General features: G+C 48.8%; 1 protein-coding gene and 2 long non-coding RNA genes across 4 annotated transcripts; 2 read left to right on the forward strand and 1 right to left on the reverse strand.

Moving 5' to 3' along the window:
* Positions 1-9,642: 9,642 nt before the first annotated feature.
* Positions 9,643-27,482, reverse strand: LOC135365413 (uncharacterized). Of its 2 annotated transcripts, none has more exons than XR_010413218.1 (3): positions 27,244-27,482; positions 17,642-17,739; positions 9,643-10,617 (listed from the first exon to the last, which is right to left on the reverse strand). It is a non-coding gene; the product is annotated as an uncharacterized LOC135365413 (long non-coding RNA). The 2 variants fall into 2 exon arrangements; XR_010413217.1 differs by lacking the exon at positions 27,244-27,482 and adding an exon at positions 20,796-23,124.
* A 442-nt stretch (positions 27,483-27,924) lies between these two features.
* Positions 27,925-30,967, forward strand: DUSP1 (dual specificity phosphatase 1). Its single transcript, XM_045901206.2, has 4 exons — positions 27,925-28,554; positions 28,828-28,973; positions 29,327-29,546; positions 29,927-30,967. Exons 1-4 carry the CDS (start codon positions 28,188-28,190, stop codon positions 30,295-30,297), a joined length of 1,104 nt encoding a protein of 367 aa, XP_045757162.1. The 5' UTR covers positions 27,925-28,187; the 3' UTR covers positions 30,298-30,967.
* A 16,677-nt stretch (positions 30,968-47,644) lies between these two features.
* Positions 47,645-60,601, forward strand: LOC123852942 (uncharacterized). The gene is made up of 3 exons (XR_006793031.2): positions 47,645-47,820; positions 47,906-47,959; positions 59,885-60,601. It is a non-coding gene; the product is annotated as an uncharacterized LOC123852942 (long non-coding RNA).
* Positions 60,602-60,948: the final 347 nt, after the last annotated feature.

Here is a 60,948-nt window from a genome sequence, read left to right on the forward strand (position 1 = left end):
GAGAAAGCTTGGGTGTCCCTGCAGAATGAGAGCTTGGGGAAAGTGAGGAGGGATACAGAACCGTGGGGGAGGGGCGCCTGGGTGGCTCAGATGGTTAAGCGTCTGCCTTCGGCTCAGGTCATGATCCCAGGGTCCTGGGATCGAGTCCCACATCGGGCTCCCGGCTCGGTGGGGAGCCTGCTTCTCGCTCTGACCCTCTCCCCTCTCATGCTGTTTCTCTCTTGCTCGCTCTCTAAAAAATAAATAAAATCTTAAAAAAAAAAAAAAAGAACCGTGGGGGAGAAGAAATGGGATGTCTACCCCGTGGATCAGACTCAGATCCCTGGGCATGCACTGTTCCTGCCTTCCAGATGTCGCATGTCCTATTTCCTTGGGACAGATATTTGCTGGCCTACAGACCCAACCCAGACTCTTCTGATACATTTAACCACTTTTAAGCTTCACTTTTAAGTAGCGTCTTTCTTTTTTCTAATATCAGTCTCCTCCTGGACACTTCCCTCTCAGTCCTGGACCAGGGTTTGGGTAACCATGACCCCACAAGATTGTGCAACACCCACCGAAGCCTCCAGAAACCCGCAACTTCTCAATAATGCTGAACTGGGTGAAATTTCCGAGTAACCACCTCCTCTCCCTGACTAACGCTTTCTTAGCTTGGCAATGCAATAGCCTATTTTTAAGGAGCCCAGTCATTTGGTTTAGATTCTTTATTTGTTTTATTTTAATGACCTTCTGAATCATACATTTTTCTACTTCTGAACAGATTCACTTTTGGCCACTTCCTTGTATAGAAATCCAAACTTTCCTTTAAAAGTCAGCACCAACAACTCCCACCTCCCGAAAATTCTCATCCATACCATCCCCTCTTCAGGAAGAAGTATTCCCCTCCCCACTTTCTATACCATTCATCTGGTATTTGTGATATTGTCACCATCATTATCCTAATGATAAAAATGTTAAGCCAGCCCCTTGAGTTGCTTCTCATAATTCTCAGGATGACCCTAGGCAGAAAGTAATTATGATTTCCATTTTACATATAGTGAGACTGAGCCTCAAGGAGCTTAAGCCTTTTGTTCAAGGTCACATGAAGTAAGTGAAGAAGCTGAGGTTCTGTATCAGCCCCGCTGGACCCCAGAGTGAGTGTATTGTTTTGGGGGGATTCCTGGCTCTTGCTGTGACGATGGTTTTGATGCCTGTTACTCCCCACCCCCAAAACTCTAAGCTCCGTGAAGTGTTTGTACCCTATTGCACTGTACGTAATAAATATCTGCAAAAAATAGCTGATGACTTCCTGTCCCTTCTATAGTGTTAGCTGCTTGAGGCTTTACACAATTCTGCATTCTTACAACACCAAGCGCTTAGTAACAAAACAATCAATGTACACTGAATGAAGGAAGTAAGAGATGGGCACGGGCTTGGAAGATTCCAGTGGACATATTTTCTAGCTGAAAATCTTTGATAAGAAATTAAAAAGAAATTCTCTCTGTAGCTCAGGACCAATGCTGCCAGAGAAGACCTCCATATCAACCCTTTTTTGGGGGTTTGAACTCACATCTTACAGACTAAGGGTTCTTAAGTTTACTCAACACGCCTTTAATCGATACCTACTGTGGGCCAGGGCTATACTCACAGGCTAGTGCTAGAGCTGACTGTGTGAGCAATTCACCAGGCAGAAGTCCTTTGGGTGCCCACCCTCCCTCCACTCCTGGGAGACAAGCTCACTACTGCTCTGGGACCAGGCAAGGGTGGGGCCTTGGGAATAGAGGGGAGGGAGGGGCTATAGTCCTGTCTGGTCAAAGAGGACCAGGCAGGAAAGATCTCAACAGGCCAGCAGCCTCCAGGAAGTGAATGCGAGCAGCAGAGTAGCAGAGTGGAGTCCTGGAGGAGGCTGGCTCATCCCTCAAGGAGTGAACTCGGAGACAAGTCAAGTGACAATGCAAGAACTCGTTGAGTGGAAAAGATCTGGGAAGGATAATAAAAATGAGGAGTCAGTTGAGGGGGGCACATAGAGGCAAAGAGAGTTAAGAGTCCGCTTGTCATTTAGTGAGTGCTTTTTACCTCAAATCCTGTTTTGTCCATTATCAGTATTATTAGTTTTGCTTTCTTTTTGTTTGACTTTTCCTGATACTCCTGTACCTAGCTTTTCACTTACAACTTCTCAGGGACACTGTCTCAGGTGGGTCTTCTGTCACCAGCATCTCACTGGCTTTTGATATGGGGGTTTGGGACCCAAATTGCAAACTTTGTCTTTTTTCTTTTTTTTAATAGTTTCCATGCCCAGAGTGGAGCCCAGTGCGGGGCTTGAACTCACAACCTTGAGATCAAACCTGAGCTGAGATCAAGAGTCAGATGCTTAACTTACTGAACTATCCAGGCAACCCTGCCAGCTTTGTCTTTGGATAAGAACATATCCTACCTGGGAAGCAGTAGAGCCCAGTTGTTAAAATGGGCCTCTGATGCCAGGCTGCCTGGGCTGGAGGGTCTGCTGACGGCCTGACAATCTTTAATAGGGCATTCAATGCACACCTAGCTCTTCCTCTCCTGTTCCCAACTCAACAATAAGACAGAGCAGAGCATCCCCGCCCCCTCCGACAAATGGGGAAACTGTGGTCCAGAGATATGAAGTGAGTTGCTCAAGGCCATGTGGCAGGAACATTTAAGTGGCATGTCAAGGGACCCACACATTTGGGTGGGCCAATTGACCACCTTTAATCCAAGAGCTTCTTGACTCTTAGATTTGGCTGAAAGGAGCCCTGACCCACTTCTAATGGTCAAGAATAAGACTCAGACGTGTTGATAGCAAAGCAATAATAACAGTAATAACAATACTACCAGCAAACATTTATCCAGAATCTATTATGTGTCTAGTATCATGCCACGTGGTTTATGTATTTCATTTTCTTCACTTTTCTCAACATGATGATTAAGTGCATGGACTCTGAAGCCAGACAGCCTGGGTATGAATCTCAGCTCAGCTCCCTACTGGCTGTGTGACATTAGGCAAGTTACTTTACCTCTCTGGGCCTCAGTTTCCTCATCTCTAAAATGGGGCTGGTACCTTATAATAGATCCCTAGCACTTAGTAAATAGGAAATAAATATTACTGTTTCATTTTTTTAACTGAAATTTAGTTGACACACAATATTACTTTAGTTTCAGGTATACAACATTATTGTTCCATTTTACGAAATCTAGTATCAGCTTCCTCTTTTCCTGGCTTGTGGATGATGTGTATATAAAAAAAGAAAACTGATAGGATGAAATAGTTCATTTTTCAGAGCTGCAAGCAAATGGGAAGAGACTTTTTCAATGAAGAAGACATCAGAGTGGATAGCCATGGTCTCCATTTACAAATGGGGAAACAGAGGCTCAGAGAGGGTAAGCTAGTTGCTTGAAATCACACAGCTAACAAGTAGCAGATGAGGATTTGAACTCAGACCTGTCTGACGTCACAACTCATGTCCTTAACCCCGACGCCATATGGCTAGTCCTGCTGATCATGGAAAGATCTGGTGCCTGGCCATGCATTGAAAATGGAAATATGAGTCACCAGCTGTCCCCAGGGATGGCTGGGGAGTGAGAGGAGCTCAGCTATGGGGCAGAATGTTCCGCCAGATGCTGAGGAGCAGCTGCCAACAGTGCTCAGTCTCTTTCATGCCGAGGAAAGGGAGGAGGAGGAGGGCATGGAGGAACAGGACTCACGAGCCAGCAGAGCGCAGCCTAGAACTTGGTGGGTGACGTCAGGCTCACACATCTGGCCTCCGGAATGCTGAGGCCCCAGAAGAACGCCAAGCTTCTCCTTCTCCTCGCAGCAAGCTTCTCCTCTGAAATAACTCAGGCAGCTTTGCTGAGAAAAGTCTCAGGCGTTCTAGACTCTCCTGAACCCATCCAGGTGGTGACGTGTAAAATGGGCATGTTCACCCGCTGCTGAAGACCAAGTCTCTATAGGCACAGGGTTAAAAGAAGCAAGGCTGCAGAGTCAGTCAGCTCTGAGAAGGATTCCTGGCCCTGTGCCTCAGTTTCCTCTTCCTTGCACGAGGAGCGTAGCCCTTCTTTGCAGGGTCTGGAGAAGGAATAGCATGCCGAATGCCCAGCACCTGGTAGACATCCAATCCATGCTCCCGACCACCTGCCCGAGTCAATGAACTAACGAGCGAACTTGTTGATTGGCACCCCGCACAGCGCCAGCATGCGGCAGGTGGTCATCACCTTGCTGACCCGTGTGGTTAGAGGCCTTGTGCCTGGCCTTCCTTTTCTGGTTCCAGCTTCCACTTTGCTCCAGGAAGAATGAAGTCCCATCTGGCCTCTTCCAAGCACCAGGCTGGAGGTGAAGAGTCAGGAGGAGCTCAGCCTTTTTGTCCTTGATGGTGCCCATTGATGGGGGCCCCACCTGACTCATTTTCAATACTCGTGCTGGTTCAACCTGGGAAAGTTTGGGACTGGCCAGTGTGACTTGCTGAGATTGGTGATTCATTTTAGTCTCAAAGGGAACAAAAGCCCAGGTCTTCCCAAAGCCCCCTCTGCTTGGGCTGGCCTTATCCTTAGGTCAGGGAATGAGTCAGCCCATCCTTAGGACTGCTCCTGTTTTCACTCTGTCTGGGCCTTCAGAAATCACACAGCAGCTCCCTCTTTTCTCTGCTCCTGGGGGGAAAAAGGTGAGTATATAAACGGAGGATTGAAAAGAGGAACTAAGCCACCATTCATTCCATGGTGGCCACTGAAAGGGAAGGGCCACCATTCATTCCATGGTGGCCACTTCTCAGGGAAGGATCATTAGAAGCCACGGCACAGCCCTCATCACCGTCCTTCTCTGCCTGGCTGGAGGCCGGGCCTGCCGCCTGCACCTCCAAATTCCCTCTCCGCAGGTGGGAAAACAGCCCATCCTCCACGATCTGCTGGCATTTAAAAAGATGTCCTCAATGATAGAATTTGTCTGGGGCACTGGTCACTGATTCCCTGCTTAGATCAAACATACGACCTCAATTTCCTGCAAAATGAGGATTGTCATGTGGAGCGGGCAAAGCCGTCACGGCCGCAAAGATGACAGTGAGTGTGCAGCGCAGCTGAGTGCCCTGTGGGGTAAATCCCCTCCCTGAGCTTGAGTGAGGGCCAGGCAGTGGGTGGGGTGTGAGCTTCTGTGCTTCAGGGCTCTGCTCCTCTGGAAGTCCAACCTCCTGCCAGAGGCCAGACCCTCAGATGTCTGCAGTTCAGCTATAGGCCCAGAGTAATTGGACAGGAACTGAGTAGGGCCTGAGCGTCCCAGAGCCCAAGTGCTTTTCTTTGATGTTTCTGAGATGATCAGGATAAAAGGAGGTTGAAGCAGGATATCCTCAGAGGCCATCATCTCAGACAGTGTGACGTGGGCTGAGTCGCTTCCCCTTTCTGGGCCGCAGGGTTTTTTTGTTTTTTTTTTAATCAGTAAGATGGAGATGATAATTCTTGCCGCACAGAGCTGTATGGACTTGGGCCTGACCTAGTGATTGCAAGCCTGGCTCTTGGGTTCACACCCCAGCAGAATGAGGCCATCTCATCACGTAGGACCTAGCTCGGGCATCCTTATGGTGGTGAGGATGCTGGCAATACCTTCGCAGAGGGTTGCCATGAGGACTGAATGCGATGGTAGGGGAAGCGTTTATGGCCGGTGGATCAGAGCATTCAATAACTGTCAGTTGCTATTATATCAATGCCTGAATTTAGTTTCTGGCATATAGCAGGTGTTCAATCAATGCTAGCTATTGTGGGGATGATGAAGCTATTAACAGAGAACACAGAAATAGAATCATGGAGCATTAGCCATTAGAGGGACAGTGGACCAAGGTGATGATCTTATTTTAGATCACCCCCTTATTTTACTACAGGGGACACGGAGGCCCACAGGGGAGAGATGCCCAGCCTGAGGTCACCTCGAGCTCATTCTTCTCTGCCCAGGGCTCTTCTTACCCTGCCCTGCTTCACCCAGGAGACTGGGGCCATTTAGAGGGAGGACACTCATGGGCCTCAGTTTCTCCTTAAGAATTGCTGTGTGACTGTCCAGGGTGGGAATGAAGGGGCTTCAGGCTGGTTGGAGTCATCCAGAAAGAACTGGAGGGGGTTCCTGGTAGGGGCAGAGAAATGCCGATGCCTTTCAGAAAGCTCTGCCCCCGTGCGTGAAGGTGACGGCCCTGCTTTTGGAAGCACCCAGCTCCTGGGGAAGGCAATGTGTGTGTGTGTCAGCGTGTGGCTCAGAGACAGCTATTCTAGACAATCCCGATGGCCACTGTTTGGTGAGCGCTGACTGCGGTCAGGCCCCGTGCCTAGCGTGTGCGTCTCATAGATCTTCATGGCAACTCTGAGGGGTGAGCGCTCTATTGCCCCTGAGGCACAGAAAGGCTAAGGAAGTGTTTCAAGCCCCCCCCCCCAACCTAGTCCATGGTGGAGCTGGGGCTTGAACATAGGTCGTGTGGCCCAGAACTTGCGACCCTCCCCACCACCCAGCTGCCCCAATGGGCCATGCCTCACACCCGTGTCAACCTTCTCATTGCCCCCTGTGGTTTTTACCTCTGTGATCTCGCAGTCAACCTGTGCAAAGCCCTATGAGGCTCAAAGCATCGTAGGCTGGGCCTAGCGCGGAGTAAGGTCTCATTGGCTCAGCAGGTATTTCTGAGCCCTACCACACGCTGGGGCCTGAGTCAGGGGTAGGAATGAGTGGGAGTAAGATGCTGGCCATTGTGTGACATGTGGCCTGGATTGGGCAGAAATCAACCTGTCCACAGTCTATGCCCTTCTGGGCACTAGAGGTGGGCATGGTGGCTTCCGTGGGAATGCTCAGCTGGGCAAGGGACGTGGGTGGTTGCGGTCACGAGTCAGGGATTCTGGTCTCCGCTCTGTGCTTGATAATTAGCAGTCACTTTGGCCAGCCCTTACCTCTCATTGGGCCTCTGTTGTTCCCACTGGAACAATGAGGCAAGGGTGAGTGGAGTCGTCTTGAAAAGCCCATTCAGGTGGCCGAGACAGTGGGGCTATGACCTGCCTGAGACCCCCAACTTGACTGGTGTCAGTCTTGGACTCTGGTCTGAGGCTCAGTCTGGCACCACCTGGCTCTCAGGCTGCATCTCCGATCCTTGGTCAGCCCCATCGCATGCTGGATTGTGGGGTGATACCAAATGTCCCCATAAGTCTCTCCTTGGAGCTGACCGTCTTATGCCTCCATCCTGATCTGGGAAAGGTCTCCTTTTATCAGTGTCCTCAAGCAGATCAGTAGCATCAAAATACATAAGAAGATAGTGTGTTGTGCTTTTCAAAGTCCCTTTGCAGACATTTTCTCATTTCAAATTAATAAAATGTAAAATTTTGAATTAATAATTCAAAACACTCATAAAGTTACCACTTCCGGAGTTGCAGGTGAAGGGGCTTTCGTGCACACCTCTCGTCCTCACAGGGACCCTTTCATGGGGTTACTGTCATTAGGATCGCATTTCGCATGGAGGAGGCTGAAGTTGTGACAGGCAGAGGCAATTCTGTAAGGTCTCAGCGCTCAGAAGTGACAGGGCTGGCAATGTGGCTCATTCCAGAGCCCAGGTTATCTCCTCTCCCACATCTGCAGTACTGGTTCTCCTTTCTTCCAGACACCCACTCTGTGCCAGGCACCCACGAGGTGCTGGGGCACACAACAAAGGGGCCAGGCCAGCTCCCTGGGTGGGTCACAGTCCACGATAAGCCCGTGAGGAAATGTCATTACTCAGCAGAGGCAAAATGGAAGGTCTCTCTGCCTTGGCTCGGCTCCCCCCTACTTACCCCCTGTGTGACCTTGGGCGACTACCATCTCTATTGCCTCTGTTCTGCGGCTGTAAAATAATGAATGTCTGCCTCATGGGGTTGTTGTGAAGACTTCGTTAGAAAACACGCATCCAGCTGGTATGGCAGCGCCTGACCCAGAGAAGGTGCTCGGTACTGACAAAGTCTGTCATTACTCTCTCTGCAAGCATGCTCGGTGAAGCTGAAGAAATCGAGGCACTGAGGGGCCAAGTCTCTCAGACCACAGAGTAATAGAGAAGCTAAAATGGGGCCCTCGAGGATCCCAGGTACATGCTCTCTCCTCTTCCAGCCCCATGGCCCCTGTATGCCCGTGAGCCTTCCCCACTGGGTTCTGAGGCAGCTCCCTGGGTACCACAGCCCTGACTCAGGGTAGGTAAGGAAGCCAGGAGACAAGGGGTTAAGCAGGTTGATGCACTGCAGCAGAAACTTCAGGAAGTGCAGGGCTGAGAGGACTTCTAAGAAAGAGGGAGGCTTGACGGCCAGAGGTTAGCCTGGCTCCTGGCCCAGAGACTGGCTCTCAAGAGGGCCCTAGCCTCTACACCAGCTTGGCTCAGCCCACGCATGCGGTCTTCAAGGCCGGCTGTGATCCCACCTCCATCCAGATCCTTCTCCAGGCTTGCCTCCGGCCCTTCCCAGATAGGTGCCTGAGGCCAAGACCTGGGGGGTGAAGTGGCCAGGGCTGGGAAGAAAGCCCACTGCCCTCTTCAGGTCCTCTGAGAGCACTGTGGGCCTTGTGCTTCGAGGTCAGGGGTCTTGAGTTCCGGCTCTGCCCCTTTAGCGGGGACGCTGGTCATGTGCCCCAATGGCTCTGAGCCCCAGTTTTCTTGTCTGTAGGTGGGGGACGTGATAGTACTGTCACCCTGGGGGCAGGTGAAGTCAGTCTCTCTAAGAACCTGGCGTGGAGCAGGCGGCCCAGTAATGCCAGTTCCTGCTCTTGTGGGTGGGGATACAGGTGCTGGGACCTTGGCACTCTAAGGGCGGATGTGGGGATTTCTCAGTGTTCCTGTGCTTTAGGTTTCTTGGGGTCACAGACATTACCGGGGCCCCTGCTGTGTGTCTAGTAGGGAGGCCACTAGGCAGAGTCCCTTGGACAGCATGGGTAGGGGGCTGGCCACAGCCCAGCCACAAGGTGCTGTGGGGTCTTGAAATTCAGGGGCCCGCACGGCTTAGGGCCAGCACCCAGGCATCCCGAGCCAGGCCTCAGTGCCCCGAGCGGTGGCAGGAGGATCCTGATAGGGTGTTCACAGAGCACTGTGTGGCAGTCACATTAGATAACATGACCATTAGTGGCCTCTCCGAACCCCACCATATGGAGTTTTCTCTGAAACACCCAGAGGCAGCGCTGGGTGGTTGTGTCAGAGTGAGGTCCCCAAGATGACGCAACCCCAGGACCATGGCCCAGTGGAGCCTCAAGGCTGGACTCCTGAGGGGCAGCTGGCTTGGGAACCCCAGCTACCCCCGGGCCCAAGGCCCGCTCCAGTCACTACTCCAGTAACGCTCTGCTTCTCAGCTCTTCCGGCATACCTCGGGGTCTCTGCTGCTGGCCTGGCAGGGGCCTCGGGACTTTTGAAGGGATTTTGGAGGGCTGAGCCAGGCAGTTCAGTCCCTACCAGCTTTGATTCACTGACTCAGTCCGCCCCCCTTGACCTTTCCTTCCCACTGGCTATTTACGGCTATTTCCTGTCCCTCGAATAGGTAAAGAAAAGGGAAGCGAGAGAAGCTCAACGTGGGGCTTCTTTAACCACTGGTAAATCATTTTCTTTATTATTAACTTAAAAAATGATATGGGCTTGGAGTGAAGATGGCTATGCAGAGAAGCACAAACACTGAAAAGTGTGAGTGCCTCGCCCACTCCATCCATCTTTCAGAAGGATCTGTGTGCATGGCCGGGGCCTCCCAGGTTTTCCTGTGTGATTGATTACAGGCCCCCACACATACGTAGCCTTTAAAAAAAAAAAAAAAAAAAGCAGGGAAGCTACTCTATATACTTCAATTATTCAGTGACCATATATTGAGCACCTACTAAGTGCCAACCGCTGTGCAGATTCCTCAGCTTGCTTTTTCTGTCAACAACATGCTGGAAGTTAAAGATAATCCTTCAGGTCAGTACTTTTACTTTTTTTTTTTTAAAGATTTTATTTATTTATTTGACAGAGAGAGACACAGCGAGAGAGGAACACAAGCAGGGGAAGCAGGAGAGGGAGAAGCAGGCTTCCCGCGGAGCAGGGAGCCCGATGCGGGGCTCGATCCCAGGACCCCGGGATCATGACCTGAGCTGAAGGCAGATGCTTAACGACTGAGCCACCCAGGCGCCCCAGTACTTTTACTTTTTAAACATAAGAACCCTTGGGATGATTTTATTTTATTTTTTTAAAGATTTTATTTATTTATTTGACAGAGAGAGAGAGAGAGAGAGCACAAGCAGGGGAGTGGCAGGCAGAGGCAGAGGCAGAGGGAGAAGCAGGCTCCCCGCAGAGCAGGGGGAGCCTGCTGTGGGACTCGATCCCAGGACCCTGGGGTCATGACCTGAGCTGAAGGCAGTCGCTTAACCAACTGAGCCACCCAGGTGCCTCCCTTGGGATGATTTTAAGCGTTCCCATGCCCAGGCCCCCACCTGAGGCTGGTTACATCAGAAGTTCTGGGGATGGGACCCAGGTGTCAGGATTTTAGATCCCAGGCATTTCCAATGTGGACCAGGACTAGTTCCACTGTGCTGGGCTGGTCCTAGCAGCTGGAGTAGGAGCTGGGCCTGCCATACAGTACGCATCACGGGAGCTAATGTTGCCAGGGGTCTCTGCTTGTAAATCCGACAGTGCTGCTTTCTGTCTGGGAAAATGAACAAGAAAAAGAAAAAGAATAAGAATTTTTTTTTTACGTCAGAGAGGTATCTCTTTATTTTTATCATAATGTCATACTGTCTTTCTTTCTCCTTGGGCATGTGGCTTTGTCAGAGCCAAGATTTGGGTGGGCTGGAGGTTTTCCTGCCTATTAGTCAAAGAAAGCTGTCCGTAAGGGCCGGGGCAATGCCACTTCCACGGACCCGGTGATCTGTCCTGTGAAGAGCCTCCCCAGGGCACCTGGGTGGCTCAGTCGGTTAAGTGTCTCTGCCTTCAGCTCAGGTCATGATCCCAGGGTCCTGGGATAGAGTCCTGCATCGGGCTCCCTGCTCAGTGGGGAGCCTGCTTCTCCCTCTGCCTGCCGCTCCCCCTGCTTGTGCTCTCTTTCTATCTCAGATAAATAAATAAAAATCTTAAAAAAAAAAAAAAAAAAAAGAGCCTCCCCAGTTTCTCCTTGAGCAAGTGAATCCAGTGTCACCATTGTGTTCATTTCTGCAGAAACAGTTCTAGAAGCACTCACGTTGTGGAGTTCGGTGTTTTGACAATAAGGTAGCTTACCAATGGTGTGTGTGTATGTGTTTGTGGTCCAGAAAAGTGTCTCTTGTTCACCTGGTGTCCCTAGTATCCCAGCTGGTGTGGCCTGTGGCTTGTGTCAATAAATAGCTGCCAAACAGGAACCCGAATAGGCCGCACCGTCTGTGAGAGCTCGTGGCCTCCAGGCCCTGGGCTGAGGATTCACTGGCTCTGCCTTATTCTGTCCCTTTAGTGAGCCCTGGAGGAGGTGTCACTCCTCCTCCGCCATCCCTGGGTGAGGAATGGAGGTTCAGGGGCCAAGGCAGTTGAGGCAGTGTGTGGCCCAGTCACCCTGTACTCCGCCTGTCCTTCACGGCCCGGCACCCCTGCACTCCAGGAGCTGGCCACCAGCCCAGGCTTCCCCCGCAGGGCAGGCACTGGCTTCGCCTGGCTCCCCATGGGCCGCCATGATGGGCATCTGTAACCCCGAGAGCGTGTGCTTCACCTCTCTGGGCCTGCGGTGTTGGGGGACAAAATAGTGATCCCTGACACTAGCTCTTGGGTTTGGTGCTTGCTATGTGACTGTGCTGAGATTTTACACTGTCAACTCATCCTCTCACTCCCAAGTGAAGTGAGTCCTATTATTATCCCGTTGACACACGTCCTCCCTGTCATTGCTCTGCCCACAGGCTCCACGCTGCTGCCCTAGTCAGACGCGGAGCCCTAGGGCTCTGAGCGCCCACCAGCCCTACAGGGGCCAGCCCACACCTGCTCTACCACACTGGCTTCTTCCCTCCTTCTCTCCCTCTCTTTTCCTTCGTCCCTCCCTCCCTTCCTCCCATACGCCAGATTTTTATTATCCAGACCCAGTAGATTCCCAAACCAACATTTCCATCTACTTACATTTCTCTTTTTATTTTCTATTCTCTGCCAACCTTTCAAAAGAAAGTACATTGTTTGCCCACTTCATTCACCTGGAAGTGGGCTTTTCTTCCTTTTGCCCAGCATTTTCTTATTTATAGGATAAAGCTGCATTATTTTAAACACATTGTACTTTTGCCATGCTATCTCTTTTTTATTATTCTCACACTCATGTAGGCCTCAAGCATAGGCCTTACTCACGAGATCCAATTTTCTTTCTATTTATTAATTTAGCCAGCCTTTGTTGAGTCCCATATGAGCTGGATTTTGTTGTAGGATTCTGAGAATGAACACTGAGTAATTTTCCTCAAGAAGCTTATATCGAAGTAGAGCCCAGTATCTAAACCGATCTCAATACTACACAGAGGCTGTGCTATGGTCTGATGACCCACAGTGCTCTAGGGCAAAAGGGTGGCATCTATCCCAGCCTGTCACGACCTAGGAAGGGCTCCTGGACCACGTGTACATTGAATCTCACCTGAAACTTGAACGGAATATTTTTTGGAATAGCTTTATTGAAGTATGTTTTTTTTTTTTTTTTAAAGATTTTTTTTTTTTTAATTTATTTATTTGAGAGAGACAATGAGATAGAGAGAGCATGAGAGGGGGGAGAGTCAGAGGGAGAAGCAGACTCCTGGCCGAGCAGGGAGCCCGATGCGGGACTCGATCCCGGGACTCCAGGATCATGACCTGAGCCGAAGGCAGTCGCTTAACCAACTGAGCCACCCAGGCGCCCTGAAGTATGTTTTAAGTATCATAAGTTTACCCTATTGAAGTAAACAATTCAATCCTTTTTTGGTTAACTTTACCAAGTGGTACAACCACCACCATAAATCAATTTAAGAGCATTCTCATGGTCCCCCAGTATGGTCTCTCGCTCATGCCCATTCATAAGTAATCCCCGTTCCCACTCCAGCCCTAAACAAACACTAATCTATTTACTGTCTCTATCGATTTGCCTTTTCTGGATGTTTCACATAAGTGGAATCATACACCATGAAGTCTCCTGTGTCTGGTTTCTTTCACTTATTGCAACATCTTTATAATATCTTATATATAAAATCTTATATATAACATCCATATGGTGGCACCTGTCATTCATTCATTTGTTCTTTTTATTGCTGAATAGTGTTCTGGTATATGGATTTACCACATTTTGCCTATCTACTAATCCATCAGTTGATGGACATTTAGGTTGTTTCCGATGTGGGGCTATTATGAATAATGCCGCTATGAACACTGACTCATAGATCTTTCTGTGCACATATGTTTTCGTTTCTCTTAGTAGACACCCAGAAGTGGACTTGCTGGGTCATGTGGTAAGTTTATGTTTAACTCTTTGAGGAACTACCAAACTATTTTCCAAAGATGCCGCCCCATTGCATACCTTCTTGCAATGTATGAGGGTTCTGTGTCTCTAAAATCCTAGCCACATTTGTTATCACCTGTTTTTTTTTTTTAAATTATAGTAATTCCAGTGGGTGTGATATAGATCTCATTTCACATATGCATTTTCTTACTAATGATGTTGAACACCTGCCGATATATCTTCTTTGAAGAAATATCTGTTCATATCTTTTGCTTATTTTTTGGATTGGGCTGTTTCCTTCTTACTGAGAACTTACTTGTAGAAGTTCTTTGTAAATACTGGATACAAGTCCTTTATAGGATTTGATTTTGCAAATAATTTGTCCTAGTTTATTACCTTTTCACTTCCTTAATGGTGGCTCTTAAGTACAAAAGTTTTGAATCATGATGAATTTCAATTTGTTAATATTTTACTTTATAAACCATGCTAAGAAACGTTTGCCTAACCCAAGGCTTTGAAGATATTTTTCCTATGTACTCTTCTGAAAGGTTTATTATTTTGGCTCTTACATTTAAGTTAATGATCCATTTGGGGCTAATTTTTTGTGCATGGTGTGAGATGAGGATCTAAGTTCTTTTGCTTGTAGATGAGGAACCAATTGTCCCAGTGCTGGTTGTTACACAGACCATCCTTTCCTCCGATGAACTCCTTGGGCACTTTTGTCAAAAATCAATTGACCATAATGTAAGGGTTATTTCTGGACTCTCGGTTTTGTTTCATTGATCTGTTTTGCGGTCCTTATACCAGTACCACACTGTCTTAGCAACTGTAGCTTTGAACTCAGAGAAGGGAGGCCCTACAACTCTGTTCTTTTTCAAGAATGTTCTGGGTGTTCTAGGTGATTTTCATTTCCATATAAATTTTAGGATCAGCTTGCCAATTTCTGGGGGGAAAAATCCTGCTGGAATTTTGATCTGGATCATGTTGAATCTATAGATAAGTTTGGGGAGTATTGCCATCTTAAGTCTTAAAATCCAAGAGCATGGCAATGTCTCTACATTTATTCTGATCTTCTTTGATTTGCCTCAGTAAAGTTTTATAATATTTGGTGAAGGAGTCTTGCATATCCTTTGTTAAACTTATTCCGAAGTATTTTATTCTTTTTGGTATTATTAGGAGTGGATTTATCCTCTTAATTTCATTTTCGGCTTGCTATTTGCATGTAGAAAAGAATTAATTTCTGTACCTGGGAACTTGTTGTACTTATTTATTAGTTCTCATAGTATATTCTTTTTTTTTTTTAAGATTTTATTTATTTATTTATTAGAGAGCAAGCGAGAGAGAAACAGCATGAGAGGGGAGAGAGTCAGAGGGAGAAGCAGGCTCCCCGCTGAGCCGGGAGCCCGATGCGGGACTCGATCCCAGGACTCCGGGATCATGACCTGAGCCGAAGGCAGTCACTTAACCAACTGAGCCACCCAGGTGCCCTCTCATAGTATATTCTTTTAGATTCCTTGGGATTTTATATATATGAATATCATGTTGTCTGAGAATAAAGACAGTTTTACTTCTTCCTTCTTTCAATGGGGATGCCTCTTTGTTGTTTCTTGCTCCCATGAAGCTTATTCCTGTTTTGGGGATATCTGCCTGGATTGTTCTTCTCCCAGATACCGCATGGCTCACTTCCTCACTTCTTTAGGTCTTTGCTTCTTGTTGAGGCCTTCCTGGAACACCGTACTTAAATCCAACGCCTCTGCCCACCCCCAACCCTTGCCCTACACAGTATAACCTTTTCCTTGCGTTATATTTTTTCACAGCACTGGCACTTCAGACTTTATACCTCTCCCCTCTCAAGACGGTCCCAAGAGTTCCAAGAATGAGTAATATATCTGGAAGGAGGGCCCAAGCTGATACTTGGCCAGTGTTGGATGAAGGAAGGTCCAGAAGGGGTTTTCTCTGGGGCGCTCTGTCCCCGGCCCCACCCTTCTAGGTTAGGAGGGGAAAGTCTCTCTAGGCAGATGGGAAGACATTCAGGAGGCACTGGGTGCGGATACCCGGAGGCTGAACAGCTGCTGCTCACACTCAGTTGAAATGTGTGTATACGCGTGCCTGCCCTAGGCGCCCCAGCTACACCAAGACAAGGGGTCCGCCTGAAGCTTGTTTGCACTTGATTTCTCCTGGATGGGAAATGTAGGTGCGGGGAGGTGGGGAGGAGGGAGGAGGGTTCCCAGGAGCAGAGGTGGTTCTGTTTTTGGAGACCCCACTTCATCCCTTGCAACCAGGAAAGTACCTTCTCTATTTGCGTGGGATTAAGAAACAGGATCTCTTTGCATGCCCTCCCTCATCTGGAGTTTGCCACAGCACTAGGATTGGGGTTGAGCTGGGGTGCTCCCAGACCAGGTATAGGTAGGTGGGGGCTGTGGCGGCAGAAGCCCCTGCCTGGGTGTCAGGCAATCTTGTGTTCTTTTTTTTTTTTTTTTTAAGATTTTATTTATTTATTTGAGACAGAGAGAATGAGAGAGACAGAGAGCACATGAGAGGGGGGAGGGTCAGAGGGAGAAGCAGGTTCCCCGCCGAGCAGGGAGCCCGATGCGGGACTCGATCCCGGGACTCCAGGATCATGACCTGAGCCGAAGGCAGTCGCTTAACCAACTGAGCCACCCAGGCGCCCAGGCAATCTTGTGTTCTTGCAGCAGAGTGAACTTGAGCAGGGCAAGTCAAGGCCTCGAAAACTAGGTTTCCGCCTCTGTCAAATGGGTCTGAGGGAGCCGTCCTGGGGGTGGGGGGCTGTGCTCCCCCACTCTGGGTCTTCATTTCTTCACCTATACACCCAGTGTGAGAATACTCCTCATGGGCTGGAGGTTCCAAGAAGATTTTATCCACCAAAAAAATTTTCTTTATTGGGGTAAAATACACAGAATCTAAAATTTACCATCTTAACCATTTTTAAGTGTCCAGTTCAGTGGCATTAAGTACATTTGCCTTGTCGTTGTACCCCAAGAAGATGCAATCCTTTAAAAAGTACCGTGCCTCCCCCCCACCCCCGCCTCATGTGCCATACCTGTGCTGGCGCTCCCCTCCGCAGGGGCCTCGTCCAGAGCGGACGCCCTATAAAGAGGAGTGAGTTCCAGAGTCATGCGGCAGGGCCAGCCACCACGGGCTAAGCTGTTGGTGTCAGCTCTCGGGGCAGCTCTGACTGAGCACCGAGGGACCTGTGTACTCCAAACCACACACCGTCCTTCCAGCTCGTTCATTCAAATCCCTTATCCTTCCTGAGAGCTTTGGAGGAGGGTGCGACTGTCATCTCCATTTTGGAGGTGAGAAAGGAGGCAAAGGGAGGCTGTGTGCAATTTGCCCCCAACATGGCCTTTCCACGTTACTGGCAGAGGTAGCATTTGAAGGCAGGCCCTCGGGCAGGGCTGTACTACTTTTCTCTAAATCATAAACTATTTGAATTTTAACCATTTGATTGATGCAAGCACTCTGCACTGTTAAACTCACTATGGAACGTGATTCAGATTCACTTCGATTGTAAGTTTTCTTGTATTCGCACCCCTTGATTTAGAGAATCCCGTAACTTTCTCCACTGATGGGTTGCTACGTGAATCATTAGATTGAATGCCCAATTGCTTTATTACAACCTCCTTGTTCTCTATTTTTAAGTGGTGTCTGAAATTACTGAGTGTAAATCAGAGAAGAAAATAGTAGCCCTTAAAAATGGCTAATCTTGGGCGCCTGGGTGGCTCAGTTGGTTAAGCGACTGCCTTCGGCTCAGGTCATGATCCTGGAGTCCCGGGATCGAGTCCCGCATCGGGCTCCCTGCTCGGCGGGGGGTCTGCTTCTCCCTCTGACCCTCCCCCTCTCATGTGCTCTCTCTCATTCTCTCTCTCAAATAAATAAATAAAATCTTTAAAAAAAAATAGCTAGTCCTTCTAAGATGCATCAGGAAGATCCCTGTTAACTCTTTGGATGACTCATTAAGTAAAATAACTCGGTCCAATTTAATAACTTAGCCCAATTTAAGGCTGCCTCTCCACCCCCTATTAATGATTCTTAGGGTCTGGTGTATATATCAGTTTAAAATCTATCAGCAGAGCTGGGGGGAGTACAAATCTCCGTGGATGTGACAGTTACCAGATTGCTGAGGGCTTGGTTTCCTCATCTGTAAATGGGAAACTCCTCATGAGGACAATACGAAGATTAATGAACTGGCTGTTGAAATAGTGCCTGGCCCCCACAGTAAGCATTAGATCATGTGAACAATTATTACCGCCTCAGCTGAGCTGGCTGCTTTCACGGACGGCTTCTACTTCACCCGGAGTTCACCTTGAGGCCATGTGCCTGGACCCCACTTTTCATGATGAAAAACTGCAGGATACAGAAAGGTTAGAAGCCTACCATTCACGAACACCCTTCTACCCACCACATAGACTCAACAGTTGTGTTTTGCCATTACTTTGTTGATTTGGATATTTTCTTCCGAACACTTAGAGCAAGTTGCTAATCTTTCACTGCTAAATTCTTCAGCATGTATCTTTTATGAATAAAGTATGCTCCTAAGCAACCATCAAAATTAATAATTCTATAATATCATCTAACAACCAGCCCATAGTCAAATTTCCCTTGTCTCAGCAGAGGGTGCTATCAAATTTTGGATTTCTTTTTTTTAAAGATTTTATTTATTTATTTGTCAGAGACAGAGAGAGAGAGAGAGAGCACAAGCAGGGGGAGTGGCAGAGGCAGAGGGAGAAGCAGGCTCTCTGTTGAGCAGGGAGCCTGATGCAGGACCAATCCCAGGACCCTGGGATCATGACCTGAGCCAAAGGCAGACGCTTAACTGGTTGAACCACCCAGGCATCTCACAAATTTTGGATTTTTGCCAATCTGATGGATGAGAGTCTCTCAAGGTAGTTATAATTTTCTTGCCTCTTATTATGATGATGAGTGAGCATCTTTTTACACGTACAGGGGTTTTCTGCAATTCTTTTTCTGTGACCTATCTGCTCATGGCTTTTGTCCATTTTAAAATCATACTTTGGGTTTTTTCATCTCTACTTCTAATCACTCCTTATATATTGGGGAAATTACCCTTTGTCTTTAAGTTATAGGTATTGTCTCCCATTTGTATTTTTTTTAAGCTTTGCTTATGGTGGTTTTTTGTTTGTTTTTACCATGAAAAGCTTTTTAAAATTTTTGCTTTAATTTTATGTAGTTGAATTCATCAAATTTTTCTTTTATTGTTTCTGAATTTTGAATCCTAAATTGAAAGGCTTTCCTCACTCCTGGGTTATAAAGGAATCCCTTCATGTTTTCACCTAGAAGTTGTAAGGTTTCATTTTAAAAATCTGAATCTCGGGACACCTGGGTGGCTCAGTTGGTTGGGCGTCTGCCTTCGGCTCAGGTCCTGATCTCAGAGTCCTGGGATCGAGCCCCGCAATGGTCTCCCTGCTCAGTGGGGAGTCTGCTTCTTCCTCTGCCCCCTCTCTCTCCCACTCGTTCTCTCTCAAAAAATAAATAAAATCTTAAAAAAATATAAAATAAAAATCTGAATCTCGGGGTGCCTGGGTGGCTCGGTCAGTTAAGCGTCTGCCTTTGGCTTGGGTCGTGATCCCAGAGTCCTGGGATTGGGCCCTGGGTCAGGCTCCCTGCTCGGTGGGGAGTCTGCTTCTCCCTCTCTCTCTGCCCCTCCCCCTTACTCATGCTCTCATTCTCTCTCTCTATCTCATGAATAAAGGAAAAATCGTTAAAAAAGAAAAATAAATAAAAATTCTGAATCTCTGGTCCATTTGGTACTTAGTGTTTGGTGAGGTATGGGTCCACTTTTACCTTTTTTTTGAAATGGCTATTCAATTGTCCCAGGATCACTTATTTAAAAATCTATCATGTCCCAGTGATTTGAGATGCCACTTTGGTCATACATCAAACTTCCATAGGCAGTTGGGCAAATTTCTGGATTTTTCTATCCTGTTCATTGCTCTGTCTGGCTATGCATGTTCCTAACTATACTATTTTAATTGCAGAGACTTTATGGCATTTAAAAATATCTAGTAGGGATTACCCCCACCCCACTGCCCTTCTTTTTTAGTTTTCCTGGCTATTCTTGATTGTGTATTATTTCATACCAGAATCAACTTGTTTAACTCCAGGAAAAAATAAAAAAAAAACATCTTCAGTATTTTCATGAAGATCATGAGAAATGGATATATATACGTGGGCTGAATGGACATCTTTATAGTATTGAGACATTCGATCTAAGAACATATTATTATCAGGTGGCTCTTTTGGGGGCACAGGCTCTTAATAGGTTGAATTTTGTCCCTCCCAAAAGATATACTGAAGTCCTACCCCTACTACCCCAGAATGTCACCTTATTTGGAAATAGAGTCTTTACAGAGGTAATTAAGCTAAAATGAGGTCATTAGGTTAGGCCCTAATCCAATATGAGTGGTGTCACTATACAAAGGGGAAATTTGGACACGGACATGAGCCCAGGGAGAACACTGCATGAAGTGAAGGTAGAGGTCAGGGTGAGGTGCCAGCAAGCCACTGGCAACGAGGATGGGAGCCATGAGACAGATTCTCCCTCATGGCCCTCAAAAGACACCAACCTCTCCTGTACCTTGGTCTTGGACTTCTGGCCTCCAGAACTGTGAGACAAATGTGTTTTCTAAGTCCACTTGGCTAGCTATGCTTTGTTACAGCAGCCCCAGCCATCTACCACGGGCCCCTGGGAGGGTCTCTTGGGCTGGAAGTGAGCAGGCCAGCCACAACTTCAGGACATGGGGAAGCACTTGTGTGCTTTCCTACCCCTGACCTCAAGCAAGCCCAGCCAGGCCCGCTTCTTGCCTGCCTGAAGTTGGATGAGGGAACCAATGAATGCATTGGAAAGCTGGAGGTGTGACTTCACTCTCAATGGGTGGCCAAGCCCATTGAGGTCAAGGCCAATGAATGAGTCATCTGTGCAATGTGGCTCAGTGAGTCAGGGAGGGCCAGGCAGAAAGCCCAAGTTTGGGGCATATTTTCTCTTCCCTCTCCTTTGGAACCTAGAATTGGCCCCCTAAAAGTCATCAACCCAAGAAATAAACAGTGAAATAGTGTAACACACCACCCTCATGACACACCCACTGTGTGCTGGGGCAAGATAAGGACAAAGGACTTAGAAAACAGGGAGAATGAGTATGAGGCACCCAGCTGTGCCACTTACTTGCTGTGTGCCTTTGGATATGTTAGTGAACTTGTCTGGGCCCGGGTTCCTCTATCTCTTCTCGTGGGGGTTGGTGGTGGTGGTACCAGTCTGACAGGGTTAGTGTCACGGCCATACAAGGAAATGAATATAAAGCACCTGGCAAAGGGCCAGGCTCAGGGCAAGTGCTCAACAGAGATTGGCAATGATTATTAATAAGAACTGCCCCTAAGTAACTTACCCACAAAGGCAAAACTGCGATCCACAATTCTTGAGTCTTCGCCTATGACTTTGAACACACTGCAGATAACCCTTGCCCCTCCTTCCTTAGGGAAGTTTGGAAGAGACCAACCATGATCTCATTTGCTCCCTCTACCATTAATTAGTGTTTTCTAATTATGAAAAGGAAATTATGTCTCAATTCATACTGGTCTCAAAGAAATTACAACAGAAAGGTGTCATTTCTCACTGTGGCGTCAGTCCCCCTGGCAGCCCAGGGCGTGGCTCAGGGCTATGTTGGCAGGCTGTGTCCTTGGTTCAGGGACAAGCCTATCTGAGTCATGGAGGCCCTGCTACTTCCTGGTCCCTCTCCTGGGCTCCTGGGCTCATCTTCATGGGTTCGTTCAACAAACCTGCTTTGAGGTTTGTACCGGGGACCAAGAGAGGCAAGAAGCCATGTCCCTGCTTCCAAGCTAGTGGGAGAGACAGAAATGGTCAGCCATGGAGACTTCACACAAGATACTGGGGCTTCATCTGGTCCCACAGAAAATCTGAGAGTTGGTCTCTTGAGGTTATTTTTTTTATTTTATTTTTTTTAGATTTTATTTATTTATTTGAGAGAGAGAGAGAGAATGAGAGACAGCGTGAGAGGGAGGAGGGTCAGAGGGAGAAGCAGACTCCCTGCCAAGCAGGGAGCCCGATGCGGGACTCGATCCCGGGACTCCAGGATCATGACCTGAGCTGAAGGTAGTCGCTTAACCAACTGAGCCACCCAGGCGCCCCAGACTTTTTTTTTTAAGATTTTATTTATTTGCGAGAGAGAGAATGAGAGACAGAGAGCATGAGAGGGAGGAGGGTCAGAGGGAGAAGCAGGCTCCCCAGTGAGCAGGGAGCCCAACTCGGGGCTTGATCCCGGGACTCCAGGATCATGACCTGAGCTGAAGGCAGTCGCTTAACCAACTGAGCCACCCAGGCGCCCGGTCTCTTGAGGTTATTGCTGTCCCATTTTACAGGAGAGGAAACTGAGGCTCCCGGGGGAAATGGTAAATAAAGCCCATCTCTCAGAGGCCTTTCATCCAGACATTTCTATTCTATTATCAGTCCTTCTGTCTCCATGTAGACACCCTCTCCTTTGGGCATCTTTCCCTCATAACCTTCTCCTAGCTGGGTAAGGGTCCCTTTTTTGGCCTCCCCAGTCTGTACCCTGACACTTAGTACCTGAGTCGTACTCATTTATTAATAAGTGTGTCCCCCTGTCAGAAGCTTGTTAATTGAATGACCGCAGTGTTTTAATTCCCGTCCTTAAACATTTTACCGTACTGTATTTTACTGGATGTAAGAGGTCAGCAATTCTAAGGCCCCCTCACTAATTTATGCACCATCAGGAAAGAAAATGCTACCAATTAACTATGTCAATTAACTATAATATGCCTCTGATTGGAAGTTCCATTCCACTTTGAGGAATGATAAAATTTTTTTTTTTTAAGATTTTATTTATTTATTTGGCAGAGAGAGACACAGCGAGAGCAGGAACACAAGCAGGGGGAGTGGGAGAGGGAGAAGCAGGCCTCCTGCAGAGCAGGGAGCCCGATGCGGGGCTCGATCCCAGGACCCTGGGATCATGACCTGAGCCGAAGGCAGACGCTTAACGACTGAGCCACCCAGGCGCCCCGAGGAATGATAAAATATTTTAAAAATGTGCCTTAGGTGCAATGAAATATAAAAACAATTACTGCTTTTATTTATTTTTTATTTTTTTTAGGCGGGGGAGAGAGAGAGAGAGAGAGGCAGAGGGCAGAGGGCGAAGGAAAATCTTAAGCAGGCTCCACGCCCACTGCAGAGCCTGATCCCACAACCCTGAGATCATGACCGGAGTCGAAATACAGTCAGATGCTTAACTGACTGAGTCACCCAGGTGCCCCTACAATTACTGCCTTTAAACACATCCTAGGGGAAGAAGAGTTTATAAATACCCACTTATTAATAATAACAGAGTTTACTAAACACCCTGTGCCAGGCATTGTTCTAAAGTGCTCTTCATTCAGGATCTCATATCAGAGGTTGGCAAATTTTTCCTGTAAAAGGACAGAGGTAAATATTTTAGGCTTCATGAGCCATGAAGTGTCACAACCACTCACCTCTCATCGGAGTGCAAAAACAGCCCTGGGGGATATGTAAACCAACAGGTTGGGTATGCTCCAATAAAACTTTATTGACGGACACCAGAATTTGAATTTCAGGCAACTTTCATGTGTCACAGAATATTATTCTTCTTTCGATTTTTTTCTACAACCATTTGACATGTAAAAACCACTCTTAAGCTTGTGGGTCATACCAAAAGAGGGAGTGGGCTGGATTTGGGTCAGGAGCTGTAGTTTACTGACCCCTGTCCCATATGCTCTTCACACGGACGGGCCCTACAAGATGCTATTTTTATCCTCCTTTTACACATGAGGAAACAGTCTTTGAGAGGTAGGGTAACTTTCCCAAGGACACACAGCTGATGTGTGGTCAAGCTGGGATTCTAACCCAAGCAGTCTAACTCTGTAACTTGTCCTTAACAAGTTACCCTAAGTACAGTGAATATGGTTTACCCTAAATATGGTTGGCTTCTAATATTTTTAACTTTTTCCCCTGATTACAACAGTTCCACGTTCATGTTGAAAAATTGAAATCATACAAATTTATAAGGACGAAAATGAAAGTAACTCCACCCTCCGGAGATAAACACCGGGTTTGAACACACAGCTCTCACATGCTGACTAGATTAAGAATGTTCCGAACGCTGTGTGACTTTGGATGCGTGGCCTAACCGTTCTGAACCCTTGTCTCTCAAATGAGGGGGCGGGCTCAGATGACACAGCTCCGCAGGCCCTCTCAGGCCTGCCTCTGGGTATGTGTTTGTAAGGGTTGTGCAATAGCAGCTGGTTCTGTCCTAACTGCCTTCACGTGGAGGGTAAAGTCACCCCTTGCCAGCCCCTGGAGATGGGTCAAGTGGTCCCTGTGTATGGCTCATCCAAATCCCAAGCACTGAGTGAATTCGGACAGCAGGGACATCAGTGCCTGACTCGGGGGTCCTAAGAGGTTCAGGGTCCCTCCACGGCTAGTGCCAGAGACCCTTCTGCCCAGTGAGCAGAGCTCCAGACAAGCGGGGAGTCAGGGGCTTCCGCCAGCACCGCCTAGGATGGGACCTGCACAGGCAGAGGCCTTAATAGACTGAGGTTCCTACGGCCGGAGGCCTGGGCCCCGCTCCGTCTCAGTCAGACGGGGCCAGGCTCTGGATCTGTGTCTGATGACTACCAGCTGTGTGACCTTGGGCACATTCCCTCTCTGAGCCTGTTTCCCTGCCTGAAAAATGGGGAGAACAACCACCTCACAGGATCACTGATTAGTTTTGTTTTGTTTTGTTTTGTTTTTAAAGATTTTATTTATTTATTTGACACAGAGAGAAAGAACACAAGCAGAGCGAGCAGGAGAGGGAGAAGGAGAAGCAGGCTTTCCGCTGAGCGGAGAGCCCGATGTGGGGCTCGATCCCAGGACCCCGGGGAACCATGAGCCGAGCCGAAGGCAGACGCTGAACCTCCTGCGTCACTAGGCGCCCCGCATGATTAGTTCTTTAGATGATACTGTAACGCAGCTGGCACAGAGCTGAAGCTTAGTAAATGACATTTCTGACCCCTTCTCTTCATCTACTTTTCAACAGTATGCTTTTGAACAGCTCTTCCCCCATGCCGCAGATTACGAACCTACTATATGCCACGGCTGCATCCAAGGTCGTAGGGTGTGGAGGTCCAAAGATGAGAAAAATAGTCCCTGCCCTCACGTAACTCAGGGAGGGTAAGATAAGGATCAAAGAGACTTTTACACAATCAGAATGTTTGAACAAAGTCCTCCAGGACCCAAGGGCAGGAGAAGTTAGCGACACCAGGGAAAGCTTCATTGAGATGCCACTTTGGCTGGGTCTTGGCGGATGGAGAAAGATTATGGCTGAGCCCAGAGGGGACAGCATCCTGGAAGGCGGAGGGGGACAGGGTGAGCAAAGGTGTGGGGGTGGGAACACAGGCTCAGGGAGTTTGCCCAGAGAACAACAAGAGAGCCAATCACAGTAGTGGGGCTGGGCCGAATGGATGCGTGAGGCCAGGGGTGGTGTGCCTTGGGTTCGGTGGGAAAGGAGGAGTCATGGAGGGTACGGAGCAAAAGCAGGAGGTGCCAGACAGCACAGTCGAAGGCCTGTGGATTCTGAGAGAACATGACCGGTGGGAGCCAGCTCCCTCTCCTGAGAGCATCCATTCTGGGCATGACCCTCTCAGGCCCTTTCTCACACATGGTCTTACTTAGTTCTAGATGGATGGTATTCCCGGTTTACATAAGGGGAAACCAAAGCTCACACATGTTAAGCTGCCTGCCCAAGTTCACGGGGTAGACAGTGAGCTGGGGCCATCTGTGAGAGCGCCACCCTTTCTCCCCCTGTTCTGGGACCCCAGGGCAGATCCAAAATCCATTCAGAGGGCAGGATTTGGATAGGGCTTGTAGGCTAATGCCATCCCGGGCTACACTGAGTCCCCCACAGTCCTGGGGTACTTGTCATTGCTGCCATCACAGGAAGGAGGGAGTGCAGGCTCAGTAAGGGGAAGTGACTTATACAAGGCCACACACTGAGGGTGGGGAATCCAGGCCTTCTGAGTTCAAACCCTTCCCGCTAGCCCCCACTGCCTCCAGGTTTATCTCTAAGCACATCTAAAACTGGAAAGAGCCCAGGTCAGAAAGGCCCAGTTCCCTCCCAAGTCAATATTCACTGATTTCATGCTCCTTCATTGCCCTGTGCCCTCCAGGCCCATGACTCCAGTCCCAATACCATCACCATAGGCCAGATTACGTTAGGCCTCTCTCTGACTCAATCTTCAGCCAGCAGCAGCCTCTCCACTGCCTAGACTGGTGTCTTCTGTGGCTACACCTTTACCACCACACCCCCTGACCCGAGCCATTGTGTTAGTCGGTCTCAAGGAGGGACCTTTTCCTGAACTGGGCCTCTGTTCCAACCACACCTACCAGTGTTTTGTAGTGACCTTCTCCGCAGGTTCTGATGCCAGACCCTGAAACATACATGGCTTGCTGGGAAGGGGAAAACAAGAGATTTAGTGAATCATAATGGGAAGGGCTAAGGTAAGGCCTGGGTCCCTTACCCTTACCATCTCTCACTTAGGCCTCAACCCATCCACAAAGTAGGCAGTTGTAAACCCATTCTACAGATGTGGGCTTAGAGGCTCAGCAGGGAAAGAGATGAGCATAGGATCACCCAGAAGCAAAATAACAGCACGGGGGTTCAAACTATGCTCTTTCCAGAAAAGGATAAAGAGGAAAAACCCACAGAGCTCAGCAGACACCTGACTCCAGGGCCAGACTGTGCCACCACCACTATAAAAGCTGTATAAAAAGTTGGTTTTTTTTTAAATGTGGATAGGGGAAGATATAATTAATGCTCCTGGTTAAAAAAAAAAATGGGGCAGATAAAGTTGGTATGCTGTGAAAAGTCAGCAGCTGTAACATTTTATGATTCAATGCAAAAAATATGTAGAGTTCCTCAGCTGAATAAATAGTATAAACAAATAATTTTTTTTTTTTTTTGAAAAGGTATAGGGAGGGTGTTGCCATTATCTGACGACCTCTTTGCTGTCGTCAGGATTCATCTAAAGGTAGAAAATGCCCTTAAGAAAATGTACTCAACCCGGAACTTTTCTAGAACGTAGACAGAAAGTCTGAGCATGTGTGAACACAGAAGCTAAACAAGACAAATGCAGAAGTTGCCTCTGATGATATAGTCCACAGATCAACGACACAGAGTCCTTGAAATCCCCATCCCATCCCCCCTCTCCACAGGAGAGGGGAAGAAACCGCAGAATGTTCTTGACTCGGCACCCAGACCGGGTGGCGCAATATTTGTTTGTGTACCTAGCACATCGGTGCCGCCCTCCCCTGCCCAGGGGGCCGTCACTAGGACTCCGCGCGGGTGGCCGCATGGGGTCTTCCCAAACGTTCGTCCTGGACTCCTAAAGCCCCGTGGCACTGGGTTTCGAATTCAGCCCATATAGATGACGAGGGTCAGGGCGTGGGGACTGAAACCCCTTAGCTTAGGGCATAGTAGGCGCCCAAACAGCATATACAGAGCTGTCTTAAGCGAACGTGGCCAGAAACGTGTCCAGTGACCCCTGGAGGGCGCTGTCGAGCCACGCCGGGGGGGGGGGGTAGTCGCCTCCCCAAACGCCGAACCCCGCAATCCACCACCGTACCTTACGACCCCACACTTGCGATTTCAGTCCCTTTACCCGCCTTTCTCGGCTCCAAATCCTCTAGGAACAGAAGGGCTTCGACTGGAAGGCATTTTACTTGTTTAAATGTGTTTTTCTTAAGTAACAGGACAAGTCTGGGAAACCTGAGCCGAAGGCATTCCCCTGAACTTTACCCCAACTCACCCCGGTTGTCCTTAGTAGGAACATATCCATAGGCAAACATTACATTTTCTCCAACCCTAATTTCAGGTTCCTCTCTGTTCCCCTACCCCCAGCATTGTGATATTGGGCAAGTAAATCGCTTCTTCTGGGGAACCTGAGTTTTCCGCGGCTACTGGTGACGAGGAAATGAGCGAAAAGGGCACACGTGTATGCAAAGGCGCAGGAAGCCCCTTTCCGTTCCGGGCGGAGGGGGCGCGGGGAGGGGGAGGGGAGGGACAAGGGAGGGGGAGGGGAAAGGAGGGACAAGGGAGGGGGAGGGGAGGGGAGGGACAAGGGAGGGGAGGCCGCTGGCCCGCCGCCCGCTCTCCCGGCCGTTCGGATCCCGGAGGTCAGCCCTTGGCTGGCAGCGCGCCCGCCACCTCTTCTCCCCCCTGGGCCCGGAGAGCGGCGCAGGCCGGATCCCCAGGGACGCGCCAGGCGCAGGCCGGACGGCCGGGCTGGGGCCCGAGCCAGCAGCAGCCAGCGGATCCCGCTCCGAGGCGGATGACGTCTTCGCCTCTGGCTCCGCCGGCGCCGAGCCGGGCTGGGCGGGTGACGTCACCACACGGCCACGTGATCGTCATTCAAACAAACAACTCCCTCCCCCTGCGCGCCCGCTCCGCCCCGCCCCGCTCCGCCCCCAGAGAGGCCACATATAAACGCATTCCCGCAGGCTGGGCTCGCTGCGAGGGACGCCGGGCTGTAATAGGTGTGAGTGGGGCTGGAGGGGCAGTCGGGGGAACAGCAAAGAAGCCTAGGCGGCCGGGAGTCCTCCGCGACGCCCCCTCACTCAGTCTAAGGGCAGTCTGGGGTTCGGCGCAGAGAGAACTAGGGTCGGGCTTTTCTTCGAAAGCCGCTGCCCTGCCCTTGGCTTCCGAGGACAAAGAGCACCGAGAACGGGCACGCTGGGGGCGCTAGGGCCGGCCATGGTCATGGAAGTGGGCTCCCTGGACGCCGGAGGCCTGCGGACGCTGCTTCGGGAGCGCGCGGCGCAGTGCCTGCTGCTGGACTGCCGCTCCTTTTTCGCTTTCAACGCCGGCCACATCGCCGGCTCGGTCAACGTGCGCTTCAGCACCATCGTGCGGCGCCGGGCCAAGGGCGCCATGGGCCTGGAGCACATCGTGCCCAACGCCGAGCTGCGCGGTCGCCTGCTGGCCGGCGCCTACCACGCCGTGGTGCTGCTGGACGAGCGCAGCGCCGCGCTGGACGGCGCCAAGCGCGACGGCACCCTGGCCCTGGCCGCCGGGGCGCTCCGCCGCGAGGCGCGCGCCGCGCAAGTCTTCTTCCTCAAAGGTACGCTCTCGGGGAAGCTCTGGCGCCGCTCGCCCCCCGCCGCCTTGCCGCGGGACCCCTGGCCCTCGGCCCCTTGGGGCTGCCCCACTGGAGCGCGTGGGCGCCCGAGCCTTAGTCCGGGGACTTGTCGTTGGCTTTGTTTGGCTTTAAGAACAAAGACTTGCCTGGGCATCTCCGGGGTAAACTTCAACCCTGGTGGGCGCGGGGGTGGGATGAAGGTGCCCTGGCCCCGAAGATACTAATGGAAACAAATATGTCTCTTTGTCTTCCCAGGAGGATATGAAGCTTTTTCAGCTTCCTGCCCAGAGCTGTGCAGCAAACAGTCGACCCCCATGGGGCTCAGCCTTCCTCTGAGTACTAGCATCCCTGACAGCGCCGAATCAGGGTGCAGTTCTTGTAGCACCCCACTCTATGATCAGGTTAGTAGGGGCCTGTGTTGAGGGCGGGGGGAGGACCAGCTGGCAAAGGCCTGGAAGAGCAGTACTAGTGAGAGTATTCCAAAGTAACCTGCAAGTTTATAAGGGAGGGGACACAGGGCTATTAATTTATCCCACGGTTAAGTGGTCTGATGGAGGGGAGTCTAACTGCTGGCACTACAGAAATGAACTTGAGGCACATGGGTTTAGTTCCCTATTTATTTATACTCTAACAGCAGTGCTAAATGCCCCCGGTACCCGCAACTGACTTCTCCAGCAGGGAGTTTTTGTGGGTGTGGGCACCGGCCTTGACTTTGAGCAAAGCTTGACAAGTCTTGAATATTTCTGGATTTCAGGGTGGCCCAGTGGAGATCCTGCCCTTCCTGTACCTGGGCAGTGCCTATCATGCTTCCCGCAAAGACATGCTGGACGCCTTGGGCATCACTGCCTTGATCAACGTCTCAGCCAATTGTCCCAACCATTTTGAGGATTACTACCAGTATAAGAGCATCCCTGTGGAAGACAACCACAAGGCGGACATCAGCTCCTGGTTCAATGAGGCCATTGACTTCATAGGTAAATGGACAGATGTCTTGGACTTCTGCCTTGCTCCCCCCATTTTAGTCACCGAGCCCAACTCTGTGGCAAGGACTTGAATGACATTCGTCTGAGCCTTTCTCCATACATTAAATATCAGTCTGGTTCTGGCAATATCCCTGCAAAATAGGGATTTGATGTCCCATTCAACAAATTAGCAAACTGAGGCTCAGAAAGTTGAATTGACTTAACCCATCCAAGAGCATTCTGCTTGGTGGAGATGCCTGGTCTTGGTTTAAATCCCTTACTGTTCTTTGCACCTATCTCTGGATAGGACACACGTTTCTTAGGCACCTTCTGCCTGGGGTTGGGGTTGTTCCCCTGAGCTCTCAAGTAACCAGCCACCCTTTGTTTTCCAGACTCCATCAAGAATGCTGGAGGAAGGGTGTTTGTCCACTGCCAGGCAGGCATTTCCCGGTCAGCTACCATCTGCCTCGCTTACCTCATGAGGACTAACCGAGTCAAGCTGGATGAGGCCTTTGAGTTTGTGAAGCAGAGGAGAAGCATCATTTCCCCCAACTTCAGCTTCATGGGCCAGCTGCTGCAGTTTGAGTCGCAGGTCCTGGCCCCACACTGCTCAGCAGAGGCTGGGAGCCCTGCCATGGCTGTGTTGGACCGCAGCACGTCCACCACCACGGTCTTCAACTTTCCTGTCTCCATCCCCGTCCACTCTGCGAACAGTGCATTGAGCTACCTTCAGAGCCCCATTACGACCTCTCCCAGCTGCTGAAAGGCCACGGGAGGTGATCTCCATAACCCACTGGGACTCTAGGCTCCTTGAGGAGAAATGCAATAACTCTGGGGAGGGTGCTTGTGAGGGCTGGTCCTTATTTATTTAATTTCACCCCGAGCTCCAATGGGTTCCTAAGCAGTCATAGTGATGATGTAGCATCAGGATGTTTGCTGAACGCAGCACATTCGGGACCAATATATATATATATATATATATAGTGGGTACATCGAGTCCCTCTGACAAAAAGGGGCAGAAGAGAAAGGACTCTGTGTATGAGCCAGTTTCTTTTTGCTTGCTCCTGTTTTTTGTAGGAACTCTTCATGCTTGACATACCAGTATTATCATTCCTGACGACACATACCTATGAGAATATACCTTATTTATTTTTGTGGAGGTGGTCTGCCTTCACAAATGTCAGTGTCTACTCCTAGAAGAACCAAATACCTCAATTTTTGTGTTTGAGTACTGTAATATTCTGTAAATATATCCTAAGCAGGTTTGTGTTCAGCACTGATGGGAAGCACCAGTGTTGGGTTTTTTTAGTTGCCAGTGGTTGTGTGTTTATTTATAAGCTGAAATAATATATTTCTTCTTTTAAGAAGACATTTTGTTATGTAAGGATGACTTTTTTTATACAACAGAATAAATTATGGCATTTCTATTGAAATCTCAATGCTTTATTTTTTTTAAAGATTTTATTTTTATTTATTTGAGGCAGAGAGAATGAGAGAGAGAGAGCACATGAGAGGGGGGAGGGTCAGAGGGAGAAGCAGGCTCCCTGCCAAGCAGGGAGCCCGATGTGGTACTCGATCCAGGGACTCCAGGATCATGACCTGAGCCAAAGGCAGTTGCTTAACCAACTGAGCCACCCAGGCGCCCTCAATGCTTTATTTCTTGGGCAGCCCCAACTAGTCCCTCTCCCATGAGTGAACCAGAATCTGCACAAGGGCCTCGCAGATGTGTGTCTTGGGATCTGGTCTTCTACTACTTGGGGGCCCTTCCAATCCAAGATGGTTGGGTTACAAGGGAGGTAGAAAAGTGTGATCTATCATGGAAAACCAGGTACTGCAGCTGAACTCTTGAGTATCAGATCCAGGTGACCACCCACATATTCCTACCATGTTACACAGGGAGCCCAAGTGTTCCCAGAGCCAAAAAGGAATGACCATTTGCTTGGGTTGCCTTTTTTATTTAATACTTTACCCAGGATAATATAAAAAGCCACCTTTTCTGAGCTGTGTTGGAATCATGAGGACGATGGTTTTCCAAAACACCTGACGTAAACGTGACTGCTATGTGTAAGGTGATGTGTGCTACTTGTTCCCCAAACAGCTCAGCAGGACCCTTTTGCAGACAAAGATGCGGAGACCCAGCAGAGCTAAGTGGCAGTGGGGCGAATTGGGCCCTACATCTGTTTTGTTCCCTAATTCTATGTGGCTTGCACTTTATCACTTGCTTCTCTCACGTGCTCTCTTTTTTTCCCTCGCCTTTGAAAAGACCTTTATTCTTATGAAAAGAATATGAAGTGCTATGAACAAATACAACACAGACAAATCACCTGAAATTCCCACCCCCAACCTGATCATTAAAGCTTTGGAATACATCCATGCTAGCATATATATATGTGTGTGTGTGTGTGTATATATATATATATATATATATATATATATATATATATACACAGAATTTTTGGTGGCTGCCTCCAGGTCACTTGCTGGTCTGATTTCATAATTTTGTTGAAGATAGGCAATCAAATCTGATTTGCTCAGGGCAAGATTCTGGATTTTTACTCTTGCCGAACGGGCCAAAACAAGGTGTAATTGACTACCTACCCATAATCCAGTCTATAATGTTGAATTAAATAACAGTGAAGCTCTTGGGTTACTGGCCCCATAGCTCTGGTCCCTCCCCCCCACACACACACTTGTTTCTGGACAAAGTGATGTAGGAAGCAGAAAAGGAAACCTCTTACTTCTCCAGTAGTGCCCCTGAACAGTGGTCCTGGTCCTGCCAGGTCATTTAAGACCTTGACACCCAATCAGTGTCCTTGACCTTTCCCCATTGGTTCACCATCTGCCACTTGACTCTCAATGACTGAAAGATCCCTGTGTTTTAAGTTCTAAGAACTTACCCTGAACTGGCAAGCTCATTTCCTTGGCTGGGCTTTCAACTGCAAGTGTGTTCACGCCTTTCAAAACAAACTGTACCCAGTGTTTTTATCAAACCCTAGAAATTTACTATGGCGAATATCTCCTTTCGTGGAAACATACCAGCAACTTCAAGTCCATGGCAGATGCTGTGGCTGACTTCCCTGTGGGCTCAGGCCATTGCTTTCTGCTTGGCAGGCACTGGCTGAACCAAAATTAATCTCCAGTGTGATCCATGCACTGGAAAAATACAGCGGCTGCCTAAGGGAGCCACCAGTGAAAACAATTCACTCACTTCTCCCAATATAAGCTGCTCCACTCCCACCAGCTCAGGAGAGTAGGGATGACAGCCCTCTTGCTCCATGTATCTGATTCCTGGTCTTTGGGCCCTCTGGAGTATGTCACTTTTGGCCTGAGACTGCTTTTCTGAGCGGGGGGGCGGGGAGGGAAGTACCTCATGATGAGGAGAAAGATGCTCAAACTATTAAAATGTTTGTTTCTCAAGGGGAGATTGAAATAGAGACAAGTCCATCATTTACTACTTGTAATGTGGTTATAATAGCTCTCAATTTTAGAGCTAGCACCGCGTGCCAGCCACTGTGCTAACTGCTTTATGGACCTTCACATGAAAACCTTCAGCAGCAGCACCCATTTTACAGAAGAAGAAACTGAGGCTCAGAGAGAGGAAGTGACATGTCCAAGTTCATACAGCAAGTAAACAGCATTGCAGAGATTGGAACCTGGGTCCAAAAGAAGAATGGGAACCGAAGTCCTAGTTCAGTCCAAAAGACAGCTTGAGGAAGTGGGGAAAGGGTGAATGTTATAGCCAACCAGACATCAGCATGGTTTACCACATAATTTGGGGGTGGAAAAGCTATTTATCATTTTGGGCCTCAGCAACCTTACTTGTGAAATGGGATAATATAACCTGCTTCACCTGTGAGGGGGAAATAGGCTCATGAATGTCAAGTGCCTGGCAGGTACGGGGCCCTGGAGGTACACTAAGATCCCATCCCCCATTCCTAACAACTTCTAGCAGTTTTCTGGTGTCAGTTTTCCCACCTCTAAAATGACCAATTTGCCCTGGATCTAATGGGTAAGATTCCTCCCAGCCTTAGAAGATGCATCAATGCATTCTTTATGCTTTTCTGTGGTTTCCATTAGGATAGTTCCAGCCCCAAACGCCTCCACCGCATCCTCTCCTTTCCTTGGAATTTTGCAAATCGTAGCTAATTTGCCTCGGACTTACAGTCTCTGGAGTCCATTTCCCTCCCTCCCTCCCCTGCCCATCCCGGATGACATCATGGTGTGTACACCTTTAAGGTTATATAAATCTGTGATCCTACAGTGGCCTCCATCCCCATGGTAACGCGGAGGAGTTTCCCTTTTGTGAGGAAAGCTGTCATGTCACTTCCTGCTGCTGACAAATCAGTTTAGGAGATTAAAATAAAGGCGGGGGGGCGGGGGGCGGGAGCCGGGCTCCGAGAACTGCTGGCTGCGGTGGTTTCTGGTTGCCATACACAGAGGCAAACAAAGCCGAGGCCACGCGGGGGTAGCCCCGCCCAGCGCCCGGCCGGCCTCCGGTTTCCCACACTTCGTCGGCCCGGCCGGTGGCCCAGGTCACCCCGGGAGGTTTTCCTCCGCAGGTTGCCTTCTGGGGAGCAGGTGGGAAGGCTGCCCACCTCTGGGGACTTTTGGGGGGCTCTGTAGGGCCAGCCTGCAGGAGAACAGCCTCTGGGTCCAGAGGAACCTCTCCTCGCCTTTATCAGCTCAGAAGGTAGCTTCCTTCCCTGGAAAACAGAGGGTGTGCGCGGTGAACGCGCCGAGCAGAAAAAACTGCTCTGCTAAGGAAAATACCTTAAACGCACTTTTTCTTGGTTGTGTCTTTTTAGGCTAAGCAGCAGGTCCACTCATTCATTCATTCATTCAACAGATATTTACTGACACCCTAGGCCCAGGGACACTTTGGTGCAGGACAAGGTTCCTACTCTCCAGTAGCTAATAATGGGGTGGGGGAGTGGAGAAGAGGGCGATATATAAATAAGATACTTAAGAAATAAGATGAGGATGAAGGCTATGAAGGTGGAATAATAAAAGGGGAGGCTCCTTTAGATTTTGGTGATCAGGGAGAGGTGGCCGAGACCTGAGAGCTACAACCCACTTGCACTTTTGAGAGGTGAGCTGGGAAGAGAGTTCCCTGCCAGGAGGGTGGCAAAGACTTGAGGTTTGCAGCGGGATCTTCGTGGACCACCGGATAGAACCCGTGCCTCAGAATCAGCTAGACCTGAGTTCAAGTACTGATTCTGCCACTTATTAGCTGTGTGACTTACTGTGGGTAAGTTACCAAATTCTTTCAACCTGAGTTTCCCCATCTGTAATATGGGCCAATAACCACTGGCCTTCAAAGGCTCTTTAAGGATTAAATGAAAGGTGGATTAAATGAAAGCTGGTCACCTCTGGGCACATCAGAGAGGCTTGAGAAAGGCTCATTCTCCTCTTGTGACTCAGCTGGTCCCCATTCCATCACTCCCCACAGTGTCCTGGCGAAGGGAGACAGGGAGCAGTGGGCTGTCCTGCCCCATCCTGACAGATACCCTGAGTCTGTGCTCATATCATACTGCCTCTGGGCCATCAGAGCTTCGCTTGGGGGTGAGACAGCCTTTACTTGGAGACCACCTATCCTAACTCACTGACTGTGGCAAGGGAGGCCCTTCCTGGGCCTCAGTTTCCTCATCTGTAGGAAGCACGTGAAGTGACTTTCATGTATACTCTTTGCCAGCTCTAAGCCCCCTCCTCATCCAAGCCTGCGAATGCTCTGGAACCATTGGGATTCATTTGGTCTGGCTCAGGGAGACAGAGGGAAGAGGAAATAGACACTTTCTGGGAAAGGGCAGCAAAGGGTCCTGGACCTCTAGAAGACAGAGGTGTGACGGAGTTGCGACTGGTCCCTGTGGGAATGGGTCCTCATATAGTCTCCTGCAAAGTATCACATACTCCCAGCCCCCTTTTCTCCAGCTCTGGGTAATCCCTTGCCATGGACCATACTGCAATGTTCGGGTTTAAAACCTTCATCAGGGTTGACACCAGTGGACCCTGGAGGTTGGCTGCCTCCTTCATTCTCCGTGTATACATTCATATATTCATTCATTCAATAGACACATATCACTTACCTTTGGTTTGCAAAAACACTCAATATTTACATGTCCACAGCATGACTCACTCTCTGGGATTTGTAAACTTGTCTATACTCCCTTGACCAGACTCACTTGGGCACATAATGCAAGGTCCTCCAAGATGTGACCACTGCCTGCCTTTCCAGATCATTTTCCTATCCCTGCTCCTGTACTCCATGCATGTTGAGACTCGTAGTTCTCAACACAATATACTCCTCCTTGCTACTCTTACCTCTGCCCATGCTATTCTTTTGCTTGAATGATGTCCCCTTGCTCAAAATAACACCAGATCCGTGAAGCCTTCTTTGACCTTTAAGATTTCCTCATCTGTCATCAAACATTGTCCTGAGAACATATGGCTTCATCCTACTGCTGTAACTAAGGGTCATCATCCAACTGCCCCCTGGGCCAGGCAGGTCACATAATTGAGAACTGGGCTACTGGGAACTGTGGTGACCTAGGAAGTTCATGCTCTGTCCTACATGGAAGCCGCCAATCAAGGCGGAAATGTAGGCCCAGTGCTGCTAGACCTTAATGATTTTTTTTTAGAGACTATATTTTTTTAAGATTTTATTTATTTATTTGACAGACAGAGATAGCGAAAGAGGGAACACAAGCAGGGGGAGTGGGAGAGGGAGGAGCAGGCTTCCCCCTGAGCAGGGAGCCCGATGCGGGGCTCGATCCCAGGACCCTGGGATCATGACCTGAGCTGAAGGCAGACGCTTAACCGACTGAGCCACCCAGGCGCCCCTCTTGATGATTTTTTTAAAATGGTTATTTATTTATTTATTTTTGAAAGAGAGAGATTGAGAGAGGGAGAGAGAGAATGTGCACACAAGTAGCCCGGGGGAGGGGAAGAGGGAGAAGCAGACTCCCCGATGAGCAGGGAGCCCAACATGGGGCTCGATCCCAGGACCCTGGGATCATGACCTGAGCCGAAGGCAAACGCTTAACTGACTGAGCCACACAGGCGTCCATAGATCTTACTATTTTTAAAAGAAGACAGGAATTTATATTTTTATGTAAAATCTCCTTTTTTCAGAAACTTTGTATGGCCCAAACAAAACATCTGCAGCCTGGCTCCAGCCCTTTGGCCGTGGGTGTATGAGAGCTACTAGCCATCTTTGTCAGTGTCCCAAGGTAAGGGTCCTCCCTCATGTGACTCTGGGCTTCTGGGTCTTAGCCCGGGGCTTGTGAGCCACAGTTACTTATTGTATGTCTTCTGAATACAAGGGTGAGTGACAGTTATTTGTCCCCTACAAAGTGCTTATTCGATGTTAAAAATAATACAAATTCTGAGATTTTGTTCCAAATGCCTGGGGCAAAACTGATAAACAGCTATCTGTATGGCCTTAGGTGGATCACTTTTCTCAAAGCCTTAGTTTTGACATTTCTAAAAGGGAGCAGTGGAAGTATTTGCTGCACATGGGTTGTCAAGATTAAATGACATAATGTACAGAAAGTGTTTTACATAGTACCTGACACACAGCAAACGACAAATGGTAGCCATTTTAATGGTCATTATCATGATCATCATGATCATGTTTTATTTCCCTCAGATGCCTGGTTTCTTTTGAATAAAGTTCGGGCACCGTATATGAAAATTTTAGGAGATCGTTTGAGGTTTGGATGGTGTTATCCTCTTCTCAAGAGGGTTTAATTTTTTTTTTTTAAAGATTTTATTTTTAAGTAATCTCTACACCCAACATGGGGCTCGAATTTACAACCCTGAGATCGAGAGTCGCATGCTCCACCCACTGAGCCAGCCAGGTGCCAGAAAGGTTTACTTTGTTGCAGGTGGCTAGGGGCCGGGGAATCCCAGAGATTGAGATGGTTTGAGAGGACCCAAAGCTGGGTTTTAGACCCAGTGATGACTGCTTCATTCTTATTCCAAGGGTGTATTCTTTAGGGGTTTACAACTAAAACCTTGGGGGATTTACGTGACCCCCAGCCTTGATTACTTTTTCTGGGTAATGCACACACAAGCCTGGGGAGGTACTGGATTCCCCCTCGGTGTACCCTGAGCTCCATTGTCTGTCCACTAGACTCATGAGTGTTTTAGAAGCTCTGCTCAAGTTTTTAGCCTTTCAGCCTCCTATTTCAGAATTGGCAGATACCTTTTGTGAAGAGGAGGCCCCAAATGCTGCACTCATCCCTCTGGGTTTTCCTTTTCCAGATCTTTTTTTTTTTTTTTGAAGATTTTATTTATTTGCGAGAGAGAGAATGAGAGACAGAGAGCATGAGAGGGAGGAGGGTCAGAGGGAGAAGCAGACTCCCTGCTGAGCAGGAAGCCCGATGCGGGACTCGATCCCGGGACTCCAGGATTGTGACCTGAGCCGAAGGCAGTCGCTTAACCAACTGAGCCACCCAGGTGCCCCCTTTTCCAGATCTTGATCCCACAATTCCTCACTGCCCTTTTGTGCTTGAATGTCTTCAAACTTAAGTATTTAGAAATATTTTGTCCTGCTTTCCTAGTCCACAGCAGTAGGGCGGTGCTGAGTGATGTGATCGGCCATGACTGGAAGGGAAGTAGGTAGACTTTTAAAAACCCAGAGGGAAACTTCTAACATATCAGGTCATTTTCCTTCTCTACTCTGAGCTCTCTCGTGGTTCTCCCATCTCACTCATACTCAAAAGCCAAGTCCATACAAAGGCTGAAAGAGCTGACGTGACTTATCTTGTTGACAGGTCTCTGACCACATCTTCTGTCCGTCTTCCCTCCACTCATCTCCTCCAGCCAAGCTGGCCTCATTGCTCTTTCTAGCATGGGCAAAGCTCACCCTGGCTTCAGAGACCCATGCTCCTCCCTCCGCCCAGACCCCAGTTTCTTTAGATCTCAGCAGGGCCAACTCCCTTACTTCCTTTCGCTCTCTGTTCAAAAGTCATCTCATCAGTGGGCCATTCCCTGACCACCTTGCCTCAGCCCTGGCCTCCCATATCCCTTTCTTTGCTTTATTTCTCAACATAGACTTATCACCCCTTAATCTTTATTTATTTGGGTATGGTCTAGCTCCTCATTAGAATGTAAAGGCTTGAGGACAGGGACTTTGTCTTGTTCGCTGTGGGATCTCCTGCTCTTAGAACAGTTCCTGGCATGTGGTGGGTGTGCAATAAATTTGTTGAATACATGAAAGACCTCTGAAGGCTCTGGACAATTCCTCTCCTTTGTGGGTGGGTCCCAGGCCCACACTAGAGGGAAGTGATTCTTTTCTGTTCAACCAACCTCTTTCCCTTTCATATGAAGCAATTTCCCTAGGAGACTTTCCAGTAACACACAGTGGTGTGTAAATGAAAAAAAGTGTATACACGCACTTTGAAAGCAGGAAGAAACATGAGGGGCCTGGCTATCTAAGACCTGCCATCCTGGAGCTCCATTCTTGGGATCAAGGGCTGTGATTTTAGAAGGGATGCTGGTGGGAAAACCTGTTCAGGGACTCCACTCTGAGCCCTATCCTCCCACCACTTCCCTCCACATTTCCTCCCTCCTGTCTGAAGGAGAATTCCCCATGGCGTGTGCCTCTAATGAGAAGAATGGGGCAGTGGGTGATTCATGGGGAAGTCTGTAGGGCTGCTTGGGGCTTATGACTCACAGCTTCTCATCTAATAGAAGAATTAGATATCCATACAGAATCTCCTGGAAATGTCCTTCAGCAAGGCATCTAGTGACCACTGGGGATTCTCCCCACAGAGCTCTCGATAGCACCTTCCTGGCATTCACCACACTGTGTAGATGGGTGTCTGTTGCTTCATAAGTGCATATGGAAGGAAAAAAGGAAGAGAGACAAAGAAAGGGGGAGGAGAGAGAGCGAGAGGGAATCAGAGAAAGGGCATCTGCCTGAGCCACTCAGGATGGGATCATGCCCTTTTCATTTCTATGTCCCCAGCTTCCAATGGGAGGCTTGGCATATACTTGGGGCAGTGAATGGTTGTATAAATGAAGAGACACCTGGGGGGTCTTGAGGGACCTTGTTCTAGAATATTTCTAGCCCGATAGAGCCTGAAGGCAGTGGCAGGTAGGGAGTTGTGAGTGGCAGCCGGGTTGGGCTTTGATGTCCACTGTGAATCACTAGAGAGGCTAAGGTAGATGGTCCTGTTCGATATAGATGCTTCAGCCCACAGTCCAGTCATGAAACTAGCCCCTGCTGAGCTAACTCATGCCAGGCCCTGTGCCTGACCTGGATGCCTAAGAATGGAGAAACCATGGTCCCTGAACTTGGGCTGTCCTGGCAAGTGGCAGAGACTAATGGGTTGACCCAGGATTTTAGTGCAGTGGTCTGACAGGGAGGTGGCGAGGGGGGGACAGGACAAGGGGCAGGGAGATGTGGGGGTAGAGGGGAGAACAAGGAGGAAAGGCTTTCTGCAGGGGGTGATCCTTGAGCCCTAGAAGCCAGAGGACATGGCACAGAAAGAACGCATGTCCTCAGGGTGATGAGGAATGGCCTGAAGCCAATTTAATATTCAATAGATTTTATGGAAGGAGGAAGGCCCCAGACTTGTCCCAAGCCTGACCTACTTGCCCTAGAAGTAAATTCCTAAGAGCCCTCATGAGAGCCCCTGCACTTGTCCCCCTCTTATACAAAATGGACCTGCACCTCCTATGGTGGGCATTTTGGCACACACACACATACACACACACACACGCACGCATTTTTTTTTTTTTTTTAAAGTAGGCTCCGCATGAACCTCATGCTGCCTGCTGTGCTATAATAAAATCCTTTGTCTCTGACCCAGGAGTCCCGTGTCTTCTGCAAGCATCTCTGAAACTATGACAGGCTCACTTGTTAGTTTGCAAGTAGGAAAGACATCTCAGACCCTTCATGTTTCTAACAAGAACTTCAGGGAGTAGAGCACTATCATTGGCTCTGGTGGGCTTTTCCCCCCTTTTCCTAACTTTATTGAGATAATTTACCTCGATAAATGCATCTATTTTAAGTTTAGAGTTTAATGAACTTTGACAAATTTATACAGTTTTATATATTTTTGAATTTTGACAAGTGTATGTAGAATGTATTATGTCTGCCAACACATCAAAGATATAGAATATATCCATCAAAAAACTTCCTTCATGCCTCTTCCCTCTCAATCCCTAGTCTCTACCTCAGCCAGCTAGGGATATGTTTTTTGTCACCATAGATTAAATTTGTGGTTTCTAGAATGTCACATAAATGGAATCATATGGTATTCTTTCTCTTGTGTCTGGCATAAAATTAGCATAATTTTAAAAGATTAATCTATCTTGTTGTGCACATCAGTAGTTTTTTTTTTTTTTTTTCCTTTCCTTGGTACCTGTATCTTTCCCTGACCCACAGATGCCTGCATTTATTTTTGCGGTTTTTTTTCTTGAAGGAATACTCAGTGCTATGTTAGTTTCAGGTGTATAATATAATGATTCCGTAGTCATTATACATTACTCAGTGCTTATCATGATACGTGTACTCTTAATCCCCTTTATCTATTTCACCCATCCACACCCCACCATGTATCAGTAGTTTTAGAAAAATTCTTTAAAGAGATTTTATTCGTTAGAGCAGTTTAAAGTTCACAGAAAAATTGAGCAGAAAGCACAGCGAGTTCCCATACACCCCCTGTCCCCACACAGGCACAACGTCTCCCACTATCAGCATACCACACTAAAGTGGGACATTTGTTACAATCGATGAACCTACACTGGCCCATTGTTATCACCCTAAATCCATGGTGTTTACCTTAGGAGTCACTCTTGGCGTGGTACATTCTATGGGTTTGAACAAATGTATGATGACATGTATCCATCATCATAGTATCATACAGAGTAGTTTCACTGCTTTAACAGTCCTCTGTGCTCTGCCTATTCACCCCTCCCCCCCCACCCCTTGGAAACTATTGATCTTTTTACTGTCTCCATAGTTTCACCTTTTCCAGAATGTCATTTATGATTACACAGTATGTAGCCTTTTCAGACTGGTTTCTTTCACTTACTAATATGCATTTCAGTTTCCTCTATGTCTTTTAGTGGCTCAATAGCCTGTCTTTTTTAGTGCTGATTAATACTCCCTTGTCTGGATCAACCATAGTTGATCATCCATTCATCTACACAAGGACATCTTGGTTGCTTCCAGATTTTGGCAATTATGAATTAATAATTATACATGTAATTCATAAATGTTAAAAATAATTATGAATAAAGCTGCTATAAACATCCATGTGTAGGTTTTTGTGCGCATATATTTTCAGCTTCATTGGATAAATAACAACAAGTTCGATTACTGGATTGTATTTTAAGAGCATGTTTTTTTTGTGAGAAATGACGAACTGCCCCCCAAAGTGGTGATACCATCTTGCATTCTTCCAGCAATGAGTGAGAGTTCCTGTCACTTCCATCCTCACCAGCATTTGGTGTTGTGTTTTGGATTTTGGCCATTCTTTTTATTTTGTTTTTTTAAGATTTTATTTATTTATTAGAGAGAGAGAGAGAGAGAGAACAAGCAGGGGGAGCGGCAGGCAGGGGGAGAGGGAGAAGCAGGCTTCCCACCCAGCAGGGAGCCCAATGTGGGGCTCGATCCCAGGGCCCAGGGATCATGACCTGAGCTGAAGGCAGATGCTTAACCAACTGAGCTACCCAGGTGCTCCAGATTTTGGCCATTCTAATAGGCATGTAGTGGTATCTGGTTTTAACTTGTGATTCTCTAATGACATATTTGCCATCTTTATATCTTCTTTGGTAAAGTGTTGGTTCATATCTTTGGCAATTTAAAAAAAATCAGGTAGTTTGTTTTCTTATTACTGAATATCGAGTTTTTTGTATATTTTGGGTAATGGTCCTTTATGAGATGTGTCTTTTGCAAATATTTTCTCTCAGACTGTGGTTTGTCTCCTCTTTCTTTTGAATCTGGTGAGCTCTTATGTGTGAGAAAATTATATTTCTATTCCCGTGTTGTTTAAACCACTGTTATGCTGGGCATTTCTTGTACCCGAAATGAATTCTAACTAATATATGAAGTCATACTTCTGCTTGGAACCTCTCAGTGGCTTCCCTGCACGCACTCCTTTGTGAGGCTGGTTTCTTCCCCTCCTCCAGAGGTCCTGCATGAACACCTTTTCTAACAAAGCCCCTCCCTCCATTTCTCCACCTTTGCACCTTGCTCCTTGACTACATAGCTCCGCGCCACCATGGCTGCTCCCATGGGGCCAACATTCATTAAGCAACAAGAGGCACCAGGCACGGTCCAATTTCTGTTCTAGGGTAACAGCGGTTTACTGTGGCTTCCTGTCTGCACTGTAAGCACCTGTTGGGCAGGGGCCATATCGATCTTGTTCCAGCACGGGCCTGGAACATAGTAGGTGCTCAAGAAATATTTGGGGGAATGAATGAATGAGGGTGCCTGGCTGGGAGTTGATGCCCTTCCTGGATGTTCAGGTTGTGTCAGTTCTCCTTTCTCTGCTTTTCACAGGGACAGGGATGTGGTCTCCGCTCCTTGGGGGGACTGGTTGCGGAATGCACCCCTTCTTCCGCTTCCGCTTCCCTCACAAAGTAGGCAGGCAGGCTAGGATGGGATTCAGGCAGCAACGCAGGGAGCACAGGCAGTGTTTCTGCTCCAGAATGTGGCAGTGACCCCAGGCACACTGGCCTCTCAGCCCTGGCCCCTCACACTGGGCACAGCACCTTTCTGCCTTGCTCCCACCTTACATCAGAGCTGTGAGGCTCAGGCCGGGAGGCTGGGCAGGAATCTGGAGACCCCACATATGCTCCCCAGGCGTCCTCCTTCTCTACTGGCTTTGGGTTCTCACCTACTCAGTGGGAAGCAGGTAAGGGGCAGATATCAAATCTTGGGAATAGAAGGTAGTTTGAAGATAGTTTGAAAATGCATCTTCAACCTTTTTTTTTTTTTTTTTTTTTTTTTAAACCCTGTGTACCATCAGCAAAAAGCAAGCTTGACAGAAATCGTCTTGGGGGTGAGGTAGGGGTTGTGGAGAAATTGAAGCAAAGGTATTAAGGATTTGGAAACACTGCCTTAAGAATGGAGAGACATTTGCATAGTGAAAATGAGACGGTTGGGGTAAGTGTGTGTGTGGCTGTTTAGTGGGCGCACGGGTGCAGGTCGGCACAGAGGGAGCAGCCGTGGGTCCCAGTTTGTGTGAGAACTGCCGAGGCCCTTGTGTGATTGCTCAGGTGTGAACACATGTGAGGTACTGTCTTTTCTGGATGGCGGGGAAGGACATCCCATGGGATGGAGGAGGGGACATCTCTGAGCGGAAGGCCAGGGTGGTCCTGCCCAACAGCTGGCCTAAGTGGGAGTCAGTCTTTTCTGTGTCTGCTGGCCTTGATCAGCCAGACCAGCAGTGCTCAGTCATTTAAGGCGCTGGCTGGTGCAGGCAGCTCACTGGGTGGCAGGCCACCCGGGGCCAAGATGGTGCAGACCTTCCAGGGGGGCCCTAGGAGCTATTTTTAGTGGCCTGGGCTAACTCCCAAATCCTCCTATTTCTGGCAGCAGAAGATTGCCCTGAAGGATGTGGAAAATTTTCATGTGAAGAATGTCTGGTTTCCCTTTGGCTATGCAAGGGCAGAGTGGAGAGACCAGGACAAAGGGCTTGAGGCCTGAGGGCTTCTGGGAAAATTCACCAGCACTGAGAGCATGAAATGGCCTTATTCCTGCCCTTTGGACAGTGGCGTGGACTTTTAAAAAGGCCAGAGTCATTATGGGTAACCATCCGCCCTGGTTTGCCTGGGGTGTCCCAGTTTTAGCACCAAAACGGCATTCGGGCCGTCTTTCAGACCCAGGTAAACTGGGACGGTTGGTCAAGCAAGCTCCATTTCAACCTCTTTCCGTTCCAGAAGTGAAATTAGTAAGATGAAGAATTGAACTACATGCATCATCTTCCAGACTATTTATAATCATCCTAGGCCATTAGTACTTTTATCGTCATTTTACACACTAGGATACTGAGGCGCGGAGAGGTAAAGCGACCTGCCTATTGCAGAACAGCTAGCTGGGTGGTGGAGCCAGGATTTAAATTCTGCTGTTCTGGGGCCAGAGCTCCCCATTATGCTACTCAGAAACAGGATGGTTTTGGACCCAGGAAAATCTGGGTTCATTCACTTTCTAGCCAGACACTTAATTTGGGATAAATCATACCTACTTGGCCAGGTTGTCATGAGGGTTAAATGAGGGAGTGTTCTTGCACGAGGCCTGGCACTACTAGGTGCTCAGAAGTACTGGCTTCATTCTCCACTGCCGTCCCTTTTGGGATGGCAAGACCTGGCTGTGTAAATCTGCTGGTCTAAGTTGTCCTGAGGCCAATCCCTTGCAGTCTGCTCAGTGGGGCGCCTGGTCACCAGAGGCCCCCGAATTGCTGCCCTCCCGGGCTCCCGTGCCAGGCAGTGAGGGAGGGAAGCATCACTGTGTAGCCAAAGACAACCAGGGCCTGCGAGCCCCCAGCCCCGCTTCCACCCTATTTGCCTTGGCCTCCCTGCTCTCCTCTGGCCTCCACTTGCCTCAGCTGTAGAATGGGCGAGTGAGCCCACCGTCGCGGGGCCGGGGGAGGGGGTTGGGGGCGGGGCTCAGGGAGGTCACGTGGGGCCTGCTGTCTCCCATCCTGTCTCCCCGCCCCCAGCCCATCCCTCGCCAGGCAGGTCCAGAGCGTGAGCGCCCCGTGAGGGCGGTGAGGGCGGCGAAGGCGGCAGGGCTGGGGCTGTGGGAGGGGGCGCGGGAGGTGCGGACGTGCGTGCACAGCCTGGCACGAATGGAATGCGCTGGCCCCGCCGAGACTCGCTCTTCCTTCCGCAGGCCGCGCGTCAGCGCCCAGCAGGAAGGGCCAGGCGGCCTCGCGTTCCCAGCCGCCCTCCTGGCTGGGAAGTGGCTGAACAATAGGGCCACCCGAGGGACCGTGCCTGGGTGTGTGTGTGTGTGTGTGTGGTGTGTGTGGTGTGTGTATGTGGTGTGATGTGTGTGGGGGGAAGATGTGTGTGGTGGGGGGGTTGTGGGGTGTGTGGGGGCAAAGTGTGTGCAGAGGGAGTGTGTGGTGGGGTGTGTGGTGTGTGTATGTGGTGGGATGTGTTTTTGGGGTATGTGTGTGTGTGTGTGTGGTGTGGGTGGTATGCAGGGTGTGTGTGTGGTAGAATATGTGTGCGTGGAGTGGTGTGTGTGTGGTGTGTATGTGGTGGGGTGTGTGTGGTGTGTATGTGGGTGCGTGTGTGTGTGCGTGTGTGGTATGTATATCTGATGAGATGTGTGTGTGGTGTGTATGTGGGTGTGTGTGAATGTGGTGGGGTATGTGTACGTGTGGGTGTTGTGTGGGGTGAGGGGTTATGGTGGGGTGTGAGGAGGTATGTGTGTGGAGTATGGTGTGTGGGGTATGTGTGGTGGGGAGTATGGTGGGGGTTTGCTATATGTGTGTGGGTATGTGTGGTGTGTGTATGTGGTATGGGGAGGTATGTCTGGGTGGGTGTGGTATGTGTGGGAGATGCGTGGTGGAGTGTGAGTGTGGTGTGGGGGTTGTGGTGTGTGTGGTGTGTGGGGGTGTGTGTGGTGTGGGAGTGGTGTGTGTGTGTGTGTGTGTGTGTGTGAGAGAGAGAGAGAGAGAGAGAGAATGGGGAGAGGCCCCCTTCCTGGGTTTACTAAGGTGTCAGGCCAATGACCACATTTTCTCATTTAGTACCCAGAGCCTCCCTGGGAGGGAGGCACTAGGATCTTCACTGCATAGGAAACTGGTGCAGAAGGGGCCACCAGAGGCAAAGTGGGTGTGTGCGCCGCTTGGCCTTGCTGGCTTCTGCCATCTTCTAGGAGTGCTTTTGGGCTGAGGCTGGGGCAGGGGAGAAACTGAAAACCCTTGCTGCGTGCCCTGGTTCTACAGTGCATAGAAAGCATGCATGGACACAGCCTTTGGTAAGAGAACTGAGCTCTCCACACATACCAGAATAAGGCTCTGAGTTCACCAGCACCCCCATTTTACAGGTGGCCTACAGAGGCTCAGAATAATGTGCCTATTCATACTGTAAGTACATATTTATTGTACCAAAAAGGATTTAAGCTCCTAAAGAAAAGGAAAGAATTATAATTAATCTTACCCTTCCTATATAAATGGTACCTCAGGGTAATCAAATGGTCGATAGAGGGAAGTTTCTATTTATAGATTTATACCTGCTTAAAAGTGTAGAAGAAATGATAGAATTAGAGACACAACATCATGAACCCCTAATGGATGATTTGGGCAGCACAAAAAGACACGATGAGCCTCCTGATGGAAGAACGTGCACCAACCATGATGTAGTCTTGCCCCAAACTCAAACCCGAATCTGATCAGGCCCCTAGATTTGAACAAATTACAGGAACTACAGGGGACAGAGGAACATGTTAAATGGCACCTCAAGGTTGCAGTCAGCCAACTTCAGATGCTAGAAAATATAGACAGCTGGTTTCTTCTACAAATAAATTGCAAAAAGAGAGAGAAACAGTAAGTAAATAAACAAATGGAAGGGGAATCAAAGGAATAAGGGAGATTTGGAGACACATCAAACAATCACCAGGTGTAGACCTTATTTAGGATTCTGACCTAAACAAATTGTAAAACAACCCAAAAAACCCCAATAAATGAAAACCACTTATGAAATAAGAAATTTGAATAGATCCCTACGAATTACCTGGCTGGGGGCTAATGATCTACTTTGAACAGTGCTCCTAGATGGGATTTTTGGGGTCAGATTTAAGACTCCTAACTTCTTTGGGTAAGATGGGAACTGCCCCAGGGCACAGACATCAGCCTGCCTTCTCCCCCTGGGTAGTGCAGGTGGACAGGCACTCACTGCAGTTTGTGGAAGGAGGGAGAGATGGATTTCTCTATTCTGTCCTCTGCACTCAGGGTCATCTTTTTTTAGTGCATGTATCTTGTAGGTAGCCAGGATCTGCCCTTTTTGTCTGCCCAGAATCCAGTGTTTAAAATTAGACCCCTTGAGCCAGGGGCTACTGTGATCTTGCTCCCTGGGAAACAGCGTAAACAACAAGCTCCAGTTGCTGGGATGTTGAACATGTGTCCAAAATCCGGGGCGGCCCTGGGTGGTAATTGATGTCCCACCCCTCTGAGGACAGCCCAGCTGAAATCCAGCAGGGGCCCTCAGGCCAGGATCTTAGTGGTGGGTGCTGGGATATGAACTCTATGTTGTCTTCTCTGGATGGTCTTTCCATTTTAAAGATGGGGAAATGGAGTCACCAGGAGCCTTGCCCAAGGTCAAACAGCAAGTTTTTATTACTAATTCATACATGTTGACTTTAAAAAATTCTTATTTAAAATGGTTTGCTTTCATTTTAACAGGTTAGGCCATGTCCATGGCAAAAGATTCAGAAGTACCCAAGAATCTGATCTGTGGTAAGGAACTTCTCTGCATACCTAACCTTAGTCTCCTGATTCTCCATTTGAGGAACTGATATCAGTTTCTCATGTGTCCTTCTAGAGATAGTCTGGCCAACCTTTCCCAGTGGGGTTCCATGAGGGAACTAGGCCTTAACACCCCACGGGATCATTGTGTGTAAGGAATTAGCCTTTCTCCTCTGCATCCCATGTGGTACTAGTCATGAACCACCCTTGAGTGAACTGAGAATTTGTCTCATGTCATTTTCCATGTTCTGGGTCAGATCATGACCCCCAGCTGGTCAATTAAACAATCTGTTCCATACTTTTCTTTTGCCCTTACTTTATCTTGGAGATGGCATATTGTTCCTGTGTGGAGAGCTGCCTCTTTGTTATGGCTGTGGGGTACCCTGCCATGGAGAAGGAGGTAGTTCATTCATCTGCCTCCTCTGATGGGCATGTGGCTCATTGCCAGCCTTTTGCTTCTCTCCATAATGCGTTGTGTCTAGTTACATGCACATAGACGAGGGCTTCTGTGAGATAAATTCCTAGAGGAACAGGACCTTACTGATGTATGTTAGACCTGGTCCTAGCGCCCAGGCTTCTGGAACAAGGATAAAAATGTTTTGCAGCCCAGTCTGGGAACCTGGCCTCCTTATGCAGTCTGTAAGTTAACGGAGAGGAACAAGAATTCCAGATATTCAAGGAAGAAAATGAACAGTTATTCTGGACATACTACATGTTAGGCATTTCCATGTTGGCCTCTTTAATTCTCACAGCAGCCCTGTGAGGAGGGTTCCCATTTTACTGCAAAAACTTAAAGAGGTGAAGTCCCTCAAGTGCCCAGGAGCACATAGTGGGTAAGTGGCAAAACTTTGAACCCCAGTGATTCTGAATCCAAAGCCTGTACCCTTTTGGCTCTGCCGTCTGATGGGCTGCAAATGGTTTCAGAATGGCCACGGGTCAGGCTGGCCTGTTGCCCACCTCCAGAGGATATCATTCACCTTGTGGTCTGTGTGCTCAGTATCCCTAGCATTGCACAGTGCATGCACATGCCAACATGCTGAGATGCCCATGCTCTGCTCTCAACAACAACAAAATCACTAAACACAATCCCTGCCTTTAAGAGCATGCAATAGCAAATCAGTTAGTTCATGAATTTTTTTTCTCATGTGTTCATTAAGAAATCATTAGATACTGATAATATCAAAGTTGAGAAAGAGGCTGTTTTCCACCTTCCAGGGGCTTTCAGTTGTTGTGATTTAGAGGTACTTTGTGATTGAAGAGGAAGACTGGACTGAGCCTGCTGGGCTGAGGATCAGGGAAAGCTTCTTAGAGAAGGAGGCAGTTGGGTGGGTCCTGAAGGATGAGTAGGAGTTTGCCAGGTGGAAGAGGGGTGAAGGGGGAGTAAGTGTGGAGGAAGGGCATTTCAAGCAGAGGGAATAGCCAGCAGAAAGCACCAGGTGTGAAATAAACAGGCCCATCTGGAACTGCAAGTGGTTCCCTATGACTTGGGTGCAGGGGGTGTGGGAGAAAGTCGGGGGCCTTTGGAGGGGATTAAAACACACACACATGTACAGTGGGCAAAGAAGGGACCCTGGAGACCCTGACTTGGATTTAAATCCTGATCTTCAGTGGATGACCTTGGGCAAGCCCTCCCCCACCTTGGCCCTTTTGTCTGCATGTTGGGGGAGGGAAAGAGTTGTGGTCATATTCATCGAGGGGGTCCTTGGTTGGGATTGTGTGTGCTGAGCCCTGAGCACACAGGTCCCTCGGTTGTCTTTAGCAATGTGTATGCACCTCATTTGCTATGACCCTCCCTCTTGGGGTCAGGCCCAGCCAGGCAACCTGGGAACTCCCAGGGTGTGGATAGCAGCATGGTGGGGCAGGGGAAAGACAGGCTGGTTCAGCTAGTCTGGGAACTGGATGGGCCGGGCATGCAGACAGCTGGGAGACTCCTTCCCATCATCCGTGGGCTGGCTCAGCCCACCACACACTGCTGTGGGGGTGGGGCAGGGGGCAGTGGGACTCAGAATAAGGAAGCCAGGTATTGAGTACCTATTGGGAGCCAGGCCCATGCCCAGCCTTCCTTTCCCATGGTCTCATTTAAATCTCACCAAGATGGTTGAGGTGACTTCTAAGCTTGAGGTAAAGTAGTACCTGGGGTATCTCCTTCAAATCAACCTCTTGCACTTGACACTCTAGCAATATAGTTGCCTATTTGAGGCCTTCCTACCTTTGCATATGCTGTTCCCACTGCCTGGAATGTGATTTCTCTTTATCGACCTGGCAAACTCCTTTTTATTCCATCAAAACCCACATTAGGCAGCACCTACTCCTGGAGGCTGTCTGTGACTGCCCTAGACAGAACCAATCCCTCCTCCCTTTAGACCACCTAGACCCCTTATAACCTCCTTCTCACGTGCCCCCATCTGTAATGTGCTTACATGGAAGCTTGTCGACCCCTCAGCTAAATGATTAATAATCTAAGGGCAGAGACTGGTCTTATTTATTTCTGGACTCTCAGCCCTTACTACAGGCCCCAGCACCCAGTAGGTGCTCAGGAAAGCCTGAATTTAATTGAGGACTATTTGATCTGTAAAACTAGGTAATGTTTGTTGAGCTTGTACTGTGTGGCGCTGTTCTAAATACTTCTCACAACAGCTTCATGATGATCGGTTATTACCCCCAATTCACTGAAGAGGAAACCGAGGCTCAGAGAGGTTAAGGAATAAGCTGAAGGCCACACAGCCAGTAAGTAGCATAGCCAGGTCCTAGTTAAAGCTAAAGTACCTAGTACTTATTACTGTTTCTCAAAACAGCATGAGATGATTTGAACTAGTACTTAGATTAGCTTTTTTTTTTTTTTTTTTTTAATGACCGAGTATTTATCTGAGCATGTATTGGGAAAAAATAACTAGTATATCAAATTCGTGTGTTCCTGGTAAACTTTTTTTCTTATAGTTTCACTATTCACCTTTAGTCTTAAGACTATATTCACTTGTTCATTTAAAAACCTTTAATAGTGGTGTGTGTATGTTAATGTGTATTAGGGGGAAAAAGTAACTCATATATCAAACTCATGACTTTTGGCTGTGATATTATTTTCTTTTAAAAAGTGTTCTTTAGAAATAGCAATTGATTTAAATGAAAATTTCAAGTAAAAATAGTAAAGTAAATGTATCGAAAAAAGTAAAGGTATTGAAAAGTTCACTCCTGTGATCTAGAATGGGAGAGGATCTCTTGCCCATGACCTTATGGTCTCCTGGACACAATGGAAAAGGTGGAGGACAGACGCAGCCAGACCCTTAAGGACATTGAAGTCTGTCCTGGTCCCAGCTTTCTCCATACCTACCACCTGTCCATTCCCTTTATCCTCCCCAACAGCCAGAGTGACCTCTGAAAAATGTAAGCCACATCTTCTTTCTGTATTGTGAACCCTTCCAATGGCTTCCAGTTGCATTTAAGAGAAAGAAAACTCTTCTCCAAGGCTGAGAAGTCCCTATATAACCCAGCCTGCTCCAACCTATTTTCTCTCTTCACTCACTGGCTCTTAGGTAGAGATCATGTTGCTCTCATTGCTAGTCTTGCCTCAGGGCCTTTGCACATGCTATTTCCTCTGCCTAGACCATTCTTTTTCTAGATCTTCACACCAATGGCTCTTTCTCAGCTACCTCCCCGGAGAAGCCACTCCCCCCCACCCTCTACAACTAAAAGTAGTACTCACAATCACTTCACACTGGCTCATTGATCTCAACAGCACCTTTACTACTACCTAGATTTTTTTTCCCCTTTCCTTTAAAAAACAAAACAAAACTCTGTAGTTTTTGTTTCATTAGGGCAAGAACTCTATCTTGCCACTGCTGTGTCCCCAGAATAGTGTCTGGCATATCGTAGGTGCTCAATAGGTATTTGTTAGGCACATACATGTGGAGTAGTGGCTGAAAGGGCAGAATGGGTTTAATTAAGCTCGTGCATCCATAACTGGGAGGCGAGCTTCTCCAAAAACAGCTGAGAGGTTTGAGGTTCTCCAGCTGAACAGTCCAGGCAGCTGAAACCGAAAATGCAGAAGGAATTAGTCACCCTTGGAGCCTGGTAACGCTGGCACCGAATGTACTCCCTATCCAAACACATCACAACACTGTGCACCCTTGCGTCGCCACGGCTCCTGGTGGCAGCTCCGGCATTTGGGAGCTGGGAGCAGCCGAGCAGTATGGGTAGGGGGGTGGGAGCTGGGCGTATGGAACGAGGCAGCCTGAGGGCCACGCATAGGGTCGCCTGGCCTGGAGACAGGCAGTGGCCAGGGGGTCTTCTGACCACAAACCTTGAGAAAAGTTGCCTTGAAGAACGAGCTCAAGGCCACTGAAAAAGAAAAATTCTGCTCATAAACTGAAGCAGACCACTTGGTTGTGAAATCTATTTCCATGACACTTTGCGTGCTTGAAATGGGGAAATTTTCCCCTTTCTTTTTTGTTTTGTAACAGCATTATTGAAATATAACTCACATACCATTTACTTCACCCATTTAAAAGGTACAATTTGGTGGTCTTCATTTGTCCCCAGCTTTGTAGCCACCACCACAGTCAGCTTGAGAACCTCTCCATCACCCCAAAATAAACCCCCTCCCCATTATCAGTCATTCCCCATTCCTCCCTCCCCACCAACACTAGGCAGCCATGAATATCCTTTCTTATCCCTATGGATTTCTGTCTTCCTAAAATAACATAAATGGAATCATCTTTTGTGACTGGCTTCTTTCATGTAGCATATTTTCCAGGTTCATCCATGTTGTAGGATGTATCAGTACTTCATTCCTTTTTAAGGCCAAATAATATTCCATTGTATGAATACACCACATTATATGCATTATATGTATTCATTCTTTGCTTGTGGACACGTGGGTTGTTTCCATTTTGAGAATATTATGAATAATGCTGCGATGAACATTCAACAAATTTCATGTGGACATATGTTTTCATTTCCTTGATATATATCCAGGAGCGGAATCTAATTTCTTCTAAAATGAAAAAAAAAAAAAAAAACAACCCTCAAGTCAAAATATGTACAGCATGGAGTAGATTTAAAATGTCACCTGCAGCTATGATAGAACAAGTGATCCTCATGAGTGTGGGGGCCACAGCTGTGCCTTGCACATGCTAGAAGATCAATGAATATTTTTGAAAGAATGCCCAAAATATTACTCATTCTGATGTTCCCAGTGAAGAGGCCTGGGTGTGGAAATGTGATAAAAATGGGTCTTTATCCATTCATTTATTCAATAACTAAGCACATAGTAGCTCAATGCCACTTGAATTTCATCAGCTGTTTAGTTTCATGGACAAAGATGGAGAAGCCCAATCTCGGTGTGAGGCATCCCGTCCAGAAAGGAAAACAGACAAGTTATCCCAGCACCATGGCATAGGAAGGGAAACAGGTCCCCCATCTGTCCGAGACACTTCACCCCTGCGCCCCAGTTCCTGGTGTGAGATTCTCCGTCCCCAGGGCAGAAGAAGCAGCAGTGGGATGAGAAGGCTCTGTCTTCAGGAGGACCTAGGTTTGCCTGGAAGCACTCATCCTTGCGGTGCCCCTGGTCCTGTCTTTTTGTCTGATATCGAGGACCTATCTTACTCCTTTATGGAATAAAGAGCAACTTGCCTGTTGGCCTTGTTCTTACCTTTGACCTGTTTCTGCTGGACTCCTGAGAACAGTAAGCTGTGCCTGGGAGCTTGGGTTCAGAAATGAACAAAGAGAGTTTCTGTCTACCTGGACCTCCAGCCTGGCAAGGCTCAGGGTCCACAAGCAACCAGAGGGATAAGAGGACTCGGAGGGGGACACTGGTAGTGGAAGTGCCCTTGGGGTTCCTGTCAGAGAATACACACCCTCTGTGTTTCGTTAACTTATCAGACACATTCTTCCATCAGCTTTTGGTATACTTTTTGTCCTTGAGTATTTTTATGTGTATTTTTCTTTTTAGAGAAGATATTCACTTGTTCATGTGTAAACATTTATTGAGTACCTACTATGTGCCAGGTCTTCAGAGGGTCACAGATACAAGTAGGACTTTCCCTTAGCCCCGGAGTGTCTCTTGGTCTAGCAAGAGAGAAAGACAAGTAAATTCCAGAGAGCCCTGAGTTTGTGTTGTAGTGGGGGACCTCCCAGGAGATATACTGTTGTTATTTACCTCACATAGAACTTTCTCATTTAGAATATATAAACACACACATTTATATCTTGTATATTAGTCACGTATCTTATATGTATTCTGTTCTCATTGGGTTATATATAATTTTGTATATTGTTTTTTAAAGATTTTTTTATTTTTTATTTATTTGACAGTGAGAGAGACAGTGAAAGAGGGAACACAAGCAGGAGGAGTGGGAGAGGGAGAAGCAGGCTTCCCGCTGAGCAGGGAGCCCGACCCCAGGACCCTGGGATCACGACCTGAGCCGCAGGCAGGCTTTTAACAACTGAGCCACCCAGGTGCCCCTTTGTATATTGTTTTTGTTTTTAAGGGTTATATTTTTACTTCTCTTGTCAAAAAATATTTTATATCTTTCTACTGTATCTTTGAGTTTTTAGCAATATCTTTTATCTTTTATTTTTATTTATTTATTTTAAATTGTCAGAGAGAGAGAGAGAGAGAGCGTGCAAGCACGCCAGGCAGAGGGAGAAGCAGGCTCCCTGCTGAGCAAGGAACCCGATGCAGGACTCGATCCCAGGACCCTGGGATCATGACCTGGGCCAAAGGCAGACGCTTAACGACTGAGCCACGCAGGTGCCCCCCTAGCAATATATTTTATCTTTTAAAAAAAGGATTTTTTCTCATGATTTTAATGATAGTGCCTTTTCAAAGGAAAAATTTAGAAAATATAGAAAAAAGAAATGCATAAATAAAAATTGCACATACTTTTACAGCACCCAGAGACAGGACTTGTCTACCTGTTGTAGTCTTTTCTTCTAGTCTCCTTCTAGGCTGTGTGTAATGTTACCTTAATCTTCTCATTAAGACACAGATAGTTTCACGTGGTGTTTAACTCTAACAATGCTGGTAGGGGCACAGGTGTCTCAGGGGATCAAGCAGCTGCACCTCCCTTCCCAGAGGAAGGCCTTGATTTTTTCTTCCTCTCTGGGTCACCAGCTCACCCCATCCTGGCTACTAAATTCAGGAGCCGGGGGCATAACCAGCCAACCGCATGGCAGTGAGGGTTTCTAGGCAGGCCCAGGACTAAGGTTCTGAGGTTGTGCCCAAGGTTGGGGAATTAGCCTGGCTCCAGAACCAGAGCCCTTGCTTACCCCAAGGTGAGGGTTGGGGGAGAGCAGGTGAATTACTGGGGTGGTGAGGGGGGTCATACCTCCCCTCCCCCAGCAAAGGTTCTAAATAAGGCCCTGGAATCTGCTGTGTCAAGAGACAGCTGAGAATCCATGCGGCCCAGTGTCCTCTGCACCTGGCCCAGACTGATTTGTGTGGGGTGGGGGTGCTGGGAATCCAAGACCCATCACGCAGCATTTTGCCACCCTCTAGCCTCTCTGAGGAGGAACGGCGTGTGAAAGACAGGAAACGTGAAACCCAGCCTGGGAAATGGAAGTTCAGTTTCTCCTTATTGAGTGGCAGTGGCCAGTTTTTCACCAAGCTGGAAATAAAGAACACTCATGAGAGGTCTGGTGCTATGGGGGGTCTCACAGAACCTTCACGATAGCCCTAGGAAGCAGCTGTCCCTGCCCCCTTTACAGTCAGGCAGAAACTGAGTCTGGGAGAGGTGGGGTGACTTGTCCGTGGTCACACAGGGTTGAGGTGACTCTAAAACAAGTACTGTTTACCGCTAGGCTCTCCTGCCCCAACCCCGGGGCCATCCAGGCCCTGTGTGTGGCTTCCTTCTCTCCAGGCACTGAGCATTTAGTTCTAATTAAATTCCCCCTCTGCCCTCCACCTTCCCTGCACCTCCTTCCTCCATCCCTGCGCCGGCAGGAAACACGGGCCCCTAGCCCTGGCCTTCACATATAAATATTTGTCTAGCAAATTAATAAACACAGAGAGGAGGAGGCCTGCAGATAAAACCAGGCTGGAGCCGAGTCCTTACCGCAGGTATCTCTGTCCTGCACAGCGCTGTGTATGTGGTGGGGGGGGGGGGCGTGGGGGAGGCAGTCGGTGAGGGGGCTGGTAAAAGAGATGGTGGCGTGTGGTGGCTTGACACACAGACTCGAGCCAGGCTGCCCGGGTCTGAATCCCAGCTTCTCAGCTGTGTGACCTCAAGCAAGTCACTGCCCCTCTCTGGGCCTGTCTCCTCTGTAAAATGGGGGCGTGGTATGTAGCCCATGCCTCCTAATGGATGCAACAGTCCTGGTACAGGAGCCGGACAGGGCCCAGCACGTAGCAAAAGCTTTCAGAGTGAAACAAAATATTAGGGAAACCGAGTCAAGATTCCAAGATGAAGTCACTTTGTGACAAGGAAGAGACCACCTGCACCAGGAGGATTCTCAGAGGGGGAAACATCTGAACTGTTCTGGAATTCTCCTGCCTAAAACCCACCAATGACTTTTCTGCTGTCCTCAGAACCAACCCAGAGCAGGTTTGTTTGTTGTTTCCGTGGTTCACAAGGCTCCACGCAGTCTGGAACCCAAACTAACCTCTCAACTTCACCCCCACGGACTTGCTCTGTTCATATCTTCCCCACCACGGCCTCACTGCCCCCTCCCCCTCACCCCTCCCAACAGCAGCTCAGCCCCAAACCCCAGAGCGGTTTGTGACTCTTCTCTCTCTCATACCCTACAGTCTGTACTCGCGGCTGTCCCTCTAAAGGTGCATCTTTACACCAACCACCTCTCCTGGGGGCCACTGCTGCTCGTCCCCAAGGCCTGGCAAGTGTCTCTACAGCAGGAGCCTCCTCCCTTCTGCTCACACCCTTAGCGCACAGGCAGCCAGAGCGATCCTTTCAAAACACATCTCTGATTGTACCACCTCTCTGCGCTCAACAACCCAGTAGCTTCCCATCGTCTTTGCAGGAAAGCCCCAAGACCTTATAGCTCACCAAGCTCCTGACCTCAGGGTCCAGCTCCCCTCAGCCTCCTCTCCTCCTGCCTGATCACTCACTTGCTTTAACCAAACAGGCCTCCTTGCTTGTCCCCCTCAGAGCTTGTGCACCTGCCATTTCCTCCCCGGAAATGTCTTCCTCCAGATGCTCCCATGGTGGGTGCTTTCCCTTCCAAGTCTCTGCCCAAATATCACCTCCTTAGAGCTTCCCAGGACCCCCATGTGCAGTGTCCCTCAACTTTCACACAGACACCCCAATACCCTCTTCACCCCTCTCCTGCCTTAGTTTTTCTTCCAAGTTCTTACTTCCACGTGAAATTATTTTATTTATAAAATGTATAAATTTAAAAATTTACAATATTGTCTGTCTCTCTAAAGCATAATGTCTAGAAGAGCATGAATATTGCCTGAAGGAACGAGGGAAGGGGAAAGGAACCAGGGGCCAGATCTGGCTGGCTGGAGACAGGAAGGAGGGAGAGGTGAACTCCAGGCGCCAGGATCTATGGGGGGATGGCCGATCTAGCTCAGGGAGCCGGCACCAGGCCGTGTGGAATGAGGCTGGGGTTGACTTTTGGAACAAAAATATATGGAGCTTTAAATACCAGCAAGGGGAGTTGTGGAATGCAGAAGCAGAATCCAATATTGGCCCCAAAGCCTCTTCCTTCTCGCTGGAAGGCACGTATAGCTTCTGGAAAGGACAGTGAGGGTCAAATCCTATAGATCATATTCTAGCCTTGGCCTGAGAAGCTCTCCTGACCATCCTCTGAGCCGGGAGGGTGTGGACTCAGGATCTGGGGCCAAGGAGGAACTCGCAGCGTCACACCCTCTGGAATGCTGTGGCTGCGTTTAACTTGCTCCAGATTTGCACAGTTCCCGTCAGAACATGAAACCAGAGGAAAAAACCCATGAGGCCCAGATTGATCAGCGCAGAACTTAGCAACAGCACAACAAGCTGTAGCTAGCCCACTTCTGCAGCAAGGGGCTTTCCACGGGGCCCAGGGCTTGGGAACTCCGGGCTGGCTCTGCTGTCTCTGGCTGGCTTGCAGGGCCCCAAGGCCCATCCCAGTGGCTGTCGGGGTGGTGGAGTGGGGCCTTGTGCTGGACCCACAAGGGCTCCCAGAAATGGCTTACAGTCCCTGTGGGGAGCCTGAGAAAGCAATGCTGGTGGCTGTCCCCAGACTTGGCCGCCTTGGGTACCCTGGTTCTCTCTGCCGGTTCGTGGGGTTACCAGGTCCACGCCTTTGCCAGGAGCTGACAAGAGCAGGGGACTTCAGAGTTTCAGAAACATCCCAGATCGTCCCAGCATTTCCCGGTGAGTCACAACCTCCCATCTTCACCATCACATCTGGACTGCGAGGAACTTGGCCGGTTCCTAACCCAATTCTTCAGTCCCTCCTCCCTCCACCAGGCCAGCTGCACACTCACTGGGCCAGCATGATTGTATCATAAAATATCTCAAGCATATGGAAAAGTTCATAAAATTATATTGCAGACAAGTATCCCTCCCATTTAGCTCAATGACTTGCCTTCTTTCCTTCCATCTTTCTTCTTCTAAAAAGAGAAGGCGTCAAGTGTACAAAACCTGTGTGAACACGGCCATGGTAGGTAGCGGTGGTGGGGTATCCCCTGGCCCGGCTGGGGAGACAGTGGACCCACAGAGCTGGAGAGAGGGCTCTGAAAAGGGGAACGTTGCCATATCAAAGCCTGTTGCATCTGTCATGCTAACGAGAGGATGTGTGGTAGATAGCAGACGATGGATCTGGCACATAGTAGGTGCTGAGGAAGTAGTGGTTTCCGATATTATTGCATCCCACTCACCCGCAGCCTGGGAGGCAGGCAGTCTGCGAATGGGGAAAGAGATGCCAAGAGCAGGGCTCAGGGTCACTCGGCCAGGAAGGGGACCAGGACTATAAGCCTTCTTGGGAGCAGAGAGAGGACAGCAACTGGTCCCCCCTCCCAGTGCCCTCCCTTCCTGAGGGTGCAGGGAAGAGGGCTATGTCCAGACTTGGGTCCCCCAAAGGGGTGCTAAAGGTGAGAACCCATGGGAGAACAGTGACTGGAGGAAAGTTGCCTTGATTTCCCTGACACAGCCATTTGGGGAATTCGAGGCAGGGGCAGGGGCGGCTCCAGGGATGGGGGTCTCTGGGCTCACCCTGATGACCCCTTTCCCTCTTGCAGCAGCTGCAGCCTGTTCTGGTTGAATCTGCTCATGGCCTTGCTGCAGTGGGGGTGGGGGTGGGGAGCTTAGCTGGGGGTCCCCAGGTGATGTGAGTGACAGGATCCAGAACCTGGGAATGCAGCAACCCTCACACCTATTTGCCTAACTCACAGGCTCTGACGTCAGTGGCTTGCAACTTATTAAGGATTAGGACCCAGTCCTGTCCTCCAAGGGCCCCGCCTTAGGCCCCCATCTCAGAGGTGAGGCAGTGGTTGGGGGGGTGTCCCTCGGGAGCCCCAAGTCCCCAGGATGGAGTCTCTGCCCCAGCAGTGACTAGCTGTGTGGCCCTGTGCGGGTAGTTCTCCCCCCCCCATTTCCCCCGCCCATCTCAGTGCTTCATCATCTGTGAGCTGCGAGGATTAAGTGATCAATGTGGCATATTCCCAGTACCACATACATGACAGTCTTTGTTCCAGTAAATACTCGGGTGCTCCTGCCCCCCTCCACACCACTATGTTGTTCTAAAGCAGCATTTTTTCAAAGTGGAGTTCCCCACACGGCCAGCAACAGTGTCACCTGGGGACCTGTTAGAAATGAAAATTCCCCGGCCCCGCCCCAGACCTCCTGAATCAGGAACTCTGAGATGGGGCCCAGCGGTCCGTGTTTAACAAGCCCTCTGGGGCATTCTGATGCCTGCCTGTGTCTGGGAACCACTTTTTTAGGGCATCAACCTGACTGTATCATGTTCTTGCTCTAGACCCTTCCATGGCCTTCTGGATAAAGTCCGAGGATCTAACCAGTGGTTGAAGCCCTCCCCTGATGGCTCTGACTGACGTGACGTGGCCCGTTTCCCCAGTCAGATGGCAGGCTGCTGGAGGGCAGTGATGGTGACTCATGCCTTGGTCCTGTGTGGCCCGCCCCCAGCTGGGCTGGCAGACTTCACAGAAGGCGGGAGAGAATGATGGCCGTGCTGACTGCACGCGTGGCCATCTAAGGTTTGGATTCTGGCCTTCACTCTGTTGCTGTGTGAACCGGGCACGCTGCTTCACTGTTTGGAGTCTCAACGTCCTCATCCACCAAATGGGCATAATAATAGTGTCTGCTTAGGTTACTGTGAGGATTAAGTACAATGACCTGTGGTAAGTGCTCAGCCTGGTGCCTGGCATGGGGCCTTAGAGAATCAAGGCTCCACGATCCTTTATCCCAAACTTGGGGCCAGAGGTTTCAGAATTCCGAGTTTTTCAGATTTTAGAAATATACCATACACAATACAACCCAGCCAAGTGGCAGGGTTTCTATTAAAAAACAACAACAGGGTGCCTGGGTGGCTCAGTTGGTTGAGCGACTGCCTTCGGCTCAGGTCATGATCCTGGAGTCCCGGGATCGAGTCCCGCATCAGGCTCCCTGCTCGGCAGGGAGTCTGCTTCTCCCTCTGACCCTCCTCCCTCTCATGCTCTCTGTCTCTCATTCTCTCTCTCGCAAATAAATAAAAATCTTGAAAAACAACAACAACAACACTGATGTGATTATACCAAAATGTATAAATATGCAAAGGAACTGCAGGTGATAAAGACTATCAATAAATAGCTTCTTATCAGTTTAGGTCATGCTGAGGCTCTTGGACCTCTCCCGAAGGAAGCCATTGAAAGGTTTAGAGCACAGGAGAAACATGGGCAGGTTGATGCCCTAAAACAGCAGCGCCCAAGCATGGGTGTTCATCAGAATCTCTCGCAGGGCTTGGGATTCCCAGCCTGTTGAGCATACACAGTCATTCAGGCCTTCTGGCAGCAGGGGGAAGGTGTGGTCCCTCTCCCATTTTAC

The sequence above is a fragment of the Mirounga angustirostris genome, unplaced genomic scaffold, assembly GCF_029215605.1.
Source record: "Mirounga angustirostris isolate CCGP_5_RB_7025 unplaced genomic scaffold, mMirAng1.0.hap1 SCAF_7, whole genome shotgun sequence".
Lineage (NCBI taxonomy): Eukaryota > Metazoa > Chordata > Mammalia > Carnivora > Phocidae > Mirounga > Mirounga angustirostris.

Coding starts and splice junctions, on each gene's coding strand:
- DUSP1 (XM_045901206.2), top strand. CDS start 28,188: ATGGTCATGGAAGTGGGCTCCCTGGACGCCGGAGGCCTGCGGACGCTG. Junction 28,555..28,827: donor GCAAGTCTTCTTCCTCAAAG/GTACGCTCTCGG, acceptor TTGTCTTCCCAG/GAGGATATGAAGCTTTTTCA. Junction 28,974..29,326: donor GCACCCCACTCTATGATCAG/GTTAGTAGGGGC, acceptor TCTGGATTTCAG/GGTGGCCCAGTGGAGATCCT.